This window comes from Onychostruthus taczanowskii, unplaced genomic scaffold (genome assembly GCF_017590055.1).
Source record: "Onychostruthus taczanowskii isolate IOZ18803 unplaced genomic scaffold, ASM1759005v1 scaffold89, whole genome shotgun sequence".
Lineage (NCBI taxonomy): Eukaryota > Metazoa > Chordata > Aves > Passeriformes > Passeridae > Onychostruthus > Onychostruthus taczanowskii.
This window is the reverse complement of record NW_024506882.1, coordinates 1,101,093-1,165,381: the sequence shown is the minus strand read 5'-3', so window position 1 is coordinate 1,165,381 and position 64,289 is coordinate 1,101,093. Positions and strand designations below refer to the sequence as shown.

At 53.2% G+C, this 64,289-nt stretch overlaps 3 protein-coding genes and 1 long non-coding RNA gene across 5 annotated transcripts in view; 3 read left to right on the top strand and 1 right to left on the bottom strand.

Annotated features, from left to right (window-relative positions):
• The first annotated feature begins 13,144 nt into the window (after positions 1-13,144).
• SRSF1 (serine and arginine rich splicing factor 1) lies at positions 13,145-16,839 on the top strand. Its single transcript, XM_041425319.1, has 4 exons — positions 13,145-13,787; positions 13,849-14,047; positions 14,263-14,435; positions 14,691-16,839. Exons 1-4 carry the CDS (start codon positions 13,608-13,610, stop codon positions 14,883-14,885), a joined length of 747 nt encoding a protein of 248 aa, XP_041281253.1. The 5' UTR covers positions 13,145-13,607; the 3' UTR covers positions 14,886-16,839.
• A 9,074-nt stretch (positions 16,840-25,913) lies between these two features.
• LOC121347034 lies at positions 25,914-28,722 on the bottom strand. Its single transcript, XR_005954159.1, has 2 exons — positions 28,328-28,722; positions 25,914-26,254 (listed from the first exon to the last, which is right to left on the bottom strand). It is a non-coding gene; the product is annotated as an uncharacterized LOC121347034 (long non-coding RNA).
• Positions 27,998-42,979, top strand: VEZF1 (vascular endothelial zinc finger 1). Of its 2 annotated transcripts, XM_041425284.1 has the most exons (7): positions 27,998-28,266; positions 33,466-34,163; positions 34,884-34,947; positions 35,933-36,116; positions 37,580-37,711; positions 39,814-39,858; positions 40,223-42,979. In XM_041425284.1, exons 1-7 carry the CDS (start codon positions 28,234-28,236, stop codon positions 40,648-40,650), a joined length of 1,584 nt encoding a protein of 527 aa, XP_041281218.1. In that variant the 5' UTR covers positions 27,998-28,233; the 3' UTR covers positions 40,651-42,979. The 2 variants fall into 2 exon arrangements, with proteins under 2 accessions (XP_041281218.1, XP_041281219.1); XM_041425285.1 differs by lacking the exon at positions 39,814-39,858.
• Positions 42,980-47,016: 4,037 nt separating this feature from the next.
• Positions 47,017-64,289, top strand: part of CUEDC1 (CUE domain containing 1) — an 18,326-nt gene continuing 1,053 nt past the window's right edge. Inside the window, exons 1-10 of the mRNA XM_041425318.1 lie at positions 47,017-47,271; positions 58,046-58,508; positions 58,957-59,059; positions 59,839-59,978; positions 61,318-61,501; positions 62,052-62,135; positions 62,913-63,002; positions 63,431-63,524; positions 63,662-63,720; positions 64,047-64,117. Coding sequence (XP_041281252.1) covers positions 58,218-58,508; positions 58,957-59,059; positions 59,839-59,978; positions 61,318-61,501; positions 62,052-62,135; positions 62,913-63,002; positions 63,431-63,524; positions 63,662-63,720; positions 64,047-64,114 — 1,113 coding nt within the window. The 5' untranslated portion in view covers positions 47,017-47,271; positions 58,046-58,217 and the 3' untranslated portion in view covers positions 64,115-64,117. The remainder of the gene's footprint in view (positions 47,272-58,045; positions 58,509-58,956; positions 59,060-59,838; positions 59,979-61,317; positions 61,502-62,051; positions 62,136-62,912; positions 63,003-63,430; positions 63,525-63,661; positions 63,721-64,046; positions 64,118-64,289) is intronic.

The window sequence follows — 64,289 nt, the reverse complement described above, 5'->3', positions numbered from 1 at the left end:
CCCCCAAGGGCGGGGGGGGGGGGGCGGGGGGGAGGGGCGGGGCCGGGGGGGCGGGGGCGCCGTGAGGGGCCGTGAGGGGCCCGGGCAGGTGTGAGGGGTCGGTGTTATCTGGGGGCTCCGCGCCTTCGGCCCCCTATCCCCGGGGAAAGAGCCTGATCCCTGGAGTGGCTGATCCCTAGAGAGATCTTTGTTGCCCTAGGGGGTCATGATTCTTCTGCGGGGGTCCCCTTTGCCTTGGGGACTCCGATTCCCGGCGGGAGCCTGAACCCTTCTAAGAGGAGCTCACTGGGTTGGGTCACACACCAGAGTGTTCTCGGTCAGAGGGCTCAGCCTGAGTCAAATGTAGTCCTGTCTTGGTGATGAGTTGCAGCTTGGCACCTCAGTGACACCTTTCACCTGAGATCTCCAGCCTGTGGTGCTCATGGATCTCCTGAGCCTTGCGATGTCCTCCCACAGTGGCACATACAGCTGAAAGGCACTAACGGGAGAGAGGGACTTGAGAAAATGTTCACACCCCATTTGGGACAGATCCACGTTCCCTGGAGCTGCAGACATACCCCAAATGTCCAGGTTTTCAGGTCACAGCAGGCAGGTGCTCAGTGCCCCCACAGGACTCAGCATCTCTCCAGACACATTTCCCCCTCGTGAGCACATCAAAAGTGCTCCATTGTTTTTTGGGGTTTTCTTACAGGGAGCAAAGCGTGGGGAATGCCCAGCGAAGTCTGGGAACCACCAGCTTTCACTAAAGTGCCAGCCCCACATCCTGTGGGAGTTATGCTTTTCCCCTGGGATGTCTCAGGGCATCCTGCCAGGCCCTTTTTCCTGCCAGCCTTGTTTTGTGTGGGAAAGCTGATAAAATCCCAAACCTGGGTACTGCGCTGCCGAGAATTGTCCCCGCACACCCAGAGGCTGGGGGGTGACACGGGGCTGTTTGAGCTGCTTCATCGTACACTCACCCCGAGAACAGGCAGTGTTCCACAGACACGCAAAGCCGAGAGGGCAGAATGAAACCTCTCTGCTCGCTCATGAGCTCTCAGCACCCTGTGCTGGGGTGGCAGTGAGGGATCCCAGCCCGGCCAGACCCTGGCACACAGGTGTGACCCCGGTGCTTTGCATTCTTGGCTTTCCTGCACAGGGGTCCTGAAACGCAGGTGTGACCCTGGCACTTCAGACACTTGGCTGTCCCCCACGGGGCTCCTGCCCTCGATAGCCGTGCTCCAGGCACACACCGGCCCCCCTGGCTGCCGGGCTGGCCGCCAGCCAGCTCCCGTTTTGGTTGCTCCATTTCACTTGAGCAGCAGTGCCAAGAAGCCCTTTGCAGGAGCTACCTGAAGAAAAGCCCAGCAAAACAAAAAATCCTGATGCCTGTGCTGTCCCCGTTCCCACGCTGCAGCGCCCGAACAGGAGTGAGAGGGAGACAGCGCTGCCCGGGCTCAGCTGCTCCTTAATAAGACCAGTTTTAATTGCCTGCATAGCCTTGAGAACCAAGAAAACCACTCCAGGTCCTGAAACCTCCCTGACTTGATTGCTGAATGAAGACAAGCTTACAGCTGGTAACAGCACCCAGGGGACAGGCTGGGTTCACTCCACAAGCCAGCAGCCCCAGAACGGGCCAATCCCGTTTGCTAATGAAATAGATATTTCCTACTGTGACCTTTGTAGCCTCTGAGATACTGGTCAGGACTCCAACAGCAAATAAAATATTTACTGTTCCTTAATGGGTCCAGAGCTGAGCTCCTGCTTTAAGAGAGAAGTCAGTGCAGAAAACAAAGTGAGGATGAATGAACACTGCAGTGCCCGGCGCTGAGGTTGTAGGAGCAGGGTGGGGACAAGGCCATGCCCAGGCAGGTGACAGTCTCAGCCTCCTGACCAGAGCCAGCCCCTCAGGCCGGGCTGCGGACGGGCGAGCCGGCCGTCCCCACACAGCTCCCGGAGCGCCTGCCCACGAGGGCGGCCGGCCGCGCTCAGGTTCGCCGCACCACGCTTGGCTGGGCTATTTATAGCTGTGCCGAGGCTCTGTTGAGGCAGCAGATCTGAGCCGTGTGCTTTATGAGCTTTCCAGACCGGGCGGCGCAGAGCCTTGGAACGGAGCCGCCGCTCGCACCGGGGAGGGTCGTGCTCTGCTCTCAGGGCTGAGCTGAGGCAGGGCAGCTGCGGGGCCTGGCGGGTTTTAGGGCCAGAGGCTGCTGGGTGATGCTTATCCTGTGTGTCCCACCCAGTGTGAGCCCTTTGCCAAGAGGGCTCCCATCATGGAATACTCTGAGCTGGAAGAGACCCACGAGGATCGTTGAGTCCAGCTTTTAACCCTGCACAGGACATCTCCAGGAGTCGCACCATGTGGACCTCTTGGTATTTTCCCAGTGCAGCACCAGCACTTGTCTCCTTCCTGTCCGTGGGTACCTTCAGCCCAGGGCAGGAGGCAGCTGCCTTTAGAAGCAAAGGGACAAGGTATCAAGGAGTGGCCCTGAACCCAAGTGGTGACAGTCTACAGTCCCCAGGGCTGGCTCCAGAGCTGGTGGCTGCTTCTATAATCCCAGTGGAACCCTATTCCAGTTACATCCTGCCTCCTCCCAAAGCATCTGCAGCAAGAGGAAGTGGAGGAACCTTGCTCCTGCCTGGCTCAGTCCTGCTCCTCCCAGTGCAAGGAGCATGGCCTTGACAAAGAAAGTGCTTGGAGGATTGACCGAGGGAGATGCATTCCTGAAGAGTGACAAAAGGTAGTTGTTTATAAATTCCTCTGAGTGGACTATACAAAGCACTTCACAGAGATTCACAGGAAAAGGCGTGAGAAGCAGTTTGCCATCTAAGGCTGTGCTCCTCCTGCCCCGTGGCCTCGTGCTTCCCCTGGGATGTGTTTACAATCCCAGGTGATTACAAGTAAAATAACACAGACTTTGTGCCCATCTGCCACAAAAAATGCAGAGATCTGAGATCCAAATGCAGGGCTGACAGTGTGAGTGTGGCAGCATTTCTTCCACCAGCTCTGCTTCCATGCTGTACCTCTGTAGAAATATCCCCCACAGGAAACTGTTCCTATTTAACCTAAACTCACTTTGATATGACTCAGCCCATTATTTCTGCTCTGCCCTGCCATGGATGTGGCACACTGACTTACTTTATAGCACAGATCCACAGCAGACACTGGCTGTAATGTCACCTTCATCTCCTGTCCTTGCAGGAATTCCTTCCATCTCTCCTCCTCCCACGTGTCTCCTGCACCTCTGCTCCCGTCCTTTCTCTAGACTCCACCATCAGTCACTCTCTTTGCCAATAATCAATAAAAACAACAGCAGCAGTAAAGCACCTTCTATTAATTCCCCTCTGGAGTGGAATGGAGGGTGTGGGCACCCTGGAGCAGGACTGCTGCTCCATCCCAAGGGGGCTTTGGCCACTTCATCGTATCCGCAAGAGCCCTTGCTCATGGCTGCAGCCCCCCACCAGCATTCTGGCTGCTGGGTCCCTCCCTGGCACAGCCCCCACGGCTGCCCAGTGTGTTATTTTTTACCAGGTTTCAATTGTTTTGGCAAGTGTTTTGCAAAGCACATTCTGGAGGGTTTGTTCTCCATCCTGGGCTGCTTTGATCAATCTTGTTTGCAAAGCAGTTTCCAGCGCCCTGGTTAATGTACTTTATTATCTCCCTGAATCCCTGCTATTGAACCTGGATAAATCCTGTGGAAAAAGAAAAAGCCCTGTAAAAGGAAAGGCTCTAAAACCTCCCGCGGGATCTGCCACCGCTGACGTGGAGGGTTTGGACACCATGAGTGGTCCTTTAACAGCAAGAGCAGCTCCAAGTCCCCTGGATTATTGCCTGATCTGCAAAGGCTTTCATCCCAGCATGAGTCCAGAGTGCAGGAATACCAGAGCTGGACTGTCCCCCAGGTTTCCCAGCTGGGAAGAGTGTAACTGCTGTGGAAGCAGCCGGGCAGTGGCTGCAGAGGCTGAGGTGTCCCTGCCCGAGGAGAAATGCTCCTCTGTGGGACTAGATCCCACACTTCCCAGCAGCCTCACACGCCGGGGCTCTGAAACCCCATCGCCATCCCCAAAGCCAGCACGGCCTTTCCCTGCCTCCAGCATGCAGGGAGCCATGGTTCCTCATCTCCCCAGGTCTGTCCTGGAGCAGAGGCAGCGTGGCACCACGGCAGGGCAGCCTGGGCTCATCTCCAAGGCAAACGGGCTTAAAAATGTGACAGGCTATAGACGGCTTTTTGTCTAAACCCTGCGTGCCACAAGGCAGCGCGTTCCTGCCATCCCACAGGCATGAGAGAAAACACTCCACGACTTGTGAGCCTTATTAATATGGATTCAGGTCAGCTGCTCCCTGCAAGTTTTTGTGAGTGACTCGCGGTGTGCAGTTCATGCAGGATCCATAAATAAGGACGTCTCTCTGGAATCTCGCCAGGGTTGTATGAGCACAGGGATGTAAGAACTGCCTCAGTGCATGCAGGGGGACGAGGGCTGAGAAGCCACCCAGCCCTCTGCTCCCAGCTCCCACCACCTCAGCCCAGGCTCCTGGACTGGCTGGATGCACTGAGGGCTGGCAACTCCCTTTAATCTGATCTCTCCTGAACAGAAAAACGGGTTTGGAGACAACATAAACACGGAAGGAAAGGTCACATCAAAGCCACGTGCTCTGTGACTGTGTCTTGTGGCTTCACTCCCACAGGGGGCTGTGCAGGGCTCTGGGCTGACCAAGGTGCAGGGCTGGGGACACAGACTCGGTGCCTGCAGGGCCAGGGCCAGGATGATGGGTAATTTTACTCTGAGTTTGTACATTTTCTGTGCTTCCTTGGGCTGCTGCTCCAGCACAAGCCCTACACCACACATGGTTTATCTGCAAGGCATCCTGCCTGCACATCAAAGGCTTCGTACATTTTTAAGGCTGGAAGGGCTGTTGTGATCATTTACTCCACCTTCCTGTGAGCCACAGCACTTGCCAAAGCTGGGTTCCTGTGGTCACACAGAGCACGGTGCTGCAGTCAGAGGAGCTGGGAGGTGCCAACACATGACAGTGGCTTTGAGCTGGCTGCAGGGTGGGGGCTCCTCCTGTCCCACCTCAGCACATTCACGTCAGCCACGTCCCCGTGCTGCTCTCCCTCCACTCTGCCACGCTCCCTGCTCCTTCTTCCAGCTGCGGGCTGCAGTCCCCAGGGGAGTCCCTGCTCTGGCAACACACTGGGTGCTCACCAGTGAACCTACTGGGAAACCATGTGTAAACCCTTAGTGCTCATGCATGAAATGATTGAGCAGTCATGCACAGGCTTATTGGGCATTTGGATGCCAAAGAACGGGCGCTCATGCGTGACCTGCCCGGGTGCTCATGCGTGCCCTGATCGGGGCTCACGGGCACGGGAGTGAGCCACCCACGGACGTGCTGGCCCTGCTTCCCTGCAGGAACAGCCTGCACCTGCGTGAGCTCCAAGTGTGAGCCTGTGCGTGCCCGTGTGGGGTCAGTCTGGATGCTGATGCATTCCCTGATTAGACACACATGCGTGACTTAATTAGGCACTGGACTGCGTGTTCACTGGGAACGAGTGGAGCCCGGCACAGCGACAGCCCCACACAGGGCAGGGAAACCTGCCAGCACCGAGCACGGGATGCTGTGGCACCAAAAATCCCTTCTGGCTCTCCCGGCGTGTGTGAGCTGGTGGCTTTGCCTCCCCAGCAGCCTTGCTGGCACACACCAACCGATCTCACACCTTCCCCCGAGCTCCCCAGGGCGTAGGAAGGAGCTACTGCTGAAAAGACAACTTAAACCCCGTTCTGGCACAGCTTAAATACAAGAATCTCCAAAAGCAGGAGACAAGGTCTCCACTGTGTAGAATAATTTAGGTCAGTCTCACTTCTGCAATGATTTATTTAAGCTTTAGCAGTTCCTGGCCCAAGTGAGGGAAAAATGAAGGAAAAAAAATAGAATCCCCCGTATTTACACTATTTTGTCTTGTGGAAGCTACAGCCTCATCTGCCAGCGCCACTTTAATCCAGTCCTGCAGACATTTCTGCCACACATTTCTTAGGATTCTGCTTCAAATTGGAGCAACTTGTTGAGCACAAAATCTCAGCCTGCAAACGCTTTCAAGTGGTTGCTTGTCCCTGGAAAGTATGTCCCGTCCTTCAATCACTCCGAGGCTTTACCAGAAATGCTTTTGCCATTCTGCAATCAAAAAACCAGCCCATTTGAGTGGGCTCAGAAACAGCCCCCTGTGGTACAGCTCCACAAAGCATATCCAGGGACCAGCCTGGGAAAGCAGGAGACCTGGATGGGTGTTGGAGGTGATGCCTAGCTGGGCAGCTGTGTATTTCAATGCACATAAACGTACACAAATGTGTATAAATGTTTTCATAGCAGGCAGTACTCACGGGCTGGCCCTGGACTGGGTCAAACCCCCTCCTGCCCTCCTTGCCAATGGTGATGCTCTCTCTACAGAAGGAGCTGCAACACTTGATCTGATCAATAAATACACATTTTATACAACCCCTTAGGTCTGTAATATCTGTCTGTATATAAGAGGCCATGAGGGATTTTGTTTTAATTAGAGGAATGCTTAAGGCTACTCTGCCTCCTGCTTCATCAGCCTTGGAAATGCAGAGGGAAGGGCTGTCCTTGTGCAGGGCACTGCTCTGAGCCAGCACAACCCAAAGGCTCAGCGAGGGCACGAGGGCAGGAGCAGGGAGAGAGGGGAGCACAGCCCATATCCACCTCATCTGGCATCTCCAGAACGAGCCAGGGAAGCTCCTTTCTGGAGCTGCAAGCTCACCCCATGCCCTGCTTGACAATTCCCAGGGTGGGAGTTACTGGGCAGGGTCCAGTCCCATCCTGGTCTGAGGAGATGGTTATCGTGGATACACAGGGAGAGGTGTCAGGAATGCACTTCATGGCCAGCAAAGAGCAGAGGCTTCCAGCCAAACATTGCCAAAGCTTGCAAAGGTGGTGGTTTTACTACGGGAATGTTGCAACTGCTTAGGTCCCACGGCCCAGGAATATCCGTGGGAGGAGAGCACAGCTCTGCACAGACACGTGGCCTTGGGAACAGCCCTCGGTGCCCTGGGACAGCTCTGCCTCCATGCTGGGACCCAGGTGAGCCCCCATGCTGGGACCCAGGTGAGCCCCCGTGCTGGGATCCAGGTGAGCCCTTGTGCTGGGATCCAGGTGAGCCCCCGTGCTGGGACCCAGGTGAGCCTCCATGCTGGGATCCAGGTGAGCCCCCGAGCTGGGATCCAGATGAGCCCCCCTGCTGGCATCCAGGCCAGCCTGTGGTCAGCCACCAGCACACACCTGGCTTTGCCGTGGAGCACCCAGAAGCCAGAGGATGCCAGTGACACCCAAAGCTGTGCCCTCAATGTAAACCACCAGTAGGAGTCTGGAAGATGTATTTCCAGCTCATTCCAGTCCCACCAGTCCCCAGGGGCACTTCAGCCCCAGACCATCACAGTGCTCAGCTGGTGTTTAACTCCAAGCAGGCATGCAATCAGTTTGGGAGGATAAGAAGGAATGAAAAGGGGGATAGTAAACAAAAATGAGCCCTAGAGGAGAAAAACTGCTCACTGGCAGATTGATGCTCTCAGAGCAAACAGAAGGGGAGGTGCTGCTTTGTGCTCACCCTCGGCCCCGCAGCACAGGTATTGTTTGCTGCTAACAGCAAAAAAGCCTCACGGGGATGCCACACGTGTGTGTGTGTGGGGGGTGAAACCCTCTGGAGCAGGAAGAAAAACGAAGAAGCAGTAAAGTCCTCGGTGTGCCAGGACATTATCCAAAGCCTTGGATTTATGGTTAACTGGTTCCCATGGAGCAACGGCAGCTTTTACTGGTGCTGCAGCTCCCTGCCCTTGCCAGCCCAGCTGTCCCAGGCTCCTCATCCCAGCAGATCTGTGGATCCTTTCTTTCTCATGTGTATTTCAGAGGATAAAAATATTAATATGCTTCTTGGGAAATGATCAAATTTGTATCCATCTTTCATGCTCTAAATGACACAGCTGACAAACGCCTGATATTCCTATTTACTGCCCTCAAGAAACTGTACCTAAAAGGCCTATTAGGAAAAGGAAAAAAGGTTTTATTTCATGTTGTAGTTGGGCTACAGTGGTACAGCAAGTCCAGTATTATACATAAATCAAATTGTCTTGTTTTTTCCTTTGCATTGCAGAGCAGAGCATGGAACAGCCGCTGCTGGGGCTCCACTCCTAATTTCTGACACATCTTTTAACCTGCTCATTTAAAAGCACTTACTTTGCATCCTTCTCCTTAAGAGTTAGTGGGATATGAACCATGAGGTTTCCTAGATTAGGGATGCCTGGATAATAAAATGCTGTGGAACAGGATTTCCAGTGGGAGCAGAATCCTTTCAGCAGTACCTGGGCACTGGGATCAGCAAACTGCTCCGGACCTTGGCGGCTGCTCCCACGGTGGCCCTTTTGTAAACGTTGAGTTTATTTTTCCTCGTTTATTTGCCTTTCATTGAGCTCTGACAGGAAAAATATATGGCTCAGTGTCCCTCCCACCCTGGTCTCTGGGAGTTTTTGTTTCACATGGTTATCGCAGTCCCTCGCCTCTTCCAGTGTTTACATAAAGTTACAGCGCCCACAAAACAGCTCCGAAAACTTTATTTGTATTTTAAAATATTCTGCTTGAAACCAATATTAACGCATTTCACTCTCGTTGTAGTTGCTTGTGTTAAATAAAATCAGCAAACCCACACTGATGCCACAGGGGCCGGGTCGGGGAGGGAGCGGGGACATCAGCAGCGCTGCCAGCGGCTCTCCACAGAAAGCTAATGGAAAACCTCCTTTTAAAAACCACTCAGGCCTGGCAAATTTGGGTTATTTTTGGAGAACAAAGAGATCCAGCTCCATCCACGCTCCCAAGGCTGGGCTGGGTGGCGTGGCCCCCACAGAGACATCCCCGGGATGTGGAAGTGCAGAGCTCCCGCTGGCCGCGGCGGTGGCCCTGCGGTGTCCTGGCAGGGACGGTGACAGATGCCACACGCCAGATAAGGGCGATCAATACCTCTAATGGACAAACAGCATTTCAGTTCCCTGGATCAGGATGGCACTGCTCACTCCCAGCTGGAACACGGGCGTTGGGAAGTGCCAAAGGGGCCGGTGAGCCCGGAGCTGTGCCACGGTGACAGTGGCTCCTCACCGGATCCCAGTGTGGATGGCTCAGCCGGCTGTGTGCCACACACCTGGAGAGTGGGAATGCATCGAGGGGAAAGGAGGCAGCTCCAGGAAAATGCACAGGGAAATAAAAACAGCAAAAGGAAAAGGAGCAGCTGCAGGAAAACCCTCGCTGCCCAGTCCCTGCCAAACCACGAGGTTCCCTCTGAAACGAGCGACCCAAATGGATTCACTCCTTTCCGTTTATTTATTCCTTAGCAGGAATAAATGTTAGCAGGTTTATTTACACTGACAGTTTGCATTCATTTTCCTCCCTCTCCTCGTCAGGCCTTGGAGCATCCCACCAGGCAGGGAGAGGAAGAGCAATGCAAGCAGCTGCCACGATATTCAGTGACAGCGGGAGGCAGGGAGCAATGAGGAGCTCTGGAAGAACAGAAATGTCTTCCCAGGGAAATAAATCCATGAAAATGGATTGGGAGGGCTCGTTGAAACTTTCTGGTCTGTGCTAACTGCTGCCCCTTTCCCTCCCAGCCCCAGCCATGGCATGTGGGAATCACTGCAAATCCAAGTAATGTGAAAACAAGCAGAAATCTCAGCAAACCCATGATTTTTATTATTTTTAATTTTTTCAAATTAACCTTTTATTGCTAACAGCCCAACAAATAACCATGCACAATTTAACTGATTCTGCTTCCCTGTGCCCTGTCACTCTGCTCCAGGGACCTTGGATGTGAGCACATCATGGGGCCACCTGTATGGTGTGGCTGTTCTCACAAAGGAAGAACTGCAGGAAATTTAAATTTAAATTTTAAATTTAAATTCAAATTTTGGAAATTTAAAAAGTGAGTATTCCCAATCCACCTGGGACAATTTAAATTCCAGTGGTGTTCCCTCTGCTCGTCTGGCTTTTCTCCTTTAAGTCTCCACCCATGTGTGTCCTTTTGGGCTGGCTTCCAGGAAAAATTCCCACTGGCAGTGTGCTGTGTTTTCTGTTTGCATCCAGACATGCCCCAGCATGTGCAGAGGAAATCTCTTTGCTTACAGTTAAATCTGCATCAACAAAACGAGCTCTGTCACCATCCACTGCTATGGGAATTCTTTTCAAGCTTTCACACACTTTCCTTGTATTATCTTGAGCTCAGAGTTTCTCTGAAAAAAAAAGTCAGACTGGCATTTTTGCATCTTTTTCCTGCATGCAAAACAGTAAGTTTGATCACTTTGAAGCACTGTTTAAAATGGACACACCCCCCCAAAATATCAGCTTTGTATTTCACCTCCAAAGACACAGCCGGTGTGGTTTCCAGTTACTGGTGAGATGCCAAGGAAACCCCTGCAGCAGCAGATTCCAAAGGACAGCTACAGGAGGGAAATGGCAAGTTTGGACAGTTCATTGCTCAGTTCCCAAAAGAAAATTACTTCAGATGCCTCTTAAAAAAACGACCCTTTTCTCCCAAACAATCTGGGCTTTGATGAACTGTTATTTTGCAACACAGTAAGATTAGTCAGGACTAATCCAGCTGGATGGCTCTGCAGCAAGGATTGGGACAAACAGGTTCTGTGTGACAGAGCTGGGCGATGACAGGCCCTGGGCCACAGCCCCAGCCCTGCAGCTCTGCTTGGGAAACCTCCTGCTTCCCAAGTTTCATCAGGAATAACAATAAGCAATGATCTTATGTGGGTAATATTTGCTTTATTCTCCCTCGGTTTCCATTGCTCCCATTTTGAGGACAAAAACTTGTCATTTTACAGTAGTTGGCTTCTTTTTTTAGCAAGATTATTTGCCTTTGCCTTCCCAGTACTTTAGTTTCTACATAACTTATTAATTCCCCACATATGTGCTTTGTTAGAACACCAAAAATTACTCTGAGAAATAAGTATTGTGCAGCATATCCAACTAAACACTCCAGTGATAACACAGACCTAAGGAAGGTAATGAGGAAAAAAACATCTAATACTTCTATAAAGAGACACTTCATTAAGGTAATTAAGAGAATCATTTAAAGCAGTTATGAGGATTATTAAGACACAAAAGAAATTATGCAACAGGGTTTTTACCAGACAGGCAGACTTACCATTGCTTTATGATGCCTTTAAGAATAACTTTCAGTGGTTTTAATGAGTTTTTGAAAATAGACACTCATTTCTTGGCAAGGGATGGAGTTTCCCTACACTTGGGAAAAGCATAATTAGGATCTTCATGAGGTTTTTTGTTGTTGTTGTTGTTGTGGGGAGGGGACTTGTTGAGTTTTTTAATATCACAGAAGGCTTTGGGTTGTGAGGGGCCTTAAAGCCCACCCAGTGCCACCCCCTGGCTGGGCAGAACACCTTCCACTGCCCCAGGCTGCTCCGAGCCCCGTCCAGCCTGGAACACTGCCAGGGATCTCAGAATCCCTGAATCACAGGCTGGAAAAGACCTGGAGATCACAGAGTCCTGGACCCCACTGAGCACCACACCCTGACACTCCTCGGACATCCAGGGATGGGAACTCCAAAAAGTGTCTCTGCTGAGCTGGCAAATAACTGCACAGCTTGTTAAATAACCTTAAAAGCCCATTATTTCCCCCAAATCACCCCCTGGGGTTACTCAGATCCACGCTGGGCCCGCAGGGGCTGCTCCCCACGTTGTGTCCCTCTGCAGAGAGATCTGTGAAACCCCAAAACTCTGTCTCAGGTGCACAACACCCCCTGGCAGCCTGGGATTTACCCTCTGCCTCCTGTGAAGATGGGCTCCCTCACCCCTTGGTGACCCAACGGGGACATTCCTCCTTCAAAACCCTGGGGTTCCACCTCAGGGGGAGAAAAAACAGCAGCACTTGTGGCAGTCCTGATGTCACACTCCCTGCCAGCCGCCCCAGTGCTGCTTTATCCAGAGGAATACGCATTTTTCATGAACGTGTGACAAACGAGGGCAGCACCATGGGCTCCAGGAGGAGGCAGGAGGCATTTTTCACAATCCCTTAATGAACTCATCAGCCTAAAAGGTTTTTCTCCACACTCTGACACTTCTAACCCCTCGTGGTGGTTTCAGTGGCTGAACCTCTCCAGCACCAAATACAAGACAATGCCAGTACAAACACGCAGGGGTCCATCAGTGGCAGACCCCTAGGCTGCACAAGATCATTGATTTCAGTAATTTTTAGCAGGAGCTCACCCTCATTTCTGTATTACCTCCTGGACAGGGGCACAAGGGAGAGCTTTCTCACTCTGAAGCTGCTTAAACACCTCTCTGAGGGCTTTGTGACAATGCTGAGTACTCCAGCTATTTTAAAGAGTCTTTATTCAAATTATAATTTTATAAATATAACATATTTGGGTATTTTCATCCCGCTTCTTCCCCAGGATGTCCTCTTTTGATGTGACTCTACATTAAAGGCACTGTATAGAACATTCTTCAGCGGGAGCACGCAGCCCTCAGCAGCGTTCTCAAATGCATCCACTTGAGATGCGACTTTGCCTCAGTTTTTAACGCTTTTTGTTCCTCCACTTTTATTAACCAAGACACCAACTCAAGCCCATTCCTAAAGTTCGTTTTGCCCAAGCCCACCATGCTCAGCTGCAAATGCAGGAACCCCAAGAACCGTGGCACGGGCTCTGCAGTGGGAAACACACCGCGAGCGGGGAAAGTTCCAAATGCAGGAGCTGCGAATCCTGCAGGGGCTGCGAGCCCTGCAGGAGCTGCGCCAGCTCGGTGCCCGCCGCGCTCCCCTCAGCCCCCAGGGCGGCCATTTTGGGTCCTGCCCCCCGGGGAGCGGGCACGGCGCTTTTCTCCCGTCCCGAGGCGCGGCACAGCGGGACAGCGCACTGAGCGCGGCCCTCCAGCGCACGCCGGGGGACACGGCGGGGACAGAGAGGGGACACAGAAGGGACACAGAGGGGACACAGAGGGGACACGGCGGGGACAGCGCCATCGCCGCCCGCCGCGCGGTGCATTGTGGGAGCCGCCCCTCGCTTGGCGCCAAGCGCGCCCGCCGTCCCGCGCGGTGCATTGTGGGCCGCGCCCTCCCCGGCCGGGCCTAAAGGCGCGGGGCGCCGCACCGGACGTGGCGTCACGCGGCCTCCGCCGTTTAAGCCGCTGCCGGGAGGAGCGCGTCTTTCATCTGCCGCGGGGACCGCAAGCTCCCCACGGTATAACCGAGCTCCCGTATCCTCGCGCCCCACAGCTGCGGCCCCCGCACGGACTCGGCTTCTCCGAGGCGGCAAGAACCGAGGGACTACTTTGCGGCGGGGCCGCGCACGCGCGAGGCGGAAGAGCGAGGGCGCGGCGGAAGACGCGCGCGCCGCTGGCCCGCCGTGAGCGCGGGCGGTGCTGCGGCCGGTGCTGCGTCCCGGGGTGAGATCGGTGCGCGCAGAGGCAGCGCGAGCGGAGCCGCGGGCGCCATTTTGAAGCGGCGGTCGGGGGAGGTGAGGAGCGCCCCGAGAGCCCGGCCCGGCCCCGCCACCGCCGCCCCGCGCCGCCCGCACCGCCCCGCGCCGCCGCAAACATTGCCGACCTCGCCATGTCCGGCGGCGGCGTCATCCGCGGCCCGGCCGGCAACAACGACTGCCGCATCTACGTGGGGAACCTGCCCCCCGACATCCGCACCAAGGACATCGAGGACGTGTTCTACAAGTACGGCGCCATCCGCGACATCGACTTGAAGAACCGCCGCGGGGGCCCGCCCTTCGCCTTCGTCGAAGGCGGGCGGGAAGCGGGAACAAAGGCGGGGGGGGTGCGGCGGCCGCGCTCACCGCCCGCCCCGTGCCGCCCGCAGGGACGCGGAGGACGCCGTCTACGGGCGGGACGGCTACGACTACGATGGGTATCGCCTCCGCGTGGAGTTCCCTCGGAGCGGCCGCGGCACCGGCAGAGGAGGCGGCGGCGGCGGGGGGGGAGGAGCCCCCCGGGGCAGGTACGGCCCCCCGTCCCGGCGCTCGGAGTACAGAGTGATCGTCTCGGGTGAGTCATTGCTCTCTTTCTCAGGCTGAGTGCTCCCCCAGGGTCCTGCGGGCGCGGTGCTGCTGAGAGCTTCTCCTTAAAAAGCACGGCCGCGTGTGCTTTGGGAGGGGGGCAGCGATGCTGAGCGCTCCTCTCCTTCGCTGCGGTTGTGCTGTTGTAATACAGCAGGCGAGGCTCTAATCCGGTTTTAAAGCCGCGTTTTGGTTTTTCTCTAGGGCTGCCTCCAAGTGGAAGTTGGCAGGATTTAAAGGATCACATGCGTGAAGCAGGTGATGTATGTTATGCTGATGTTTTCCGAGATGGCACTGGTGTCGTGGAGTTTGTGCGGAAGGAAGACATGACCTACGCTGTGCGAAAGCTGGATAACACTAAATTTAGATCTCACGAGGTAGGTATCACACTTACTTTCTTTGGCCAGAATTGGATACAAGGGGCTTAACAGTAGGATTTGAAGGTAAGGAACGTGTGGTGGTCGTTGTTTGGTTACGGAGCAGCTAGATAAGTGTGTGGTCAGGCTGGACATAGACGTGTAAGCTCTGCTGTCTGTCCCGGCCGTAGTAACGCTGTCTGCAGTCTGTCAGCATGCCTGAAACATGGCCCTGAAGCCTCGACGTTTCAATCGAAAGTTCTGTCTATCCAATAGGGAGAAACTGCCTACATCCGTGTTAAAGTTGATGGCCCAAGAAGCCCAAGCTATGGAAGATCTCGGTCCCGCAGCCGTAGTCGTAGCAGGAGCCGTAGTCGAAGCAACAGCAGAAGCCGCAGTTATTCCCCAAGAAGAAGCAGAGGATCTCCACGCTACTCTCCCCGCCACAGCAGATCCCGATCTCGTACATAAACATCACTCTAGCTCCGACCTTTTTGTAGAACCTCATGTTGTACACAGTTTTCCTTTACTTAGTACAGTCTTTCATTTATTTTTTTTTTTTTTTTAATTCCAACTGTTTTACTCGAATTGGCTGAAGTGTTGAATTGCATTCTTGTGTAAAATCCCTAGTGAGTATTTGCTCCTCGACACCGACATTCCCCCTCCTGTCTTTGGTAAATTGTATTTTAATTGCTGTCAGTCAGGATTGTTCTGGTTTAGTTCTAGTTCGATACCAACATTCTTGGAGCTGTGGTATTGCTGTGTAAATGTCTCAGTGTTCCGCTGTGGTCGAGACGAGCTGGGGATGTTGGGATGTTTGTGGCTAACTTGTCTCTTCTGGGGGATCTTACGTTTTATCTTGCCTTTTCGTGTGTCTTTCTGTAGACATATCTGAAGAGATGGATTAAGAATGCTTTGGATTAAAGGATTGTGGAGCACATGTCAATCATTTTAGGATTGTCAAAAGGAGGATTGAGGAGGATCAGATCAATAATGGAGGCAATGGTATGACTCCAAGTGCTATTGTCACAGATGAACTTGGCAGTATTGACCTTATACTGAGAGACAGGGGAATTGAGGCCGAGCACCTACGTGTCCCCACGTGTGGCTTCAGGCATGTCCTCGTGACCGCAGGCTGCCATTGCTCTTCTCTTCTAAAACTTCCTTTGCTGGGGGGGCAATTGTGGCCAAATCCCTGCTTTTGTAATTCTCTACTCCATCCTAGTTTTCTAAAGGAATCCCCGGGGCCGGGGGGGGAGCATTGGTTCGTTTGTCCCGCAGCGTTTGGTTACAAGTGTCCACGTCCGTAGTATCCGTACACTTGTAGTAGAACTTGCAACCAGAGTATAATATCAATACTGCTAAAATCTGCATGTCCTCTGTGTGACTGATACAGCGTGGCTGTTGCATTTTTATAAGTACCAGAATGAAAGCAAAACAAAAATAGCAAACCTAGCGGGGAATAATTTAAGTCTCAGCCCTGCCCCCTCAGACTAATTCACGATTGACTCACGATCCGTGTGAAAACACCGATTGTTAACGTTCCCTCCAGCTGGGAGTGCAGCTGTAGTCCAGCCATTCCATAGTAGGTGGATAGACCGAGCAGTTAAAAGCTTTTCCAGTTTAGTAAAACCGTTTTTTACAACCACAAAACCTCGTACCCACCAATGCGCTGAGTATGTTGGCATTTCCAGTTGACGTATTGTAAATATTTACAATGTTTCCTCCAAATAGTAATTAACATTTCTAAAGAAATTATCTGAGCATCACCATTGGAAAGTTTGTTTTGGGGAATTGATAGTTATTACTGTACATCTGAATTTATTGATGGCAAACATAACTGATCATTCCCCAGAATCCTATTTTTTCATTACAGTATCTAACTTTTTGCCTCCTCTTTTTTGGTTTTGCTGGTTATAAAGGTTTGGATTGGAGAGGGCTCACTGGATCCCAATCCTTGGAGCTGGATCATTGGATTCAAATCATAATGTGGATAGGATAGGGAGGCTGAATTACAAGGATTCATGGAGCGGGATCAAATTACCAGGAACATAGGAGTGGATTCCTGCCCCAACCAAACCGCATTCGTGTGGATTTTTTTATTCAACTCAATTGGCTATTCCAAAGATATTTTTTTCCTATTTTTGACGATTGGAGCCCTTAAGATGCACGATGGAGTTTTGCATTTTTTTGGTAAAAGGAGCAAAGCGAGGACCTGGAGAGGTACGCTGGAGCAATCTCCTTGGAAGGATTCAGCACGAGTAGATGGTAAACCTTAAAGGGGAAAAAGGGGGGTTTGTTTTAAAAAAAAAAAAAAATAAGTCATTTCTCTAAATTTAAAGACCAAAATTGGAGTTAAAGATGACGTAGGTTTCAATTGGCCGTTGCTTTTTTTTCTTTGACAAATAAAATTTTTACAAAAACACTCCCCGTGTCGTCGTTGGTCGCGGAGTCTCGTCCTCGCGTTGGGATCCGGACAAAAGCCTTTTGTGTGGAACAGAGCCGGAGTGTTCCACAGGAAGCACCCATGTTTGAGCTTCTCCTCAATGAAGGATCAGTTCCCTGGGAAATGGGTGGAATCCAGTAGGTGGGGAGGGGAAAAGAATGAGTTCTCCATGCTTGAAGGAGGGAGTGTTAGTACGAGTGTGGACAGGAGAAAAGGGGAGGTGATGGGCTTGTCCTGGGGAGAAACGGGGGCAGAGCTGCTCTGGGGGGACAAAGCAGGGAGCAGGAGTTGGGATCTTTAATCCCGGGCTGTGGGCAGGGCCCTTGCAGGCTGTGCCCCCAGGGCCAGGCTGCGTGCCCAGAGGAGCCCGTGCCCTGGGAAGGAGGGTGGCTGCTGCCAGAGCGCTTTGTGAGGATGTGGGAAGCGAGGGCACAGGGGGTGAGCTGGGACAGCACAGGTGAAAAAAGCCCAAAAACCCCAAACTGTGCTGGGAATAATGGATCTGTTCCACCACTGGTGCTGAAGGAAAGGGAAGGTGGTTTAACAGGGTGCAGGTGTGCTCAGGGTGTCCCACAGAGCAAAAAGGAAGAGTTTGGTGTGCCAGGACTGGAGTTTGGAGAGGATCCCTCTCCAAAGGATCCTCGGGGAGGAGGAGGAGTGAGGGACCTGGGCACTCCCCGGGGGTCCCTGTGGAATACAGCTGTTAGTTCTGAGGAGGCAGTGCAGGCACAGCCCCTGGATCAAAGCAGCTCCACCAGGAGCTCATCGACTGTGCAGCACCGATTGCAGGGGCAGTTCAGCCAGCTAGGACATGGAATTCCCTGTGCAAGGTGTGTGTGGAGCTGCAGAGAGGCTGGAACTCGGAATTCCCTGTGCAAGGTGTGTGTGGAGCTGCAGAGAGGCTGGAACTCGGAATTCCCTGTGCAAGGTGTGTGTGGAGCTGCAGAGAGGCTGGAACTCGGAATTCCCTGTGCAAGGTGTGTGTGGAGCTGCAGAGAGGCTGGAACTCGGAATTCCCTGTGCAAGGTGTGTGTGGAGCTGCAGAGAGGCTGGAACTCGGAATTCCCTGTGCAAGGTGTGTGTGGAGCTGCAGAGAGGCTGGAACTCGGAATTCCCTGTGCAAGGTGTGTGTGGAGCTGCAGAGAGGCTGGAACTCGGAATTCCCTGTGCAAGGTGTGTGTGGAGCTGCAGAGAGGCTGGAACTCGGAATTCCCTGTGCAAGGTGTGTGTGGAGCTGCAGAGAGGCTGGAACTCGGAATTCCCTGTGCAAGGTGTGTGTGGAGCTGCAGAGAGGCTGGAACTCGGAATTCCCTGTGCAAGGTGTGTGTGGAGCTGCAGAGAGGCTGGAACTCGGAATTCCCTGTGCAAGGTGTGTGTGGAGCTGCAGAGAGGCTGGAACTCGGAATTCCCTGTGCAAGGTGTGTGTGGAGCTGCAGAGAGGCTGGAACTCGGAATTCCCTGTGCAAGGTGTGTGTGGAGCTGCAGAGAGGCTGGAACTCGGAATTCCCTGTGCAAGGTGTGTGTGGAGCTGCAGAGAGGCTGGAACTCGGAATTCCCTGTGCAAGGTGTGTGTGGAGCTGCAGAGAGGCTGGAACTCGGAATTCCCTGTGCAAGGTGTGTGTGGAGCTGCAGAGAGGCTGGAACTCGGAATTCCCTGTGCAAGGTGTGTGTGGAGCTGCAGAGAGGCTGGAACTCGGAATTCCCTGTGCAAGGTGTGTGTGGAGCTGCAGAGAGGCTGGAACTCGGAATTCCCTGTGCAAGGTGTGTGTGGAGCTGCAGAGAGGCTGGAACTCGGAATTCCCTGTGCAAGGTGTGTGTGGAGCTGCAGAGAGGCTGGAACTCGGAATTCCCTGTGCAAGGTGTGTGTGGAGCTGCAGAGAGGCTGGAACTCGGAATTCCCTGTGCAAGGTGTGTGTGGAGCTGCAGAGAGGCTGGAACTCGGAATTCCCTGTGCAAGGTGTGTGTGGAGCTGCAGAGAGGCTGGAACTCGGAATTCCCTGTGCAAGGTGTGTGCTGGAGCTGCAGGAAGGCTGTAATTTGTCAAGCCTGCTTCTGGTGGGTGCAGGATGTGCTCCAAGTCTCACCTGTGTGTGGATCAACTACTGGAGCAGGAGCTACCTGAGGATTTTTTTCTCCTGAGATTTTCTCTGTGGTTTGGATCACCCTGTGGATGTTCCAGGAGGGCACTGACACCTAGGAAGAGGAGGTGTTCTCTACTTTGGGATTTGCAGAGTGCCACCTTCCTGGAAAGCTTCTGACAGGATTCTCTCAGAGCCAGTGGGGATCACACCTCTGCCAGAAGGCTGCAATCCTCCCCGTGGAGAGGAGGGGATCCTTTCCATCTCACCTGGAGAATGGGAGGGAACAGAGCCCTCCTGGGCTCTCCCTGGTTTTGCTTTTCCCCCTCCAAGGGGAGAGCTCGGGTCACCCCAGAGGAGCTGCTGGTCTGTTCCTGCCCCAGCATCACCCACTCACTCTGCTCTCCATGTCCCAGCTGTGGAGCCCTGAGAGATCCTGTAATAAACCTGCTCCCAGTGTGGAGCTCTCCTGCATTCCCTTTCTTCCCATAAATTGTTTCCATCACCGTGCTGTGAGCAGCCAGGCAGTGCTGGAGCAGGGAAACCACAGGGTGAAGCAAGGCTTTCCCCAAGTGCCCTGTGTTTTAATTTCAGATTCTGATCCAGCGTGTTCCACCGTCCTCGGGGGGAACATCATGTTCTGTGATTGACATAAAATAGAGGAATTAAATTAATATCTCAGAAACGTGCTATGAACCAGGTTTGACAGCGTTAGGAGAAGTTAACTGGAGGAGGCTGTGCCTCCTGACACACTCTCAGTTTTTAATTATACCACGTTATGAGTTCATTAACATTGTGACAGAGATGATGAGGAGTCGGTGAGTTTTGGGAGCAACACTCGTGCCTGGCACAACCCGGGGAGCCTGGTGCCTTCTCTTTTGCCCTTCAGCTTCTCCAAGGGTGAAAGTGAATCTCAGTAAGTGCCTGTTTGACTTGCCCTGCGGGGAATTGCTTCCTGGGGACCATCCACTGGCCTGGCTGGGGCTGGTGGGCACAGCTGGCACTGGTTTTAATACCCTCGGGCATTGGGAACAGGCTGTTCCACCAGCACATCTTCCGGGAAGGTATTTGCTAGGATTCCAACAGACGCCAACCAAGGCAAGGTGTCCTCTTTCATCAGTGTGCTCTTCCTGAAACTAAACGTTTTGAGAGGCCGTTCTCCCTGAAGAAGGTGGAAAGGGGTAGGGAAATGGAGCCGCCTTTGTTAAAGCAAGGGGACATCCAGGCGTAGCCCCCTGTCCTGAATCGTTTCCCCATCCAGGGCAGAGTTCCTGCGGCACAGCGAGCAGGGAGCGTTCCCTCCCCGGAGCTTCCAGCGGGTGAGCCGCGCCATTCCTGCCGGGAATCGGCTGCGATGCTCCTGCCATAGTGCCGCTTTGTTGGTGCAACTGAGGGCGATTGTGCGCCCCGGGGCCCCGCAGCTGCCCGGCAGCCCGGCCCATACTGCCTTCTTTGTGCCCCGAGAGGGAGCGAATCTCTCCTCCCTGAGTGCGCATCGTCCTGATAGCCCCGTGCTTAATAAACCCTGCACTCCGAAATAGAAACGGTTAGAAAGCTTGTGGTTTCTCCCAGAAACCACAGTTTGGGTTTTTTCTTTTTTTTTTTCTCTTGTTTGTTTGGGGTTTTTTTTCTTTCGAACAGAAACTTCTGCTTTAGAACAGGAGATTCTTTCATTGATCTGTGTGTGCTGGTTGTGCCGTGAGGTTTCTTGCTCCTGATAACAGCAGAGTTTTTATCTGTGCAGCAAAATTAGAGTCATTTCTGGGTTGGCTTAGAACAGCCCCAGCTTTGGTGAGAGTTCCCCATGCCGAGCGCAGAATGATCCTCGCTGCACCTGCAGGGAAGAGCAGTTTGTCTGGAATTGCAGTGGGAGCGGTTTCAAACAGAATCCTGAATTACGAGGAAAAACGAGGATTCCAGGCAGTTCCCTGTGTAATAAGCATCCCTAAAATCCCTCTCCTGCACGCCTGAAGGTGAGCCAGTGATGTACCCACCTGCACTGCGTGGGCCCTGCAGTGCTTTGTGCTGCCCTGGCAGAGCTGCGGGATGGGATGGGATGGGATGGGATGGGCACAGAGCCTGGCAGAGCTGCAGGATGGGATGAGATGGGATGGGATGGGCACAGAGCCTGGCAGAGTCACGGGACAGAACGGGCATGGAGCCTGGCAGAGCTGCGGGATGGGATGGGCATGGAGTAGGACAGAGCTGCAGGATGGGATGGGCACAGAGCCTGGCAGAGCTGTGGGATGGTCCTGGAGCCAGGCAGAGCTGCAGGATGGGATGGGATGGGCACAGAGCCTAGCAGAGCTGTGGGATGGTCCTGGAGCTGAGAACAGCCGCAGGATGGGACGGGCATAGAGCCCAGCAGAGCTGCAGGATGGGATGGGCATGGAGCAGGGCAGAGCTGCAGGATGGGCACAGAGCCTGGCAGAGCTGCGGGACAGGACGGGCACAGAGCCTGGCAGAGCTGCAGGACAGGACGGGCACAGAGCCTGGCAGAGCCGCAGGACAGGACGGGCACAGAGCCTGGCAGAGCCGCAGGACGGGCACAGAGCCTGGCAGAGCTGCAGGACGGGCTGCATCCTCTCCCGGCTCTCCTGGGTGCTGAGGGACACCCTCACCTCTGCGGCCCCTCCCGCCGGGCGGGCTGGGTGGATGCGCCGCTTGCAGAGCCATTAACATAATTTTATGCACTAATTTGTGTAATCATTAAAGAGTGGAGCAGGGCATTGTTCACATGAGTAATTACCTCTATATTCTAACAGTTCTAATTCATCCCTTTAGTGAGTTTCGTGTTTCAGTGACTCAGCCACGACTCACGCTTCGGGTCCTGTATTTTTTTCAAGAAATGCCCGTTTCTCGCATGACTCGGTTGCCCCCTGCGCTGCTGCTGCCGTGCCAGATCCTGAGGAGCTCGGAGCACGAGGATGCCGAGCTGGGGAGCTCTGCCAGCGTGGAGCCGGGGCTCTGGGGCTGGCTGCATCCCACGGGGCGCTTGGCTGCCTGGGATGCTGCGGAGAGCAGCTGCCAGCGGAAATTTGAACACGGAAAACTTGGCAGTTCGCTGAACTCTGGGTATTTTCCTGCTGACAAAAGGCAGGGCTGTGTTTTCGTCGTGGTTTTTGATACGAGGTGAAACATGGGGGAAAAAAATTCGGCCGCGCAGGCTCTGGAGCCGTTGATTCTCCATCCTCACACGTGCGTGTCTTTACAGTGCACAGGGCTCAGGCAGGAGGGAAGGCGTGGGGAGCATCATTTTCTGCCTGATTTGCAGGGTGACACAGGATATTTTCCTGACAGCGCTGAAATTAATTTGAGGCAGAGCTGCCTGCCACCACCAAAGGTCTTGTTTCCCCTTGGAAAGATGGAGCAAAGTTGGTTCCTTGGCCAGTGAGAGCAGGGATGCTCTGCCCGAGGCTCCTGCCAGCGCTGGATGCTCATCCCTGTGGGATCAGCTGAGCGATGCAGATGAATGCACAAATATTGATTATTTCGGAGGCAATCCATAGCTGCCAAATGAGATTAAACACCACCCAGGTCCCAGCAAAAAAAAATAAAAGTAAATAGCAAAGAATAAAGAAAATGGGGCACGGCATTGGCAAATGGTCCTGGGGGACCATCTAGCCGAGTATTAATCCCTGCCATCCCCATCCCTGGAGGATTTCGGAGCTCTCTGCTGCTGTTAATCGCGGCAGCCCTGCAGGGAAGGTAATGCAGCATTATCCGTGTTTTCCAGCTGTGGCTGGGGAGGGGGGAAGCGGCCGGCTTGGCCGAGCTTTGCCGTGTGTCAGTGAAAGATCAGGGATTAGCGTTAGGATTTCCTCGCTGGCTGGGCTGCTCTAATTCAGTGCTCGTGTTTTTCCCTAAATGCGCTGACCTTACGTGCCTGCTGCTGTACATCCCGTGCCCGGGAGAAGCCGGGGCAGATGGTGGGAAGGGGAGCGAGGCAGGAGCGGATGTTTCCCTGCAGTCCTCGGCCCCGCAGGAATTATTACTAAAAATGGTCACTGGTGATTAACCAGAGCAGTGCGCTGCTAAGTAATTGGTGCGGGCTCTGGCTCGGGAAGTTTTTAAATCAAACTGGGAAACAGTTTTCCTGGAGAGCAGCAGAGTTCAGCGGGTTCAAAGGCAGAGTGCCGAGGGCAGCCCGGGCAGGGGGTGAGCAGGGGTCGGTAGCACCTGCCAGGAGGGCTCTGAAATGTCCCATGAGACAGAAAAAGCTGTGATCTCCTCGTGTCTGTGCACACCCTGTAAATCACAAGGACACACAGGAGCTGTGGCTGCCCCATCCATGCCTGGAAGTGCTCAAGGATGGGGCTTGGAGCAGCCTGCTCTAGTGGAAGGTGTCCCGGACCACGGCAGGGGAGTGCAACTGGATGGTCTTCAATATTCCTTCAATATCCCTCAATATCCCCTCAATATTCCTTCAATATCCCTCAATATCCCCTCAGTATTCCTTCAATATCCCTTCAGTATCCCTTCAGTATCCCTTAAATATCCCTTCCCCTTCAATATCCCTTCAATATCCCTTCAGTATCCCTCCAGTATCCCTTAAATATCCCTTCCAGCCCAAACCATTCCAAGACCCTAGAGTTTGGCATTAAGTGTGGGCAGTCCCCACCGTGTGACACCAGCGCCCAGCCCCGTGTGCGGCTGTCCCGGGGTGTCCCCACCGTGTCCCCACCGTGTCCCCACAGCGGCAGTGCCAGAGATGGGCACGGGCAGTGACCCTGCGGGTCACACCAGCAGCATCCCCGGGCCCGGTGTGACAGACGAGGGACGGCTCTTCCCCCCGTGGGGCGCAGATGACAGCGGCTGTTTTATGGGAAAAAAAAAATAAAAATAAAAAAATAAAAAAAAAAAAAAGTTGTGAGGGAGATTACCAAAATAACAACAAAAAGCCGCCGGGCGCTGCGGCGCTCAAGGTGCCAAGCAGAGATTAGCCCAGGCACGGCGGAGGACAAGGAGGTGGCAAGAGATAAGGGCACTTCCCGGCGTGTGCCCGCAGGGCTAAACATAGAAACAGAGAAACGCAGAAACACAGAAACAGAGAAAGATAGCCCAGGGCTGCTGTCCCTCGCCCGCCCGGCCCCGGATAGCCCCGAGCCCCGGGGACAGGGACAGCCCCGGGGACAGGGAGAGCCCTGGGGACAGGGACAGCCCCGGGGACAGGGAGAGCCCTGGGGACAGGGACAGCCCCGGGGACAGGGACAGCAGGCAGCGATGGGTTCACAGGGCGGCAAAGATCAGGGAGGATGGGGAAATCCCAGGGAGGCAGCAGGGGTTTGCCACGGCAGCCGGGCTGAGCGGGACAAGGGGATGCGGGAGGGGAGAAAGGGCTCGGGAGCACTGCAGGGAAGGGAGGGACCGGTGCAGGGCAGTTTGCCACGGGAATGCTTTCACCAGGAATGCTTCAAGCATGGAGTAACCGCCAGGCTTTTCCTGCCTGCCTGGCGGGAGCATCGCCCGGCGCTGGGGGAGCCCTGGCATGGGGAGAGAGGTGGGAGCTGGCACCCAGCACCAGCCGGGGCTGTCCCTGGTGCCACAGCGCCTCTGCCCTGGGCATCCCCCTGCCTGCCCCGGCTCCCCTCCCTCCTCGGAGCTCGGGCTAAAGGCAGCAAAGCGGAGCAGGGACTGGGGACAGGGACAGGGACAGGGACTGGGACAGGGACTGGGCCATCCCTGCCGAGCCCCAGCACAGCGCTCCTTCCCCGGGAGCAGCTCCTCGCTGCTCCCCCGCTGGTCGCCGTCCTGCCTCTCGGTGCTCCAGCCGAGCTGCCCGGTGGTTTCCTGCCTCCTCTTTCCCTCTTTTGGAAAGTGAAGCGGTCTCTCGGATGCGCTAATTACGAGCAGGCTCCGGCGCTCTCGGCAGCGGCAGCGCTCCTGCCGAGCCCCGGGCCCGGCTGCCGGTGGCCCTGGCACGGCCCGGGCAGGACAGGGCACCGCTGCCACCCTCCAGGATGGCACTGACTGCGGGCAGCCATCCGGCAGGAGCTTCTCCTTCTCCTTCTCCTTCTCCTTCTCCTTCTCCTTCTCCTTCTCCTTCTCCTTTCCCTTTTCCCATTGCTTTTCCCTTTCTGTTCCCATTTCCATTTCCCTCTGCCTAGCAAATGTGTTGTCTGTCCCTGCAGCACCTTCCAGCCCCGTTTTGCTGCGGGTCAGGGATGCTCGTCCAGCAGGAGCTGGGCAGTGGGAGAGCCTGGGATGCTCTTCTGGGGATGCTGGACCATCCCACGGTTCCTCCCGGCAGGCACGCTCCGCTTCCACCCCTGATTCCCGCCGATGGAATTCACTGTCTCTGTTTAGTGTCCCTGATCACTTGGAGAGGGAAGGCTGCGAAGAGAGAAACCAGAGAAGACAGAACTTGGGAAGCGGCTGAAGGGAAATTGCCTGCGGGGAGCACATTCTCAGCACCATCAGCGCAGCTTATTTACACTCTCGAGGGCTCTCCAGCCCCACAGAGCTGCGAAATTCAAAGCCCGCGGTGGCACTCAGAGCACGAACAGAAAAAGGGGCTCCCGCAAAGCTGAAATATTTGCCCACAGTTTTCGCTGTAAGCGGTGCGAGCACACGCTGGCCCAGCAGAACCGAGCAGGGGCTGCCGGCACCGGCTGCGGCACCGAGGGACAGCCCCGGTGCGGGCCTGTCCCTGCGGACTTCCACCACCAGCACCGGAGGCAGGAGACACCCAGCAGCATTCCTACCAGTGTGGGAAGTGCCAAGGGAGAAGAAGGAGGGAAGATTTGAGTTTGGAAAGGCAGAAAGCGCAGCCTCGGGAGGGTGGTAAATGGGCCACACGGCTCCCCGTGCCCTAGAAATTCCCTGTGCCTGCACAGCGGGGTGGCTGCTGATGCTATCGCTGTCCCAGCTCCATGACTAAGGGAGCTGGAAGGTATAAATTAAATAACACAACACTTCAAGCCGCCTGTTATGTGGGTTTGTCCTAAGCAGCGCTGCTTTAATTAAGACGGAGAGTTTACAAATCTAACCTTTGTTTATTCTGCTTTGGGGCATATATAATGTAAATACGTGTTTTCAAACACTGCGGCTTTTTAGACTTCCAGTTATAATTCTGTGCAAAGGAAAGTTCGTCAGGTTTGGCACCGACTTGCCCTTTCTAAGCAGAGCTGCTGCGAGTCCTTCCCCCCGGGGATGCTCGGCCCGGGGCTGCGGGATGTGCCGGGCTCCGGGAGGGGCTGGCACGGCCCGGCCCGGCCCTGCCGACAGGGAAGCGGGTTCCAGCTCCGTTTCCCCCTCGTCTGGCTCAGCTGCGAGTCTTGCAGGTTTTGTTCCCGTGTCCCCTGTCGGAGCTGTAGCTGTGAAAACAAGAGCAGGGTTTAGGCGGCTACGTGCTGGTCGGGATTTCTCCGATGAGTCAGTGATACGCTTGGGTAGTTTTCTTAGCCTTTAATTGAAGTGAGTGTGAGCCCTTAACAAAGAGCTCTCCCAAGTCTTCCTTAATAAGCGTTAACAAAAATAACCGAGCGGCCGGGAGGGAAAGAACCAGGGGTGGCAGTGGTGTCCCCTGTCCCCGAACGAGGGGTTCCTGCGGCTGGGAGCAGGGCAGGGCTCGGGGTGCAGTGCGGGTGATCCATCCACACCACGGCTGGGAAAAACTCTGGGATGAGCAGAGACCATCTGGTGGAGCGCTGCACCGGCAAACCCCCTTGGCTCCTTTTTTTTTTTTTTTTTTTTGGTGTTCTTCTCAGTTAGGAGCTTCTGCAATATTTTACAATTTCCAGCGCTGTGTATCAGCGCGGAACTCTGCTGTGGTGCAGATTGGGGGGGTCAAAACCAAGCAGCTCCACACTCCCTGAGGCAGATGGACCCTTGGAGCTGCAGGTGCTCCCAAGCAGGCTGGGCCACTCCAGGCAGCCAAGCCCACACCTAGTCACAAACTTCCCTCTGGGGTCACAGGGCTGAGAAACTCTTTTTTGTTTCAAATGCAAACACATTTTGACATAACCACTTGACTCTGGCGCTGGAGTATCAAGGAAAAAAAAGCCTGAGAGGCGTGAAAGAACCGCAGGCATCTCTCGGAACAGAACAGCGACTGTTTTGCAACGCTCTGGGAAGGTGAAGAACAGCCTGGGGAGGGCTGAGGAGCAGCGCTGCAGGAGCCAGGTGCCCTGCCCAGCACCGAGCCAACAAAGCCACGGCTGAGCCAGCGGGCTGCGACCCCCTGGTCCCTGCTCTGTCCCCACTGTCCCTCCAGCTGCGGCTTCAGGACCGGCCTTTGAGTTATCTGTAACAGGAGACAAGAAAAACCACCCGGGTGTCCCACACGGGAGGAAGTCACAGGGGCCAAATTTAGCCCTGCACGCTGCAGCCGGGGCGCCTGGGCCGCCTCTTCCCGCTCCCGTGCCGCCCAGGGATGCTCAGCAGGGATCCAGGCCTGAGCAAAGAGGATTGACCAGAGCTGGGGGAAAATAAATAATAAAGCGCTGTAAGCCTGTTCTCATCTCCCCACTGCCAGGGAAGGCGAAGGGAGGTCGGGATTAAACCCCCCCTCCTGTGACAGCGCTAAACCTGCCACTCTCAGGTGTCGCAGAAATGCTGGGCGTCCCTCAGATGCCACCTGAGGCAGGGCACAGATGTGCCCCGCATCCCTCCCTGTCCTGGCAGCGCCAGGGAGGTGCCAGGAGCCGTCCCTGGGCCCCGTCCCGCTGCCTGTCAGGGACGTGCTTGGTGTGTGTAAACACGTAATTAACGGTACGTATGTATTTAATTGCTCGTGGCTACGATTTGCATGCGTGTGCTGCGCCGAAGATGCCTCAGGTACGGGCGGATCCACTCCGCCGGGCCCGGGAGGTGCGCGGGGCTGTGAGGGGTCACCGCACCGCCCGAGCCCCCGCGGGCGGCGGGCCCGGGGAGCGGCCGGGGCCGGCCCTCCTGGAGCCCGGCCAGGCGGGGTGCGAGGCAGGGCCGGCCCGGGGAGGCGGCAGCAGCCCCGGAGGGCTGAGGGCGAGCCCGGGTGGGCTGAGGACGAGCCCGACTGTGCCAAGGCGGCGGCGGCGCCGGGCGACCCCCGGGGCGGCCCCGAGTTCACACCCCCCCGGCCGCCCGGGCCATCGCCGCCCCGCCGGGGCGCCGCGCCGCCGCCTCCCCCCTCTGGGCCGCAGTGGTGCAGCCCGAGGTTAGCGGAAGCGGCCGCTCGGCGCTGCCATGTTGAGCCGCCGCCGCCGCCGCCGCTTTGTTGTCGGCTCCATGTAGCTGCGGCCCGGGGGAGGGAGCGACGGGGGGACCGCCCGCCGCAGCCGCCGCCGCCGCCGCCCGGGGCCGCGCCGCCCCCGCCATGGAGGCCAACTGGACCGCGTTCCTCTTTCAGGTGAGGCCCCGCGGCGGCGGCGCTACCGGCCCGGCCCGGCCCGACCCGGCCCGCGCCTCACCGGCCCCGCGGCTCCGCTTCTCCTCCTTCCCTCCTGCACTTTCTCCCTCCGCCGCCGCCCCGCAGCGCGCTCCCTTCCCGCTTTCATTACAAACCACCGATGTTCGTATTTATGGTTTATTTTTATTTTTTTTGCCACGCAAAACATGAGATCGCGCTTGATTTTTTTTTTTTTTTTGGTGTTTGCTTGTTTTTCTCTCCCCCCTCGTCCAAAGAGACAAACAACAACAGAAAAAAAAAAAAAAAAAACACGAACAAAAAAAAAAAAAAACAACCCCAAGCTTCCACCGGGCTCCAACAAAACCCCGATGGAACAAACGCCGTGTCTGGGAGAATAAATTAATCCCTCTTTAAACAGCCTGACTCAGGGCCGGCTGACGAGGGAGCTTGTTTTCTTTTAAAATAGGACGCGAGCGGGCCGGATTTCTGTAAAAACTGGCGAAATCCTAACGGGAATGGGGAGGAATAGGGACGGTGGAGCGTGCAACCCCTCCCTTTGCCAACTGAGTCACAATTTTCCCCCTTTCTGTCGGTGAAAGACTGACTTAAAAACACCGCTGTTTATGTAATTCCGAAGAAAATCCAACGTACCAGCAAAAAAAAAACTAAAAAAAAAAAAATAATCTTTGCCTGGCTTTTGTGAGCCTCGCCAGCTCTTTCTCACCAGATTGTTTTCTGCTGGATTTTTTTTTTTTTTTTTTTTTTTTTTTTTGCGCTGGAAAACATAAAATGTGTGATTGCAGCAGCAGCAGCGGAGGGAAAAAAAAAAAAAAAAAAAAAAAGCGCCCAGCACATCACCTTTCTCAAGGTAAAATAATCCTCTTTGCACGTTCCCGGTGGCGGCCGCTTGCTTCCTCACTGTCCTCCCCGGAATTAAACCCAGACCCAACCCGTGACACGAGTTTGAAAACCTGAGTTGAATGAATAAATCCGCCAAGAGCGAGAGCACCATTCCTTTAGGGAGGAAAAATTCGTCCCTTGCAAGTACCAAGGGATGAGTCACTCGCTCGGGTTCTCTGCCTCGGAAAACACGCCGGGAATGTTCCGGGGAGCCGGTACCGGGAGCTGGGCGCTGGGTTTTCCGCCTTTTCCCCACGGATGCGGGCGATGCCATCGAGTTGGGCTGAGGTCTGGTGAATTATTTCTCACTCTAGTGGGCAGTTGTGATTCGCACGTAGGAAACTTCACGCTAAGAAGTTAATCTCCTTAGTTTAGGGCCATCTCCCTCCGAGCCGGGGCTGCTTTAGTGCCTCGCTGCCTCCCAGCTGAGCGTTTTCCAGGGGAAATTTTTCCTAGGCTGGCAGGACTGTATTGCAGCAGGCTGAGAAATGCCAAGTAATGCCTCAAGTACGTGTCCAGCTCCTCGCTGCTCGTCCGTGCTTTTCTGAAGGTGCTGAGTTTTGAAGTAGTGATGTCACACGCTGATTTAGGAGTCAGCTTTGCTGCTTTTAATTAAAGAGTCAGCAGTTCGCTTTCCGAACGTGCGACTCGGAAGCATCTTCATAAAACTGTGACGTGGAAATTTTCCTCTGATTTTTTTTTTCCCCCCCTCTCTAAATAATAAAGCTTTCAGAGCTCATAATAAATGCTGGATATTGTTTCTTGAGTGCTTTTGTTAGAATCAGTGATTTGGGGTGCACCCAGCAGAAAGCAGCACTGAGGTAGTCCTGATGTGACTTTCATTTTTCTTCTTCCCATTCCCGCAGCAGCACATCAGCCCTGATCCAGCTGATTAGTTAAAACTAGTTAAAAAGCGTGGATTTAAAAGCCTGTCCCCAGTGTCGGTTAAATAACAAATGGAAATGACTGAATATTCACACTTGTTCTTCCTGGGGGGAGTGTTAAACCAAGTGTGCGTTCCAGCTGGGACAGGATTCCTAAGGGACAGCTTAATACGTGGAATATGAAGTTGTAATTTTTAGCCAAATGTTTTTAGAGGAGGTTTTGATGTCTTAATTTTAGTCCTGTGGCAGTGGGCTGTGCCACTGTAAACCGTTCCTTCCAAATAAAGTTGTTTGATTGTTTTTAGGTGGCATTTTGATGAATTGTATCCCTTTCTAAAGAAACAATCGCGCTACTGAATAAGCAGTTCTTGTTTGGATCTTCTTAGTCCCCAAAATGCATAGTTGGAAAACCACTTTGAGGATGTGCTCGGGAAGTGAAAGTTGTATCTGTTAATGTGAGGAGGACTCATCCATCAGATGGAGTGTTCAAGATATGACTCATGCTAATTTGTTGCTCTCACATTAAGGCTGAAGCACAAAAATATTTTAGCCTCTGGCATTGGAAGTTCACAATGCCACATCCTACACTCTGGGTCATGAATTGCAGGGTTTTTTTTTGTTTACTGCCCCCCCAGGAGAGAAGGAATTAGTGACAGAACAAGGGGATTTTGCAGGAGAGCCTGTCCCAGGCCATCAAAATATCTCCAAAGTGTTGACTTGACGTTAATGCTGGGTCAAGTAAAAAAGTAAAACCGTGGCTGGAGCCTGCATGACTGCGCCTGCCAGAGGCGTGCAGCAGGTGCTGGCTTCCCTTCTCCAACTGGGAGTTAAAAAAAAAATGCTGGCTGATCCTTTTAAAAAAGGCTTTAACGGCCCTTGGAAACTGAGGAACGCAGCTCGTGGCAGAGGGGCTGCGAGGAGCGCGGTGCTGCGAGCAGTGCTGGCTCCCTCGGAACCAGGATGAGCAGACTTACATAAGCAGCAGCTCCAAAGCCTGTAGCTTGGTGAATGTGCATTGTTTTATGTCCACTGTCTCCATCAGATCTGTAGGAATAAGTGCATCATTACCTTGAAGTGCTGACGATTCTTTGAGGCATAAAAATATCCATATACTGCCTAAGTTTGAACCTTGTCCAAAGGATTTGGGCTCTCCATTATCTGATCTGCTAGCTCTGCCTTTGAAATTGTATCTCTGGAGCTATCATTAGGTGCTCTGCAGTGTCTTCTGGTGTGGTTTAACAGTATTGTTTAATGCCGATTTGAAGTTGTAAAACATTTCAGAATTTTTCTAAGTTAACATTGTCTTGAGCTGCACAACTTGCTCAGTATTGTGCTGTCGGTGCGTATCCTGCAAACTCTTATTTTCATGCAATGTAGATGTGTCAAAACCTTTTTGAAAACATGGAAAATAAATGGTTGAACATCCACGATTGTCACTGAAGTCAGGGAAAAGTTTAATGGAGCTGCTGGGGCTCGTGCCGTGCCCTGATTTAGCAGCGTCGCCTCCAGGAGAGTTCTGGATGCAGCTCTTCAGCAATCGCTCCCTGAAACAAAGCAGCCCTCGGGCTGTTGTTTGAGGTGGCTGCTGTGGCCAGGCAGGTGTGCTGATATCCAGCCTACCTGTTGCATCCCGAGCTTCAGCACAGACGGATCTAAAAAGCAGATACAGATGGACAGCCTGGCCTGGCTCCTAATGATTCCCACAAGTTTTGTCTCCAGTTAGTGTCCGGAGTCCAGGCTTTCTCCTGTGAACTGTGTTCCTGTCACATAGGCTTGGAGTGTTTGAGAGCTTGTATTCCTTCCCACGTGGGTTAGTGTTGGTATCCACCCATGGCTTTTCTCCAAAGATCACCAGCATCACGCTCCCAAAAAGCGAGATTGGAGTGATGCAGGAGCTGCACCACAGCAAGGGAGAGATGCTCTGGGGGGACTGTGGTCCCTGCTGCGATCCAGGCAGGCAAAGCACCCAGGATACAACTAGGAAAAAGGCCCAAAGTGAGCTTCTGGAAATACTGACTTGTCCAAAGGACGTTGAAGTGGATTCCCATGGGAAGAGAATTAGCCTGGGTGCACTTCCCAGTACTGTCCACCCCAACCGATGTAAAAGTAGACAGGTCAGGATTGTGCACTGGCACAGTGTTTTATTCAGCTCTCACACCTTTGAGTCATGTTACTTTGAGAGCAGAGCCATAGGAAAGGAGTCCTGGAAGTACTCCTGTGGTACTGATCTAATGGGAATGCAAGTTTCCCCAAACTCAGCTTCAGGCCTGGCACACTGCATTAATAACGAGCCTGATTTAAAACTGGTCTGATGAGACCGAGGCACATCTTGAATACAGATGCACTTAAACTGGCTTAAGGTGCTGGAGTGATTTATTTTAATGCTCCATTAGGCTGAATTGGTCTGTGTGGTTTCTAAACCACATTAAAATTGTATCTGCCAGGGTTTTGTCCCAGTCTGACTGGATGAGTTTTAATAACAGTGTTTCTGCCTTAGAATAACCACGCGTGGTGCAGCACAGCCCGTGGCAGGCAGGCTGCAGCTCAGCTGAGCGGTGCTGGCTGCGGGACCCCCTTCCCTTCCCTGTAGCTTCTGTAACAGATTCTGTAATTCAAAGTTAGTTGGTATTGGCTGCTTTCAAACAGCTTTCAGGGTTTATTCCCAACACCCCGAACCGTGTTCTCCAGCATCTCTGGATGTCTCCCAGTGTGTATCGATCAGCTTCTCTTCCCAGCACAAAGTAGCTGCTGACGAAGAGAAAAAGGCTGTGCCGCTATTCTTGTTAGTTCCAGACGCAGAGAGCACAGTGGTCAGTGGATAAATGCATCAGGAACCTGCTAAATATAGAGATGTGGCTTTAGACAGCTCCCGATCCCAGTTGCTTTGGTTTCAGTGCTGGCACGGGGGTATGAACACGCTGTTTAAATACGACGCCTTATCGCATCCTGGCTCTCTGTGGCTGCGGTTCAGTTCTCACTGTGCACTAAGCTCGGCTTAAAGGTGGGGCCTTATTTTGCAACTCCTGTCAGTGCCTTCATCCTCTGCAGAGACAGTCCTGTTGTGCCATCTGATACGATCATTAGCAAAATGAGTTATCTGTTATGTAAAGATGAAATGCTGTTATTAAAAGATCTGACAAGCACCTAGTTGTCTTCCTTAAAAAGTTGCCCTCCAGAAACTTAATAATTCCTTGATGGTTGTGCTGTGTCCTACACTTAGCACAGGGCCTGCACAGCCAGGGCATTTACAGCGCGAGCGGTTTATCTTGTCCAAAACCAGCATTATGTAACCTTCCCCTGTTGTTCCTTCCGTGGCTTTTGGTCTAGAATGTGCTTCCCTGTCGTTTGTAAATGTTCTCACCGTGCCAGAGCGAGCACCCATCCAGAGAATTTAAGTGTGAATGTTTGGTTTTAGGCACACGAAGCCTCCCATCACCAACAGCAGGCAGCACAGAACAGTTTGTTGCCTCTCCTGAGCTCTGCTGTTGAGCCGCCCGATCAGAAGCCGATTCTGCCCTTACCAATAACGCAGAAACCTCAGCCTGCAACAGAAACATTAAAGGATGCTATTGTTGGGATTAAAAAGGAAAAACCTAAAACCTCCTTTGTGTGCACTTACTGCAGCAAAGCTTTCAGGGACAGCTACCATTTGAGGCGTCACGAGTCCTGCCACACAGGGATAAAGTTAGTGTCACGGCCAAAGAAAACTCCCACCACAATGGTGCCCCTTATCTCGACCATCGCTGGTGACAACAGCCGGAGCTCACTGGTTTCGACTATCGCAGGCATCCTGTCCACAGTCACTACGTCTTCCTCTGCCACCAACCCCAGCAGCAGCGCCGGCGCCACGGCCATGGCGGTGACGCAGACGGTGAAGAAGCCCAGCAAGCCCGTGAAGAAGAACCACGCTTGTGAGATGTGTGGAAAGGCCTTCAGGGACGTGTACCACCTCAACCGGCACAAGCTGTCCCACTCGGACGAGAAACCCTTCGAATGTCCCATTTGCAATCAGCGCTTCAAGAGAAAGGATCGCATGACCTACCACGTGAGGTCTCACGAAGGTGGCATCACGAAACCCTACACCTGCGGTGTTTGTGGAAAAGGCTTCTCAAGGTACCACGTAGCAAATCCCAGGCATGCTCCGCTGTTGGCTTTGCATGAGCAACAAGGGTTAAGCTGTGGTAGTGAGGAGCTGGGAGAACCAAACTTCTGAGGAGAGTGGTGAGGGGATAAAGAGCCTTGTGTGCAGTTAGGGTGGAGGAGTCTCCATCTGAGCAAGGTTAACAGTGGCCAGAAGTGGTCTCTTTTTCAGGAAAGTGGTTTGAAATGGTTTCTCGACCTCATGCAGGTCCCATGTGTGTCTGTGTCACTGGGGGTGGGCACAGAGCCCCTTCACCAGCCTTTGCCATGCTCTGTGACCAAATGGGGCAGGGCAGGGAAACTGTCACCTGGTCTTACAGCAGGGTGGAGGGCACTAACAGCACAGGGGGAGCTTGCACTGCTGCCGGCTCTGTTTGTACCTGTGCTTGCAACAGAGAAAACTTCAACCTTTAGAGCTGTTGCGCTCTCACCTTTACACAAGGTGTGACCAAACGTGCCATTTTCAGGTGTGTGAGGAGAGCAGAGTTAAGCTTTAAACCACAGGTTGGTTTTCAGCTGTGAGGTGTTGCAGGTGAAGCTCCTGGTAGGTGAGGGGAAGGGGTTTATCCTGGCTGTCAGAGGGATGGGGGCTGCAGGGAGCGACCAGCTCGGTGTCAGCTCTGCTGGCCAAGGTGTCCTGGCTCTGTGTTTGTAACAGTGTGCACTTTTCTCCTGTTCCTCTCTTTCTTGCAGGCCTGATCATTTAAGCTGTCACGTTAAACATGTTCACTCAACAGAGAGACCCTTCAAATGCCAAGTAAGGGCTAAAATGGTTTATTAAGAACAATACCTTACTGTGTCAGTGGTACTCAGGTGAATCTCTCCAGAGCTGTATTTACTCCTGGACTTTTGAAAAGCAAGTTTAGGAGTAAAGCCACATTTGCCACCATACCACAGTGCTGGAGTTCTGGTGGAACTTTAAAAAGATACCACGGTTCCTTTTTTAGGAAGATTAGAGGCTTTTTTCTTTCTTGGAGAACAGCATAGTTGCTCTGTTTTACCATATGCTTAACTTAGTAGTAGGATTGTAGCAGCATCCTCAGCTTAGTGCTCATTTCTGGGTGATGTGTGCAGTGTGTTTCTCAGCATGTTCAAATGAAATGTCTTTCTCAGCACATCTATTTAAAATGGGTGGGAATGGTTGATTCTGGATCTCTTATTTTGCTGGAAGGGGAAAGCAAGTTGTCCTAAGTTGATGACTGAGTCTAGGAGAAAAAATTTGATTGCCCTTGAACAATTAACTGTTTTGCTTGGAATATCCATACTTATTCCAGCCTGTTTTAGTGACTCATCTTATTAAATAAAAGCCTTGGGTAAAAAGAACAGTGTTAGGAAAAGGTTTTGTTTCCTTGTTCTGGATGGGAGCAGAAGTAATTGAGCAGTGTAAGGTACCAAGTTCATATTTGTACAGTAAAATTACATTAGAAACCAACTTTGCCTATTGTAAGTGTTTTTAATAAGCTCCCTCTTGCATTGGTGGGTAAGGCAACCCACTGTTTTCAGAAAGTTCAAGCAGTGTAGAATATGATTTCTGTCCTGATTGTCTCAGAAGCAAATTCCATTCTGAGTCTCCGCTGAGTAGTTTGATTTTCGTTTCTCTATAAACACAGGTAAAACTTAAAGTTGTCAATGCACTTAGGATACTGTTAGGACCTGCCAGGTAACGTGGGCTCCCAGAGGGCCTGTGGGTGATGCTGTGCTGCTCTGTCTGCCCCTCAAGTGTAACTTTGTCCTCCATCTAGACGTGCACTGCTGCCTTTGCCACCAAAGACAGACTGCGGACACACATGGTGCGCCATGAAGGAAAGGTATCGTGTAATATCTGTGGTAAACTTCTGAGTGCAGCATATATCACCAGCCACTTAAAGACACACGGGCAGAGCCAAAGTATCAACTGTAATACCTGTAAACAAGGCATCAATAAAAGTAGGTGAACGTTTTACAAACATTTCTAATAACAATGTGTTTGCGAAGGGAATTGCCTTTGATGACGTTAAACTCGGCTACGTGTCTGTCAGTCTGGGTGGTCACACCTCTTAAAAGTAGATCTTTAGTAACAGAATGTGCTTCAGCTCAAGAATTGGCATGTGTGGAGTTGGTTTGCTGCAAGACTGTGCTCTCATCCCTTGTTTGCTGCAAGACTGTGCTCTCATCCCTTGGGAATGCCCTGCAGTTCATGACAGTGATCCATCTCTTGAAGAAAAGAGTTCCCAGCTTTTCTGACCTTTTAAGTTCAGTGCTAATTCCTGAACTGTGCAGGTCTAAAAGTCCAACAGATAGCCTGGAGATTTTAGACTATTTAAGAACTGCTAAGATTTGCCAGGTTTTAGATCTGAAGCCTCATCCAAAGCTCATCAAAATCAGGAGAAAGATTTCTCTGCTTTCTCTGAGCTTTGACCCTGGGGCTCAGTGTTTCCTCCCTTAGGCAGCAGCTGACAAGAAAAGGATTTAAATCCAGCCCTGATAGGTTTTGGCCATTAATGGCATCTGACTGGTGTTGTGCAGGAGGTCAGATGAGATGTTTGTAATAGCTCCTTCTAGACTTAAACTCTGGACCTGGGAATGCCTAGCAAGCCAATGAAGACTTGACTTTCAAATTTTCCCTATTGTAATACTTGTAACTTAAGTTAACCCCACATGGTTAGTAATATAAAACGGGTTTTCAGAGGAATAAGAGGCAGAAGTAAGGAATGTTGTTGGAAACTTTGTCCTTAAAGCCTTTAAAGTGTATTCATTTACAACATCTTTGCAGTTCCTGTTACTCCTGTATAATTTGAAGGTACTGGGAATGTCTGAAATGCCTGATTGTTGAGCTTAGTAGGAAATTTGGATGTGAAGTATTTTTCAAGGTATAGACTTACAACTCTGGCTTCCCAAGCCAGTTTGGTGGTGCTAAGCCAGTTCACATGAGGCATTTTGAGCAGTTGTTAGAGGTGGAAATGATGAGCTGTACTGGGGCCAGAGAGTAGTGACAGGCTGTTCTCTGATGTAAACTGAAAATTTTAAGTTATACTTGCAATAAAAAGTAAAAAGGCTTTTTTAATTTTTCATTCTTAAGCTGGAGCTAAAGTTTAGAAAAAGTGGATTCAGTTTGAGTTCTAGAGGCTAATTGGAGTCTTTCATTCTTCCTAAATACAAACTAAATAATGACAAAAGTCTGGTTTTGGCACCTAAAGTAGATGTTCTTGACTTATGTTTTGGTTTTTAGCTCTTGGAAAAGTAGTTTTATGAAGCACAGAACTAATGATACTGTTTTAAACACCTCTGTGATTTTGTTCTTGGAATCCTGTGAGATTCCACGTGCTCTTTGTAGAAGTTGCCTTTGTGATGCCAGCAGAAAACAGAGTAACTTTTCAAGGTGAATTTGTGTTCTTACTTGATTGGCATAGCATGCATGAGTGAAGAGACCAGCAACCAGAAACAGCAACAGCAGCAGCAACAGCAGCAAGTAACAAGTTGGCCTGGAAAGCAGGTAGAGACCCTGAGATTGTGGGAAGAGGCCGTCAAAGCCAGGAAGAAAGGTAAAACAAACCAATATTGACCTGCTTGGGTTTGTGAGACCGGGGAGTTCACAGTCATACAGGGAGTTTGAGGTGTCAGGAAGGATGTCTTGCATGACAGTTTCATTCTTAGAAGTCATAGCTAAGAGAGAGCAGGAGGAAACAGGCCCCAGAGGAGGGTGTGTTAAATGATGTGCTCATGACTTGCTCTCTGTGCTTGCCTGTGTCCCTAGAGCCATCAGTTACAGAGGGGAGCTTGTGTCTGCTCCAAGCAGGAGTGGGGGAGTGACTTGCATGTGGCTTTTAGCTGTGCTTGTGCTTGTTTACCCTGTTCAGCAGTCTGCACACACACACACACACACACACACAGACACACACCCTCTGCCCTGCATCAGCACTGGGGTGCACGTGTGTGCTTTCTGTGTCCTGTTCATCTTGTCTCCCCCAATTTATTCCATCTGCTCTATCATCATGTAACTGTCTTTGCATGAAGTTTTCTAGACCTCAGAGCTTTCTCTCTCTTTCTCTCTCTTTCTGTCTGCTGCTTTGTTTCATTACAAAATGAGGTAATCAGTGATCCTGTTTCTCATCAGTGCTGGCTCACAGCTTACCTCTACCTGTGCTGCTGTAATTGAAGTGGGATTACTGTTGTTGGTCATTGCAGGGAACAGATTGTTTCAGTTTAGTGGTTTTAGGATACAGTAGTTTAAATTCTCCCATTGCTGCTGCTTATTTGTTTCACAACAGTTTGATTATTAATGCCCATCATGTGACTTCATGGATTACATGTTTTAGAGGTTCTTAATGACCACTGCTTACTCTTTTTCACTGGCTGTTTTTAGGAATGTTTTGGACTCACCTTATTTTTTCCTTTTCTCTCAACCTTCCTTTCAGTTCTTCAATCTGTTTTTGTTTTCTAGGTTCTTGTTTGTGTTTTAGGCTGCTTGCTTCCTTTCCTCTTGTTATGCCAGTAATTGAATTCTTTGATCAGACAGTGCAGAAACAGCTTATTCATGTTAAAATGCAGTGATAACAGAAGCATTACATATCATCAGGCCACTAAATAGATAAAGCAAATGATGTTAGATTGAAAAAATCACTGAGAATTATTTTCTTCTTGTTCTTTCCTATGTCTTGTTTCCTTTTCCTTTCTTATTGAGAATGTTGAATATGCTCTAACAGAACAGTGGTTTGGGGCAGGAGGGGGTGAGGGAGGTGGGTGGGTAACAGTGGTGTCACACTGGTGCTTTTAGCTTATCTGGGGAAGGGGAATGGGTGGGCTGTGTCTTTGGGTGTGACTGCTTGAAGGTGAAGTTAGACCAGTCAGTGCCATGCTTGAGCTGCTCTTTCCATGCTGGTTCTCCTGTGCTAGTTCCACTTGTGGTGGCTTTACAACACTAGATGGGATTTTTTATTTTTATTTTTTTTTTGGTCTAGTACAATTTATTTTCACAATTTTTTTTTTTTTTTTTTTTTTTTACTCTTTCCCTTCCTCTCCACCCCTCCTAGCTATGGACTTTGAAGAACCAACAGTAACCCTTGAATGGGTCTAATGTTGCTTTCAAAGTTATATTTGTATTGCCCCAGAGGCAAAGTGGACTCTTTGCTCCTGGCTTACCTCTGACACGTGGGTGTAACTGAGCTTGGGGTCCTGCCCTACAAACGTGGAAGCAGACACGGCTTAGTAACGTTGATGCAGAGCGAATTTTCCCTGTTTCTTTAGCAGCCAGCCCTTCCCCTTCCCTGCTCCCGGAGCCTCCCGGTGTGGGTAGCCGGCAGGTGGTGCTGATGGATGTGGAGTGATTCCCGTCCCCCCCGCGTCCCCCGGCCAGCCCCGCTCCCCAGCCCCGGCCTCCTGGGTCCCCCTTGCTCTGCACTTCAGTCCTGCTTGCTGCAAACCCCCCCAAAACCCCCCAAACCAACGCGGTGTGGAGCTGGAGCTTACGTGAAAGCTGAGGAGCTGATGGGGGTTGAGGGATGTGCTGCTGGGGTAGCCTTGAAGTAGAGGTAGCGTGAGCAGTGGAGCAGTTTAGTAGCAATAATTAAGACTGAAATAAGCAGGTAAATATTGAAACGAGCTTTGCTTATCAGTCCCTAATAATGACTTTTTAAAACCTTCACAGAATGTCAGTTCACCTTTGAGAAGGCTATAGAGTACGTACCATTCGGTATGTACACTCTCTCCTCTATTTCTACTGTTCCTCTTGGGAGGATTTTTTTTGATTGTACAATACTGTTTTTATGAACATGGAAAAACCCTCTTGCTAAGACAACCTCACTTGACTTCTCAGGAAAAAAAAAAAAAAAAATACTCAATTTGAAATGACCTGCATGAGAGTTTGTATTTCCTGTAGGCTATAGAATGTTAACAGTTTTAACTTACTAATAATACCTAAAGACAATAATTCCAGAATTTGTACCTGTTCTTGTTCGGTTTTTGGGTTTTTTGTTTTGTTTTGTTTTGTTTAAATCTTGTCCATGGTTTTTTTTATGTGTTAAAAACTTTTTGTCTTTTTTATGTCTCATTTTTAGAAGCTGCTAACTTGTGCCAAACCTCCACTGCTGCTACTACGCCTGTGACTCTTACTACTCCATTCAATATAACGTCCTCTGTGGCTTCTGGGACTATCACAAACCCAGTCACAGTGGCAGCTGCAATGAGCATGAGAAGTCCAGTAAATGTATCAAGTGCAGTTAATATATCCAGTCCGATGAACTTAGGGCATCCTGTCACTATAACCAGCCCTCTGTCCATGACCTCTCCATTAACGCTCACCACCCCGGTGAACCTGCCCACCCCGGTAACCGCTCCAGTGAACATAGCGCACCCCGTCACCATCACGTCCCCCATGAACCTGCCCACCCCCATGACGCTGGCTGGTCCCCTCAACATAGCCATGAGACCAGTGGAGAGCATGCCTTTCCTGCCCCAGGCCTTGCCCACCTCTCCTCCCTGGTAAATAAGTTCTAAACAGTATTAAAAAGGATTAAAATGGAATCCTTACCAGCAGTTCTTTTTTGGGTTTTGTTTGGTTGGGTTTTTTTTTTTTTTTTGTTTTTGTTTTTGTTTTGTTCTGTTGGGTTTTTTGTTTTGTTTTGTTTTAGTTAATAATAAATTCAGACTAAGACACTGGGGCAACAACATCAGAGACCGCAGTAGCATCTTCCCCCTGATTTGGCTCACATGGTTCAGGCTTGAGTTTCACTGGAGCACTTCATTTAAAGTAAGTTTTACATTGTAGCTGACAGATGCTGAATTAGAACAGATACTTATTTGCCAGAGTTAAAAAAAAAAGGAAAAAAACCCAAAAAAAAGGTAATTAAAAAAAGCAGTTTTATGTTTTATCCCCTCAAATTATAACTTAGAAAATTATTTTAATCTAAACACTAGCAAAGACCCCTCTGTATCTGTGACAGGGTGGATGGCTCATTTTAACCTGCCAGGCAAGTCCACTGTTTCTGAGCTAGTGTAGAACCTTTGTCTGTGTTGATGTTTTTTTTTTTTTTTTTTTTTTTTTTTTTTTTTTAAAGGAGTAAATGCATTACAATGTTGTCATTTAAAAAAAAAAATGCATTTTTGGAGAAAATATGCATTTTACCTTTGGGAATATGGTAACTTCAGGCAGCATTCCCTATGGGAAAGGTGATACCAGCTCTGATATGCAAAGCATATGATAACTTATCATTCTAACTTCAACATATAATAGGGATTGTGACCTGATATTTGGAGATGTAAATATTACCCAACATATTACCCTAAGGGAATAGAGCATTGTAGTCAACATTTTTTTAAAAAAACCTGTTATTGTTTGGTGAGAAACAGCCATGGCTGACAGAAGAGGAGTCGAAATGTATGTAAACATGGTCTCTGAACAGTCAGACCCCCATGGGACTCTTATCTAGGAGCAAAAGGAGTGCTTGGAAACTTAAGGAAAATTGCTTTAAGCTGGAAGATTCTGGAGGCCCTGGGTGTGATTTTTATGCCCTCTGCCTCCCAGTCAGAGCCTGCTGGTGTTTCAGCAGGGGACAGACGTGTTAGTTGTTCACTAGAAGTTTTGTCTTATATTAAATTGTATACAGTTTTTATTCTAACCACTAACTAGGTAGGATGCCCCTCCAGGACAAGCAGAGAGCGTCTTTTAATTTCTCCCCTATTTCTTAATCAAGTGTTGTGCAAATCTGTTCAACTTTGTAAATATTTGCAAACATCATCATTTTTACGTTATTCTTCTATTGTGTTAACACATTTCTATCAATTTGTGGGAGTTCTGGGGTGCTGAGCTGTCCAGCCCAGAACTGCTCATAAATGGTCACACATGTTTAAGCTACATGTGCTTTTTTTTTTCCTTAACCTGTTTATCTGTACATAAAGTAGAAAGCAAAGTCTAGGGAAACAGATATACTTTTTAGACTATCATGTCACATATTCACATTTTTAAAACTTTGTTTAAAAAAAAAAAAAAAAAAACAACAAACCACCCTAAACCCAACCTCTACATTAAATAAAATTTAAAAAAAAAAAAGAGGAAAAAAAAAAAAATTACAGTTGAGATGTTTTTATCTTAATGAATTTGAGAGCTCTGGAGATTAGAGTGTGCATTTTCACAGAGTGCTAGCAGGACTGACCAGTCACACTGGACTGCTTCCGTTCCTCCCCGGCCGTGTCCGTGCGAGCAGTGATTGCCAGGCTGCTGGCTCAGGTGACAGGTATCTGTATCCTTACGTGGAACTGTTCTAGGGGCTTGGACTACATAGTAAAACAAAAACAAACAAAAAAAAAAATAATAGAGCTTAGTGTAAAATAATTTTATAAATGATCTTTTGTACTTTAGGACATCAAATTGTACAACTTTTGTATATATAAAAGCTTAGGAACTTTCTGTTTAGCAGAAAGGAAACACATTCCTACACTTTTAATGTATATGTTTGTTATAATGTCCATGTAAACATATGCCCTATGTTTGTGCCTTTTAATTAGTTTGTCTCAATAAACAAAAATGTAGAGAAGAATATGTAGCTATGACTTTGTTACCACTGTTCTTACTCCAGGTGTGTAGAGGTCTTTGTTTTGGCCCTGTGTAGAGCCCAGCGTGCACGGCCAGCATGTCCCCAAGCCCGCTGCCACCTCCACACCGTCCTGCATGTTGGGACCTGTAGTTCCCCAGCCATCTCTGCCATCCCTGGCCACGACACCACCTTGCACCAGTTTCCCAAAGTAGGTGTAGCCTTCTGGGTCTGGGTAACCACAGTGATGACCCTTAGGTGAAATTTGGGTATCCCTGAGCTTTTTAAAAAAAAAAAAAAAAAAAGAGAACAAAAGCATTAAAAGCCAATATGAAAATGTGTACTAGAAGTGGTTATCTATGAATTACTTACAATAAACAGGTGTGAGACTTAATTGTATGTTGTCAATTACTGCAGTATTGACAGTGGGTCCCTTGTACAGCCAGCTGTTATTTTTATCCCAGCAGTGTAGCAGTAGAATAAACACATTAAACACCGGCAAGGAAATTTTTCACCGTGACAGAGGCTTCCCAAACCACTAACCACGGTGCTGTTAGCGTGGCGTAGGAAAAGGGCTGTTTCCTTTTTATTTTATGTTGGTTCTGCTCGACTGTACCTGGTTTATGTCCACAAAGCTGCATTAGCTAATTGTCGACCTGTTTCATTTGTACTTGGGTAAACATTTGCTTTGTACCGTGTATTAATGGGTCCGAGGTGTGCTCCTCTGCTGTCTCAGTGCGGACATCGACTTCGCTCTGTAATGCCATCCTTGCAAATACATTAAGCTGTTTTTCTGACAAACAAAAGCTACCTGGTGCAGTAGTTTATACGACGTGCATGCTCCCTGCTGCTCCGTGCCCGGGGATCCGCCGGCACCTCGCAGCGCCGCCGGGCTCGGGCTCTGAGAAAATGGTGGACGCGAAGAACAGATGCTCCTGTTACACCGAGTTAGTTCCTATGCAGCCGATGCGCTTAGCCTAGTTTATTTCATGGAAACTTTTAAGCTGGATGGAATCCAACATGCAGGGAAGCCTATTGCTGCCGCTGCTTCGAGTGGGGTTTATAGCGAGCCCATTCAGGTCTCCGGTTGCAAGGAGTTCAATAGGGGGTTTATTTTTTTCCTTCTGAAGTTTCCGTAAGCGTTCAGCGTGAGGTGAATGGCTTAGCGCCGGCCGAGAGCTTGAGAGCTGGTTTTGCCTTGGAAGGATGCGTGCCGTGGAAAGCCAGAGCAGTCAGATGGAGGGCACGGAAAAGCATCCTCAGGGCAAGGAGGGCCGCGGGGAGGTGGCCACAGGGATGTAAGTATTGCAGCCAGAAATGGGGTACAGGCTGTAAAGGGGCTGGTTTTCTCTTTATTCGGAACACCCCGACACCTCCAGAGAGTGTTTGGGGTGAAGAGAAATTTGGGATTCACTTTTTTTCAAGTGTTACACCCGAGTATTGTAAATTGGGAAAGTTCTGTTCAGTCGTGATGGATCACAGAGAAACACGTTTCAGTCTCAGCATACAAGTTTAATTCTATTAGCCATTGATACAAATAAAACATTTTTCCCTCTTACAACAACTTTTTCCTTAGAGAGGCAAAAGAAAGAAGTATTTAATGCGTTTGCATTTGTCCACAAGAGGTTTAAAGAAAAGCACCCAGACCCCAGTAAGCTGCTGAGCTGCAGCAATCCCAGGTTACATAAAGGGGCCGAGGATTAGCCGGGGCATTCCGGGTGCTGATAAGCCTCCAAGTTCTGCTCGCTCTTCCCTCACTTTTATTTTAGAAACAGCCACTCTGAGCCGTATCCTCAAAACTGCCTGGGGTTCATTTTCAAGGCTGTCAGGGTTAGATTCCCACCAAAGAGAGAAAATTGGAATTTGAAGAACGCTCAGGCTGTTAAAGCATCGAGCACTGTGGTAGTTTCTGTCTCAGGGTCCCTGTACAGGAGCTGAGTTGTTGAGAAATGAATGACAGTTTCTCACTGCTGGGCCCTTCCAAAAACTCCTGCCCTGCTTCATTGGTAGCTTAGTTTATCCATCTCAAAAATAGATTTAACAGTAATTTCAATAGGTAGCTATTAAAAGCTCTTCAAGTTTTTTAATGCCATTGGGGTTTCAGTGCTTAAGTGGACCTTTTAACCAGTGCTTTTTAGGAGAAAAAGTGTAAGAATAAATCTCCTTGTCTCCTAACTGTCATAGAATAAAACAAATTCAACCTGATCCCCTTCTACGTATTTGTATAATTCCAGCATGTTTATACTTCTTGCTTATCTTTGGATTGTTCACTCACAGCTCCCAGCACAGCAGCCGAGGGATGACAGAGGAACTACGTGCTAATTTTTATGTCAAAAATAGCTTTCACCTTTAAAGGCACACGCCTCAGTGGCTGTTTTCTAATTACAAAAGGAATGCCAAAGCTTCTCCCGCGAATCCATTTTACAGCTGTGTTCAGATTGGACTGTCAGCCCCTGGTTAAAATTGAGTGCTGAGGTCCTGACCTAGAAACAAACCTTTTTTGGTATTGCTTTGGAAAGAGTGTTTCAGTGGCGAGGAGCTGAGCCAGGCTGTCCAGCCAGCTCCCTCCACACGCCTGTGACAGCCGCAGCCTCGGTCCTTTCATCGGCCTCTGCACCGCCCTGGAGCCCAGACCAGGACCTGGGCAAGCCAGGCTTATCATTCTTAAAAAGAATACTTTTTTTGTTGTTGTTCTTCAGGTTTCTGGGCTAGTCTAGTGGAATGTGTCCCTGCTGTTGGTGGGGGCTTAGAGTGAGATGAGCTTTGAGTTTCCCTTCCAGACCAAACCGTTCCATGTTTCTGGGATTTTTAGAAGTCCCAGCTTTTCCTTTAGGGAAGCATCAGTGCTTTCTGAAAACCAGACATTTGGCATCTGCAGTTCAGAGCACAGACCTGTGCTTTCCTTGCAGAGCACTTACAATCACTGCCTCACAAACCGACCCATTTAGTAAAAAATAGGGCATTTTCAGGATGTGTGAAACCTTTTGTTTTCCAGAGAAGTCAGAAATATTCCATTCACCTTTTCACCAGCTGTCAAGATGAACCATTTCTGTTCTGTGTTTTCTGTGCAAGGTTTGTTTTTCAGGGAATTACCAATTTTGTTGGAATTGGCTGAATTAAATTCACTATTTTAATTCTTCATAGTTGTGTATTTCTATGCCCATTTCTTTTTACTTCCTAGCATCATTAGCAGCTAAGACCTATATCACAGGGATATAAAATTGCCTGTTTTCCCTGAAACAAGCCTGGATTAGGAGGAGATTGCAGCCACCAAAGCTCACTGCAAGGCGCTGTGCCTCGGAAGAGTCAGATCTGCGCTAACTTGGGGAAGAGAATGATGAGGCACATGTTCAGTAGGCGCTGAAAACCGAAGGTTTGCCTCCAGTATTTCCACTCCTACTCTGTGTTCCCTGTCAGAGCCTTCCACATCTTCACCCAGGACTGCTCAGCTCCCAGACACAGATGAAATGATGGAGCAGGACAACTCTCAGCACAAAGAGCTGTCCTGTCAGAGCTCTGGACCACCCCACACATGTGTTCGGGCTCCAGCACCCGCAGCCGTGCACCCGAGCAGTCTCTGGCTGTGGCAGGGTGCTGTGGGAGGCCGTGGTGCCCAGCAGTGTGGAGTTCTTCCCGCAGCATGTCTGGAAGGTTTGGAGAGCCAGGAGGGAAGAGGAGGCTCTGAGCTGCTGCCGTTCGCGGTCTCGCTCTGCTCTCTGTGGAACGGGGAGTGTTTGCCCTGTGTAAACGGGCTCCTGTAATTTGTAAGAGGAGATCGCTTCCCGTCCCGAGCTGTCAGCCAGAGCGTGCGATACAGGGACGGCTGTTTTCTGTCTGCTCCGAGTGATGCTTGGTTACAACCCGTCTGGGATGTTCAGCTGAGGGGCAGCAGGGCTGTCTCCCCTCCTTACCACGAGACTGGAGGTCCAGGCTCCAGAAGCCTGGGACTCCCCAAAGGTGTGGAAGAGGCTGAGTGCCAGCCTGGAAATCTGGGATGGGTCCGTCCATCCATCCATGCATCCACGGGATCTCGGGATGCTGCTCCCTCCACACACCGGCCCACAGGCCACTCAGGGCCGGAGGCGCTGACCCCATGGCTGGAGGCGCTGGGGAATCCTGGGGACAACGGGGGGACCCCGAGATCCCCAGGACCCCATCGGGGCTCTCTCACCTCGGGGAGCGGCGGGGCCCGGGCGGTGCCGCCGCTCGATGCCCCCGGCCCGGCCGAAGCGAGCTCCACGCTCCCCGCGGGGGGACTCCGGCCCGGGGGACCCCGCAGCGGTCCCGAGCGCGTGCGGAGCCCACGGGGCGGCGGGGGCGGCCGAGCCCACCGGGCGGTGTGGGGCCGAGGGGGCCGTCCCGGCTGGGCCAGGGGCCATCCCGCGAGGGGCCGGGCGCGGGCCGGCAGGCTCGGCCTCGGGCAGGACCGCGTCCCTCTCAGTCCCGGAGCATCGCCGGTCCCCGAGCGTGACCCCTCCGTGCCAAACATTTGGTGGCTTCCCGCTGCTGGACATCGTCCCTGTCTCCTGTGCCGCGTCCATGGAGCAGCACGCCTCACACCCCGCCATCCCCGCCGGGTGGGCATCACTTGGTGCAGGAATTGGCGGGTGTGCCGCAGCTTGGTGGTCACCTCCTGGGTGACCAGGGTCATTTGTGAGCCCCCGACCGGGTGTCCAGCTCAGCCAAATCTGTCATCCTCCTTAAGGATGGAGGGCACCATCCTGGCAGGCTGATCCTCACCTGGGGTTCCCGTCCAGCGCTGAAGTTGCTGCCAGTGGGTTGTGGGCAGACAGCGATGGAGAAGGAGGCAAGTGCACCGCTCAAAGCAGTGCTCTCCTGCACCGTCTGTCTCTCAGGCGGGTTGGAAAGGCTCTTTTTTATTATTTTCTTAAAAAGCAGTGGAGTCGCACCTCCTCCTCACACCTCCTCCTGCTGCTGCCACTGACAACAAACACGGGGGCTGGAGCCGTAAGGATTTCCAGGGAGGAACCACCATCCTGGGCTGACCCCTGAGGCTGCCGCTGGGGCTTTGCCCTGCGGCTGGGGAAGCTGTGGCTTTCCTCACATCCTCCTCCTCCTCCTCCATCTCCAAGAACACAGGCTGAAGCGGCATCTGCTGCGCTGAGAAGCTTTTTGTGGTTTTCGCAGAGGTTTTCCTGTGGAAGTGCTCGGCGGGAGTGCGGCACTGGGGCAATGAGACCCCAGGGGAGCCCTGTGGGAGCGCAGATTGCCTGGTGCTGGTGGTGGGAAGCTTTTGGTGGGAAGTTTTGGGGGTTATCATGGCAGAGGAGACCCTGCCATCACCTCCTGGTAGTTGTGCACCTGTGGCCTTTCCCACCGTGTATCCAGCACCCCGTGCTGAGGGTGTGCCTGATGCTGGCACAGCTTTGTGCACCAATTCCTGCCTGCCAGAGCCTCTGACAGCCAAAATTATTTCTGTCAAAGGTGCCCGTCCTCTTCCCAGCCACGGAGTCCCTGGGAAAGTTTGAACTTTCCCAGCATTTTATTAAAAAAGAGCTTTCAGATGAGAAGAAAATGAACAAAACCTGACGGCATTGGTGGTGTGGCTGAGGGGTTTTCCCAGCATTTTATTAAAAAAGAGCTTTCAGATGAGAAGAAAATGAACAACCTGATGGCGTTGGTGGAGTGGCTGAGGGGCTTTGCCGTGGCACTGGAGCTGGGGTGCCCTGAGCCCCGGGGAGCAGCAGCACCCTCAGAGGGGGTGCTGGAGCTTACCTGCCTGCAACAGCACCCTCTGTGCGGGCACAGACAGCAGGGCGTGCTGGGGATGCTGGCATGGGGAGTGGGAAAGCCAGGAGGGGATCACAGGGTCATTCATGGTCAGGGTCTGTGCCGTGAGGGTAAAACCCCAGGTGGGACGTGTGGGAAAGGGGCTCTGTCCTGGTCAGAGCTGGGAGTCTTTGGGGCAGCACAAGGTGATGGTAATCGATAACTATAAAATAAGAAAAAAACTTGAAATAACAGCACAGGGGCTTTCAAAGGTGTGCGAGGCAGAGATGGGTCCCTCTCTTGTTGTGGTGGCAACATCTGTGTCACCGTGGAGGGACAGTGGCTGGAGCCTCTCCTCTGCTCAGTGGCACTGGGCTGGCAGCAGCGGTGTGGGGACCGGCTTTTCCCGGGTCTGGTTTGGCTGTTCTGCCCATTCCCGGGGCCAGCACGGGAGCTGGATGGGCACAGCAGCGACCCGTGAATGGAGTGGGAAGTTGGAAGGAGAAAGCAACCCACCCAGCTGGGTGGAAAACTGGCCGAAAATAACAGGAAATGAGAACAGGGGGAACATCTGGGTCCAGCTCTTGCACCGCTTCCGACGGGCGCCGAGCAGCTGCCGCGGCGGCTGTGGCTCCGTCCCCACGGCTGTCCCAGCACACCGGCCACCAGCCACCCTGTCCCCCTGGCCCGGGGGTCCCCCGGAGCTGGGGGTGCCGTGGGGGGGACAGGCTGCGGTGCCCCCGGCCCGCCCCGCCGGCCGCCTTTGATGCGGGTGAGTGGCAGGTCCATTGTGGCCTCTTTGTGCCTCCCTCGGTTCTCCAGGTCTGCACAAAACCTGCCATGGAAACCAGAGGCGGCCGCTGCCCCAGGAAACCCGCAGGCGCAATTAGGAAATGCAAATAGGAATGCAAATTCCTGCCTCGCCTTCCAGGGCTCCGAAAGTTGTCCCTGAGCCACCGATGTCCCCAGGCCACTGATGTGCCCAGTCCCCATCCCCGTGGGGATGGGGAAGGTGTCAGAGCAGGGCCAGACAGGCAGGGAGAGCAGCAGTGAGCTGCTTTTGGGGTGCCTCAGACCTTTTCCGGGGTCTCCCCACGCTCGTGGTGGCAGGACCGGGGCATCTCGACCCGTGCTGAGCGGTGACTCATAGGTGACAATATGACATTGACATTTTTTCCATCCTCTCTGTTGCCCAGCGACAAACAAACAAACACGTGTGTCTTCAAACCCACAGTGGCTGCCTTGCAGGGACTGTCCCAGTCCCTGAGGTCTGCCTGGATCTCTGGGGGTTGCTTTGGGGAGGTAGAACTGTCCCACACCCCTGCTTGGGGGCTGTGAGCCTGGCAGAGGCAAGGCAGGCTGCCCACTTGGCAGTGAGGACCCTCCCCACCAAAGCACACTGGGAATAGATGGGAAAGGAGATAAAATCCACCCACAAATAACTCCAGGAAACACAAATTCTCCAGGTTGTCCTTTCTAGGTGGCATTTATGAGCACTGGAGATGCTGGCTCTTCCTCAGGTCCCCAGAGCAGGGGATAATGGGGCTGAGGAGGATGGAGAGTGGAGCAGTTCAGGGTGGATGCTGATCTGAGCCATTCCCCTCCCTGGCAGGAAGCAGTAAGGTTTTCTTTTCCATCTGCTGGAGGAGCCATAACTCAGAGCCAGGAAGCCAAGACTGGCACATGGAGGGCATCATCCACAGCAATAATCCATGTGGGGAATGGCAGATCCTTTGTGCCCTGATCTGGGCCTAATCTACAGCTGTGCCACTAAAAACCAAGCCTTGTTGATGGCTTTTAGTTTTCCAAGCTGCAGCCCCTGGGTGCTTTCCTATCGGCGGCTGGAGTGGTGTGGGATGTGCATCCCCATTAGTGGTACATTTTTCCAGCTCCAGCCTGCTTTTATTGCTGGGAAATGAGCTCTGACTCCTGGAAGTGGTATTTCTTCCTTCTGCCTGACAGCTGGTCGATCCCTGGCCTGGCTCTCACTTCCCCAGGGAAGGCACACGCCGATGGGCACACAAACATGCAGGAGGGAGCCTGGCCCTGTCCTTGGCACAGGAAAGCAGGGCTGAGCAGGGAAAACAGGGAGATCATCTCCAGCAAATGGAGATGGGTCACTGGGAACACGTGCTGGGGCCATAAGGCAGCACTGGGGATGGGGGACAGTCTCTGGGGAGGATTCCCAGCTCCTGGAGCCTAAACTGTTCCTTCTAAAATCCTTGTGGCTTTTACCCTCCCTGGCTGGTGATTGCCACGATCAGTGCAAATCAGCTGGGATGAGGTGTACCTGAATTAGTCATGCAAATTTAAAATTAATGAAAGAGAAGCAAGACTGAATTTTGAAGAAGAACATGACCTGTTGTGGTGGCTGGGCCCAGCACGTGGCTGTTGGCAAAGGGGGCAACAAGCAGAGCCACTGCTGGGGGTCTGGGTCCCTTTGCTACCCAGAACTGTGCTGGCACAGGAGTGACTCTACTGCTGAGGAGACTGAGAGTTTCTCTGAGCCTTGGCTGGGCTTCATAATCCAGGTTAGTGTCCCGTGTAATTTCTGTGATGTGCTGTGATGGAGCACACTCAACGTTCCTCCTCTCAGGGCGTTTCTCCACCCCACAATTCGGGTTGTGCCGGGATGGAGCAGCCTGTGCTGGTTGGCAGGAGGGGCCTGACGTGGGGCCTTAATTAAATACCTGTCCCTGGTGAGGTGTAGCCTTTCAAGCAGGTTCTCCTCTGCTGAGCAATGTCACCCAGCACGAGGGAGGACAAAAGCCCGGTGCAATTACAGTGTGACACTGTCCCAGGACAGCGAGGGGACGGCAGCGCTGGCTTGTTGGCTCGGCACTTTCCTGGGATAGCTTGCATCCGCCATATGGCTTAGTGACTCATGAAAAAACCCTCCTCTGTTTGTGTTCCTTTCTTCCCTGCCTCTTGGTGAGCACAGTGCTGAGAGGCTCTGGCTGGTCCAGCCCTCAGGCTCACGCTGGCTGTCAGGGATGGATGGGTGACCACGGCGTGGCCGGTGCGTGGCAGGTGGACATCAGGCAGTGACACTTTGTGCCCTGCATTGCTGCTGTGGTGCAAGGGGCTGGGATGGGGGAAGCGAGGGGGGAAGCCCTCCTCCTCTCCCTGGGGACCCTGGAGGCTGTGGATGTGGTGAGGGAGGTGCAGGACCTTCCCACCACACACATGGCATGGAAACCCAGGGCCTTTCATCCTCCCTGGCTGTGGTTTGGTCCCTGAGGGAAGGGGGATCACAGCAGCCACTCTGTGATCACCTTTAAATCTTCTCAGCAGCCCCTCTGGCCAGGGGCCTGTCCTGGTGAATAATTCACCGTGTGCTGGCAGGGAGAGTTTTACTCCACTAATTTTGTTTCCATAGAAACTCGTGCGGTCTGTGCTCCAGAGCTCCGGGTGAATCAATACGGGATTTTTCCTCTGCGCAGTGAGCGACGGCCCTTAAACCCTGGTGGCAGGAGAGCAGCCCCCGGAGAGGCTGGAGGCTGGGCCTGCTCTGCACAGCCTGTCCCTGCCTGTCCCTGCCTGTCCCTGCCTTTGTGGGGTGCCCAGGGACAAATCCTGCAGAGATGCTGTGCACCAGCCTGGGGCAGGGTCAGCCCATCTCATCCCAGCCCATTCCAGTATGTTCCTGCTCTGCAGAGAGATGGAGGGGAAGGGACTGTCTCTACTCTTTCTCCCTTTTTCCCTCCTATCCTTGAATTTCTGTGACCCTTGACCTATAATGGCAAATTAGCAATTGGAATCAGCCACACTAATTATCCAGGGAGCGGGGTCGGCCCTGTCCCCAGCTGGGTTCATGTTCCCCCACTCCCTTCTATTACTGCCCAAACCTAACCCAAAAATTGCCCAGCAGCAAGTCCTCCACACGCCCTGCTCTGAGCCCAGTCCCCAGGGAATGCCACACACCTTTGTGTCCGCAGGAATTTTTATTTTCTTTCACTCCCAGCTGCTTCCCAGCTTTTGTGCCGAGCCGGGAGCACAAAGGGAGAAGAGGGATAAGCAGTTAAAGACGGGTTTGTGTGACATATGGCGCTCCTGAGGGCTTTGCACAGTGGCCGGGGGAACAACAGCGGGCACGGGGTGCCTGAGCTTCCCTCCTGCCAGCCTTGGCATGGGTAAACTGAGGCAGGAGGCTGGGGCTGTCCCATGGGAGCGCTGGCTCCCCAAAGCTCTGAGCTGATGGTTCAGCTGGGCCCTGTGTTTGATGTCGGCGGTGAAAGCCAGGGGAGGAAAGGTCACCGACACCAGCCACCTCCTGCAATAATCTTATATCAGCCTCTCTGCTTCGGGCAGCCTCGTGGATCTCATTTATTACACGTTGGTGCGAGGTGGAGCTGAAGAGAGTCGCAGTTAAACCGTACAAAGGGATGCCGGGTCACTTTAATCGCTCACACTTGCTTGACCTATTTTTTTTTTAATCCCTTCCTGGAAACCTTATTTCATGTTTGAATTCCCTCAACTATTTTAGGAATGTCGTCCTACCAAGATCAAATTACCTTCAATGAAACCAGTGCGAGGCGGCCTGGAAAGGCAGGCGACTTCTGGATGAGGATCTAGTGCTACCTCATTAATGTGGGCTTAGTTTGGGGCGGGGGCTGCCATGGAAAACGTGTGAAAGCCGGGGATTAGCGCTGCACAAAGCCGAGGGGCAGGGGGTGGCTCTGCCTGGCTTGGCACGGGGGGCACCAGGACCCCCTGGCAGCCCTGCACTGGCAGGGCAAGATGGGTGCTCGGGGTGCAGCCCTGCCTGGCTCTCAGCTGAGTGTCCCCCCGGCTTTTAGCGGGGTGGGTTTGGTGCTTTAGGAGCCAGCTGGGTGCAGCGGGGGGCTGACATCTGGCCGGCTCACAAAGGGCTCCCATAAATCTGTCCGCAGGGAGGGCATGGCCGGCTCTGCTGGGAGGGCACTGGGTGCCCCGAGGCAGCAGCTGCATCCCCTCAAGGATGCTGAGTGTTCAGGGTGCTCCCCACCTGGGCAGGGATGCTGATGGGCCGGGATTGGGATCGCTCCGTAGCTCTCCCGGTTCCTCTGTGCTTGCCCTCAGAGCCAAGAGGGGAATTGCACAGGTTCCCAAGCTTGTGCTCGCCTCCCTGATTGCTTTTGCTTTTGAAAAGGGCTTAAACCCAGCCATTTTAATAGTCGGTAGAACAAGTGTTAAAGGAGATCCTCAGGTGCTTATTTGTTTCCATGCAAAAGGATTTGCTCAGAGCAGTTTTCCCAGGCTGTGGGCCCAGGAGGGGTGCACAGCATCCCCTGAAGCAGAGAGGAAGGTGACAAGGGGATTTAGGAGAGATCGGTGGGGGCCCATCCTGCACATCCTTGGCATGTTTGGTGGTAGAGAATAGCATAATTTGTTCCTGATCATATACTTTTCATCCCAGTTTCAGTCCTATTACAGTCACACCTGCAGCTGCTGAGCAGTCACGTTCCCAGACTTGTCGTTCCCACATTGAGCAATCCCCTTGCAGGGGCCTGGCTGCAGCAGAACTCAGCACATCTGCTCTGGACAGAGCCATTACTTCTAGTTTAACATCCTTGAGTTCTGAGACTTCTTCCAAGAGTCTTCCCTCCAGGAACTGGGGGAGCTGTCAGCCCTTCTCTCCAAATAATCCTGTGCGTGGAAATGCTTCTGCACGTCTGTTCTGCATCCCCAGCTGAGGCACCACAGGCCTGGGCTTGCAGCCACCACGGGATGAGTGCCCTGAGGGCTGGGGAGTGCAGTCACACTCGGTGGTGTCTCCCCTGTCCCGGCTGCAGAGGGGGGTCCTGGCTCCTGTGTGTTTTCAGGGGGGATCCATGAGCACAGCGTGGCAATAGCAGGGGAGAAGGGGCTGGGCAGCGTTTGAGCAGTCCCATCTGCTGTCTGAGCCGCAGCAGACACTGGGGAAGGGAATATTCTGGTCTGCACTCGGTGCCAAGGCTCTTCCCTGAGCAGGGAGGGCTGTGAGCCATCAGTCCCAGTGCTTTTCCAGCTGCTGGCTCCTCCGGTGGGGCTGTGCTGCTTCCAGCGCCGCATTCCCGCTCAGACCGACCCCCGGGATTATCCAGCTGCTCCTCCCGGGCAGCTGAGGCTGGCTGAGCCTCTCCAGAGCTTCCCCTCGGGCCGTCCCTCCATGGAAAAGCCCATTTTTGGGAGGTGCAGAGTGCCTGCTGCCGGGGTGGGTGAGAGCAGCCGTGCCCAGGCAGGATGCTGGGGGCACAGGAGGATGTTCCTGCCAGGCTGTGAGCATTATCCCTCCCCAGGAGCCTGACTGAGGCATTCTGGCTCTGCTTTTGTCCTTGGCTCTGGCAAAGGTGGCTCTGAATTGTGCAAGTCACTGCAGCTTGGGTGGCAGAAGAGCAGGGTGAACCCTGGGGCTGGCAGGGCAGAGCTGCCCCCCATGGCCAGCTTGTGTTTGGTTGTGTTTTATGGGTTTGGGTGGTGAGCCAAGGGCAGCCAAAGGTGTGCCAGTGCCTGAGCACAGTGTGCAGTGAGACAGCAGTTCTGGAGGTGTGTGGAAAAGTGTCCTGTGCTGTCCTGGCAGTGCAGTGACACCAAACACAGCATTCTCAGTGCCAGTCCTGTGCCAGCGTGTGGAGGCACTTGGATAAAAGCTGCTGTGGTTGTGGCATTGTGGCAGCCCTTCCTGCCCCAGTGCTGGCTCTGTGCCTGGCCCCAGCCTGGCACAGGATGTCACCTGGCACCTTCTCTGTGGCACAGATCAGTGCCAGGACAGCCACCACTGCTGGGTGCTGAGGTGAGCCAGGACCAGGCACTGCCAGGACAGGAGGATTTATCCTGGGCTGCCAGGGGGCACAGGGCAGTGCCAGCCACACCAGTGTCCCTGCTCTCTGCGACCTGTGGCATGGGGACACTCAGACCAGGAGCTTGCAAAGCCTTTAAGCTCCTCCTGTGATGGGCACAGCAGCAGGGTGAAGGATTATGCCTGTGCCTGGGTCTGGAGGATGAATAACAGCATCCAGAGTCCTTCTGCAGATAACAGGGCAGGAGCTGTTGCCAGGCAGGAGAAAGGCTGGTGAGGCAGCAGGCAAGGAGTGATCCCAGCCTGGTTCTGCTCGTGGGGCAGGAGGGCAGAGGGGCCCAGCCTGAGCACGGGCTGAGGGCACACGCCAACTTCTTCTTTCCTTTTTGGGAAATCCAAAGGATTTTGCTTTTCCTGGCATCTTCCCAGCCCCTCAGTGACATCACAGAAATAAGGGCCAGGAACATGTTGAGCCCCTTCCCCAGCTGCCCCCCGGGTCCTGCTGCCCTCCCCAGTGCTCACCTGAGCACTGCTGCAGACAGCAGGGATGGGGAGCATCTCAGGATGCAGATACCTGTTGCTCTTTTAAATCAACTCCTGCTAACAGGGCTTTTCCCTGGATTTTAACTCATGCTGATGTAGTGATTTGCATTTCTTTGGATTAGCAGCTGGACTTTGAAAAACAGGTTTTAAAGCCTTCAGGGCAGGTGAACTGCCCTGGTCTGTGTGGCCCCTGCCAGCCCCGAATTCCTGGGGTGTACCTCAGGGCAGGGAAGGTCCCAACACATTCCCTTGGGACTGTTTGAAGCCAGACGTGCAGCTGAGCCTTTCTGGTATAAAATATCTTGTCTCCATCCCTGATTTTGTTCATCTTCTGACCAGAAGATTTCCATGGCTCAGCACGTTGCTGTGCTCAGTGCCACTATCCAGCACTTGCAGGGAGCTGTCCCAGACTCTCGTGCAGTGCTGACTTTCACCTCCCCTGAGCTGGCATTGGCAACAGGAGCCCAGGGGGCTGGCAGGGGGATTGCCCGTGCCTGGCACAGCCCTGGCCCTCGTGGTTACAGGGAAGCCTTTAAATACACACTCAAAGGTCAAATGCTGGGAGACAAAGGTTCCCCAGCCTAGGTGCTTTGGTTACTTTATGGAGATCTGGAGAATTCCAGCCTGATTTTTGGGGGGTTATTTTGCTGTTGGGGGTTTGTGGGCTGGCACAGCATTGCTGAGCCAGTGGTTCTGCACAGAAGCTCTCATCTCCATCCCTGGATCGTGTGTGTGTATCCAGCATGAGCTGTGCTCCCGTGGGCGTCCAGGCTCGTTCCCCATCCTCTTGGAGTAGCCAAATCTTGTAAGGAGGTGTGTAGCCTGTGAATGTGTTACAACTCAATTTAATACGTGACTAAACCAGCCATGCAATATTGCAATTAAAGTATAATTCCAGAGGTGTGAACAATGCTGGCTCTTCGCTGGAATGAGTCAGGGGAGCGGAGGAGGAAGCGAGCAGCAGTGTTTTATTAATTGACTCCAGTGGATTTATTTGTCCTCAGTGAATAGAGCTGGGCTGAGCTGTCGGAATTGTTCCTGCTCTGCTCACACCACGCTCTCCATGCCTGGCTCCTGGCAAGCTGATCCTGGGGACTGAGAATTACTGGGATGGAGACAGTTCCTGGCTGAGTGACCAGTTAAATGGATATAATGAGTGAGCAGGAGCGAGCTGGGGGCTCCTGGTGCTGTTTGGAAATGGCCCCTTGTGCCTGACAGTTCTGCTGCTGCTTTTCCCTGGGTCCTGTCCTGCCTGGGAGCAAATGCCACGGGAAGGTGGCACCGGATGGCCCCTGGCACCGTGCTCAGCCCAGGGACCGACTGGTGCACCCAAATGCAAATGCTTCCAGGATTACAAAAACGCCAGGGAAGGAGAGCAGAGCGTGCCTGGAGCAGGAATCATCCCTGTGATTCCTCTGGTACCGAGTCAGAGCAGCGCTGTCCCTGGGGATGCAGGTGGGGGTAAATTAGCAGTGGGGCAAAAAGTGAGCTTCTCCTCGAGTTCCCGCTGAGTTGCCCATGTAGTGCAAGTGTGTTTTGTTCTCAGCAGCCTCTGGAAGCCCCTTGGAGCAGCTCGGGGCTGTGGCTGGCACAGGGGCTGAGCACTGGGGACGTGGCTGTCACACATGGTCTTGCTGGGCAGGGGAGAGCCCAGGTGACCTTCAGAGGTGACTGCTTCTCTTAATGGCTTGGAATCTGATTATACCATTTCACTAAGAAATGTGCTTGGCACGTTCTTCTGCATTAAATACCATTTAGGGACAGTTATCCTGAACTCTCTGCCTGCCGCTTAGGAAAAAGCCTTTGAAAATGATATTATGGATCAAAAGTGTTCTTGGGGTAATTCTGTTTCAAACAGTGGAGTTAATCCAGAACTGAATTTGGCCCTGCATTTTCAAACGAGAAGCAGTAGCTGTATAATCTGTTTATGGTTTTAAAGTGAATGTTAATCTTGGATTTGGTAGCTTTTCCAAAAGGTCGATTTGCCGTGCTGCAGAGCATTTTAACCCCCTGCTCTGACACTCTCTGAGCAGACTCCATGTTTTATTTTAAAGAGTGATTTTCCCGTGTTTATAAATACATGTCAAACCTGGAAACGTTAAATCTGGGCAGCCCTTGGCAGTGGAAGTAATGCCATTTTTCTTGCCTTGCATTTTGCCGCTACAGCTCGTGGCGCGGCACATCCAGGCTCCGGCGATGGCTCAGTCCCACGAGGATGCAGTGGGACGGGTGGAACGGAACCAAATGTCCCCTGCTGAGACAGGGGGAACCCCTGGGTGCTGTCCCCTGGGTGACTCTGTGCCCTGTCCCCTCCGCAGGTGGGAGGATGCAGCCGTGCGCCGGGGGCTGACGCGCGGAGCCGCCGGCCGCGGGGAGCGGGACCCCCGCCGCCCACCCATGGTCCCGGCTGGCAGCCGGGGCAGCCCCCCGTGAGGAGGGGCACGGGCACAGCCGGGACCGCGGGCACCGAGCCCCCGCAGCCGCCCCGCCATGACGAGCCTGTTCCGCCGGAGCAGCAGCAACGGCGGCTCCCGCGGCGGCTCCTCCGCCCAGGAGCTCAACAACAGCCGCCCCGCCAGGCAGGTGCGGCGCCTGGAGTTCAACCAGGCCATGGAGGACTTCAAAACCATGTTCCCCAACATGGACTACGACATCATCGAGTGCGTCTTGAGAGCCAACAACGGCGCCGTGGACGCCACCATCGACCAGCTGCTGCAGATGAACCTGGACGGCAGCGGCTGTGACGACAGCTCGGACTCGGAGGACAGCATCCCCCCCGAGGTAACTGCGTGGGGCTCCCCTCTGTGGGCTCTGCCTTCCGCAGCTGGGCACATCAGACTCATCCTGCCTGGGCACGGTGCTGCTCAACTGGTTTGAGTGCCCAGATCAGCTGGGCTCGAGCACCAAAGGTTGTCTTGGGCAGTGCTTCAGGCTCGAGCCAAGTGCTCTCCCTCACCCCAAAACCCAACAGAGACTCTTCTGCTGCTCTCAGACACCCTGGGGCTGTGTGCACCAAGGATAGGCTCAGCCACCCTCCTCCCTTTAAATCAGTACCTCCAAACTCCACCAAAACCCCCCTGGGTGCAGGAGGCCCAGTGCCAGCAGGTTGCCCCATCCTCTGCAGCAGCATTCAGCCTGTGCCCTCCCTGTTTTGCTGCTGCACGTGGGGCTGTGGCTCGCTGGGGAGCATTTCCCTGTCCTGCCCTCACCCCATCCTCTCACCCTGCAGATCTTGGAGCGGACCCTGGAGCCGGACAGCTCGGATGAGGAGCCCCCTCCTGTGTACTCCCCTCCTGCCTACGAGAGCCAGGCCTTGGGCAGCCGCTACCCCCGTACACAGGGGGTCAGGCTGTGGCTGCTGGCCCTGGCACGGCTGTCTGGCCCTGCTCCTTGTAGGGTCCAGTGAGACAAAGACAAGGGAGATGAATGAAGCTCACAGCTGGCTCAAAAATCCCTGTGAGGGTCTAAAACATGAACAGCTGAGGGGCCGGAAAGCCTCTCTGGCAGCGTGTGGAATGGCAAAAATCAGCTCCGGGGGCGGGAGCGCTCACTGCTGCTGCTGGAAAACACCAGGTGCTGGGCGGCCCTGCCCCTGCTCCCCACCACACACCTCGGCTGGCTCTGGGCAGCACAGCTCTGGCCGTAGCTGTGGGGCAGCAAGTGTGAGCCCTGGGCACCTCTGTGCCAGCCCCTGCCCTCTGTGCAGGCTGGGTGTGACATTGGGTGAGAGACGTTTGTCAGCTTGGTGGGCAAACCCTGCAGTGCTGGGGCTCCACCGGGCTGGGTTTTGGGAGTCTGAGTGAAACAGGGAGGAGAAGGAAAACCCAGCGTGCAGAGTTGCAGGGCAGGGCTTGAAATACAGCTCCCAAAAAATTCCAAACCCTCTAGGAAAGCTTTCACTCTCCAGATCTGATGGTAACACTGCAGCTTCGGGGATGTGCTGGGGTTTTTGTGGCTTCCAGGACTGCTGGTGGAGCTGGGCAGGCTCTGCTGTGCCAGGCTCTGCTGTGCCAGGCCCTGCTGTGCCAGGCCCTGCTGTGCCAGGCCCTGCTGAGCCAGGCCCTGTGCCACGCTGCCATGGCAGGTGTTGGTGGGTTTCTCCTCACCAGAGGTGCTGCTGTGTTGCCCCGCAGGACGGACGTGCCCGGCCCTGGCAGCTCCGTGCACTACAGGAACTGGAACCCGCCGCTGCTGGGAAACCTCCCCGAGGACTTCCTGCGCATCCTGCCCCAGCAGACAGCTGGCACACAGGTGAGCTTGGCCACCCCTTCCAGCCTGCTCTGACTGGATGGACACCATCCCAGACCTCAGCCATCCTGAGCTTGCAGCATCAGCACATCTGGGCACCAGGTGTAGAATAACCCCAAAGTTTTGGAGCGTGTGCTGTTCAAGAGACTGAAGTGGGCAAGGGGTGAAATAGCTCTCAGCAAAGCTTAGATATTTTTCCTGCATTAGCCCAGTGATTAGTGCCAGAAATGCCACTTGCCGTAAGCATCTAATATTTTCAATTATTTGAGAATCTTGTCTGCTGCCCTGGTGAGGAGCAGCAGGACCAGTAGTGCTCCTAAGGAGAGCAGCACTGCCAGGGCACTTGAGGGCTGCTGCAGTGGAATTTGGGTGGAAAACAGTGCAAGCCAGAGGATTTGCCCCTGGGAAATCAGAGTCCACATGTGCTCCATGGTTGTTTTAAGCTACAAGGTTTGGGTGCCAGCAGCAGGGCAGGCAATGGGCAGCATCCCATGGGGAACAACATGGGATGCCCAATACATGCTGGGCATCCTGCTCAGCTCCAGGCACAATTTGGGGCATCCCTCAGCCCTTTGGTGACACAGGAACCCCTAAATGGATCCAGCACCCTCCTGGCATGGAGAGGGCTGGGGGGACTGCAGGCACCCTGCTCCTCATTCTTGTTTCGTCTCCAAAGGCAGCCTGCCACGTTTTCATGAATGATTGCCCTGCAAGTTGAGCTTCACGGGCTCTATTACCTTTCTGGGAATAGGAGCGTGCCAATTCATTTGGGCTCAGGGGGAGGAGAGGAGCAGCTGCCCTTTTCTTTCCCCAGTAATTGTGTGCTTTTGCTTTTTATGGCTCTCAGGGAGCAGCTACAAATCAGATAAATATTGTAGGCAGGGACGAGGCTGTGCCGCAGCGTGTGGCTGTGCTGCTCCCCAGGTGTGAGGCGTTTGTCAGCAGGACACTGCAGACTCTGCTCTTTGGGGATGGGAGATAAAGCAGCAATGCTGCTGAGACCCTTCTCCTACCTCCACACCTCTTATACCTCTGCTATGGCACAACCCCACGGCTTAAAGTTAAAAATCCCTGCCAGCCTGTGCTCTGTCAAAGGACCTCCAAAGTGTTCCCACGTGGGATGTCTGTCCCGCTTCCCAAGGGGCAGAGGCAGTGATGCCCTGTCCCCCTTTGTCCCTTTTACCCTGGGCTGTGGGGCAGAGGAGGGAGGCTCTGGGAGCAGCAGTCGGTGCCCATCGGGGCTGGGGGAGCTGCGGTGTTACAGAGGGGCAGAAAATCCCGAGGTGCTGCTGCAGGGACCCCTGAGAGCACCACCCAAGGTGTGCCACGTTTGCCTCCCCAGGGCTCCCCCGGCTGCCGGCAGCCCGTGCCACGGGGGCTGGTGCCACGGGGCCAGGGCTCCCTGGAGCAGGAGCGGCGATGGAAGCAGTACCTGGAGGACGAGCGGATCGCGCTCTTCCTGCAGAACGAAGAGTTCATGAAGGAGCTCCAGAGGAACCGGGATTTCCTTCTCGCCCTGGAGAGAGGTGAAAGGGCCTTCAGAAACTTCTGCTTTTTGGATGTGTGCCCTGCTGTGACTCTGGCTGCTGGCAGCAGTGCCCTGCCCGTGGGATCAGGGCTTGTGCCAAAGCAGAGCCAGTACAAGACGTGGCCAGGCTGGGGGCTGGGGGTCTGAGCTGCCCGCACTGGTGGGCTGCTCCCTGGGCTCCTGCTCTCCTCCCAGCATCTCTGCAGAGCCCAGCAGAATCCATAGCAAGGAGCTTTGGCAATGGCCTCTGAGCCCTCCCCAGCCCTGTCAGTGGTGCTCTGCAGGGTCCTAGCAGCGCCGTCACTGCAGGTGGCAGAAAAACCAGAGGTGTGCTTGTTGTGTGCTTGTGGTGGGTGGGCAGTTCCTCTGCTGCTGTGGGCTCCCACCGCAGTGCTTGTGGTCTCTGTGCAGAAGCAAAGCCCCAGCTCCCTCCCTTGCCAGCAGCCTGTCCCTCAGCAGCCGCGGGGCTGTGAGGGGAGAGGGCAGCAGAGCCATGTGCTCTGCCTCGAGGGTCTGATCGAGCGGGCGCTGCGCTTTTTGTGTTTCAGATCGATTGAAATATGAGTCAAAAAAATCCAAGTCGACTGGTGTTGCTGTCAGCAATGACTTTGGTTTCTCCTCCGTATTATCAGGTAACTTCCAAGACATATGTGAGCATTGTCTCTCCACAGCAGGATCCCCCAGAGCCCCTGCATTCCCATCCCTCTGCCCAGCTGCATCCAGAGTGGCTGTGGAGGGAGGAAATGGCTGATCCCTCCCTGCTGCCCTCCCAGCACGGGAGAGGAGCTGGTGGGTCTTGGGGGTGGGTGCTCCTGCCCTCCCCATGTGGAGGTGCTCCTGCATCCTGCCTCCATCCATCCTGCCCTCCCTGCCTGGGCTGGAGCAGAGGATTGTGCCTGCAGGCATAATGACTGTTCCTGGGTAATCCTGATTAACCTCGGAGCAGAGCAGCTGCCCAGAGTCAGAATTAGAGCTGGTGTCTGTCGATGGCATGGGGTTGGGTGAGCCTGGGCAGCCTGGCAGGGCTCCAGCTGGGCTCACAGACCTGGGGAACAGGGACATGGCTCTGGGGTCTCTGGCTCCCTGACCCAGCTGGGCTTGCTCCTGATCCACTGGGTAGCATCATCCAATACCCAGAGCACAGTCAGAGCCCGGGGGAGTTTGGAGCTGCTGACCCTGGAGGGAGGTGCTGGGACTGAGCACCTGTAAGGATGTGCTGCCAGCCCATGGCTCTGCACTCCGCATCCCAGGGGTTGTGTCCCCAGAGGGTCCCCATCCAGAGCCAGCCCCACGTGCCAGCACCCTCATCCCACCTGCTCTCGCCAGCTCTGCCCTTTGCTGCTGCTGGAGTTGAAGGGATTGGTGCCAGCCCCCTCAGGCCCTCCTGGTGAGCAGTGTTTGCCTTGCAGGTGAGGGAGCTCCCTCTGGACCCAGCGAGGCCAGCGGGGCCGTGTCCGACGATGCCTTATTCCGAGACAAGCTCAAACACATGGGCAAATGTGAGTGGTGGGCAGGGCCCGTGCTGGCAGCCTGGCAGGGCTGGAGGGCAGCTGGGAGTGGGGTGGGCAGCGGGAGATGGCAGCAGTACCTGGCACTCTCCCAAACTCATCCTTTCTCTGTGGAGTCACAGCCTGCTTTTCTTACCACAAACTAAACCAAGGCTGGCCCCAGCTGGGCTGCAGGCACTGGGGACACTGGGAGGGGTGGGTAAGGAAGGTCATGAAAATCCCAGAAAAAGGGGAAAACATGAGCACCTCCCAGCAGGGACCAAGGGACCCTGTCTCCCTCTCCGAGTCTGGGCATCACCACAGGGTGTTGGGTGTGGGTGGCTCTCACACCCCTGGCCCTGCCCTTCTCCTTTCCCCTGCCCTTGGCAGCTTTGGGAAGGGTTTTTGGGTGAGACCCTCACCCAGCTGCTTCCTTCCAGCCACGCGCAAGAAGCTGTTCGAACTCGCCAGAGCCTTCTCCGAGAAGACGAAGATGAGGAAATCAAAAAGAAAACACTTGTTGAAGCACCAGGTGTATCCTGAAAGGGGCTGTGGGGCAGGGGGGGCTCCCCAAGGGCTCCTCTGTGGCTGGAGCGTGGGCTGGGAAGGGTGGCTGTGGTCCATGGCCACGTCCTGGCCCCACACGTGGTTTTCCTTAGCGGAGGGCGCAGGATGGGGACAGCAGCTTCCACGGCAAATCTTCTGGATGATGTGGAGGGACACGCATATGGTAAGGAGTGCTGTGTTGGGTGTGCTGGGTGTGCTGGCCTTGGCACGGCTGGGTCCGTGGTGCCCGGCCCCACGTCACCCCAGGGCTGGCTCAGGTGTGAACGCCTGCCAGAAACACCCCTGTGGGCCAAAATCCTCCATCCAGCGTTCTCAGATGTGTTCTGGGAGAAACCCCCCAAGTCCCCCTGGGGCTTCTCTCTCTGAGCAAGGAACCCCTGCCCTGGGGAAAGCTGAGCTGCCTCCCCCCGTGCTCCTCCCTGGAGCTGGGGCCGAGGTGCAGTGGTGCCCTGGTGTGGAGGTGGCTGCAGCCCCCCCTCTGCCTTTCAGATGAAGATTTCCAAGCACGGCGGCAGCAGCTCCGGGAGGAGGAGGAGACGCCGAAGGAAGGGCAGTAACCGGTGAGAGGCACCTGGGGATGGGTGATCACTTAGGTGTGAGTGGCCCAGCCTGGCTGGAGGAGGGACCACGTGCTTTAGGCTGGGTCCAGAGTGTGTCCGGGTGGGGACAAACCCCATCAGTGGCCATGGGTGGCATGGCTGGGACAGCCACAGGTGCTGTCACTGTGTGGCT

Coding starts and splice junctions, on each gene's coding strand:
- SRSF1 (XM_041425319.1), top strand. CDS start 13,608: ATGTCCGGCGGCGGCGTCATCCGCGGCCCGGCCGGCAACAACGACTGC. Junction 14,048..14,262: donor GTACAGAGTGATCGTCTCGG/GTGAGTCATTGC, acceptor GTTTTTCTCTAG/GGCTGCCTCCAAGTGGAAGT. Junction 14,436..14,690: donor CTAAATTTAGATCTCACGAG/GTAGGTATCACA, acceptor TCTATCCAATAG/GGAGAAACTGCCTACATCCG.
- VEZF1 (XM_041425284.1), top strand. CDS start 28,234: ATGGAGGCCAACTGGACCGCGTTCCTCTTTCAG. Junction 28,267..33,465: donor GGACCGCGTTCCTCTTTCAG/GTGAGGCCCCGC, acceptor GTTTGGTTTTAG/GCACACGAAGCCTCCCATCA. Junction 39,859..40,222: donor TATAGAGTACGTACCATTCG/GTATGTACACTC, acceptor TCTCATTTTTAG/AAGCTGCTAACTTGTGCCAA.